This window comes from Giraffa tippelskirchi, chromosome 7 (genome assembly GCF_054371585.1).
Source record: "Giraffa tippelskirchi isolate mGirTip1 chromosome 7, T2T-mGirTip1v1.2.pri, whole genome shotgun sequence".
NCBI classification, from domain to species: domain Eukaryota; kingdom Metazoa; phylum Chordata; class Mammalia; order Artiodactyla; family Giraffidae; genus Giraffa; species Giraffa tippelskirchi.
Window position 1 is genome coordinate 157,235,053 of NC_137281.1, and position 72,089 is coordinate 157,307,141.

Genomic DNA, 72,089 nt, shown 5'->3' on the forward strand with positions numbered 1-72,089 from the left:
TGTAACATGCAATACATTGATATGATGCATCTGAATTGCAATATGATTGCTACTGTAATGCTAACTAACACTTCTATTGTGTCACCTAATTCTCATTTCTTTTTGTTTTTGCAATGATTAAAATATAGTCTCTTAGGAATTTTAAGGAGAAGGCAATGGCACCCCACTCCAGTACTCTTGCCTGGAAAATCCCATGGACAGGGGAGCCTGGTAGGCTGCAGTCCATGGGGTCGCTAAGAGTCAGACACAACTGAGCGACTTCACTTTCACTTTTCACTTTCATGCATTGGAGAAGAAAATGGCAACCCACTCCAATGTTCTTGCCTGGAGAATCCCAGGGACAGGGGAGCCTGGTGGGCTGCCGTCTATGGGGTCGCACAGAGTCAGACACGACTGAAGTGACTTAGCAGCAGCAGTAGCAGCAGCAGGAAGTTTAATGTTCATAATACACTTTTGTTATCTGTAATCACTGTGCTGAGACCTCCAGAACTTATTTATTGCAATAGTTACTATATACTCTTAAATGATATCTCCCCCATTCACCCACCTCTCTCTATATATATTTGTGCATATGTGTATAAGTTTATATCTATATTTATAGATAATAATATGGTCATTAACACTGTCATATATTAAACTTTTTGACTTTGTCATAACTCTCTTAACACAAGAAACGAATGCTAACTTTGGAGAAAGCACCAAGCACGGTAAGGAAGGGACAGATTGAAAAATTATAGCCATGAGGTATTTTTCCAGGAACCCACTTATTACACTTTTTTTGTAACTTTCCAATTCTGTCTTTGCAGACAAAGTCCATCCAATTAAAGCTATGATTTTACCAGTAAGCATGTATGTATGTGAGAGTTGGACCATAAAGCTGAGCGCCAAAGAATTGATGCATTTGAACTACGGTTTTGGAGAAGACTCTTGAGAGTCCCTCAGACTACAAGGAGATCCATCCAGTCCATCCTAAAGGAGATCAGTCCTGGGTGTTCATTGGAAGGACTGATGCTGAAGCTGTAACTCCAATACTTTGGCCACCTGATGCGAAGAATTGACTCATTTGAAAAGACTCTGATGCTGGGAAAGATTGAAGGCAGGAGGAGAAGGGGATGACAGAGGATGAAACGGTTGGATGACATCACCGACTCAATGGACATGAGTTTGAACAAACTCCAGGAGTTGGTTATGGACAGGGAGGCCTGGGGTGCTGCAGCCCATGGAGTCACAGAGAGTCAGATGTGACTAAGCGACTGAACTGAACTGAACTGAATTCTATTTTATCTCATGGTAGATTTGCATATAATACTGAGTGAAGCATGATAAACAGTAAACCATCTGTTTATTGATGAAAAGAGTATTTTGCCCAATTCTTCAGCCTATAAGAAGAAGGAAATCAGTCCTGAATGTTCATTGGAAGGACTGATGCTGAAGCTGAAACTCAAATACTTTGGCCACCTGATACGAAGAACTGACTCATTTGAAAAGACCCTGATGCTGGGAAAGATTGAGGGCGGGAGGAGAGGGGGACAACAGAGGATGCGATGGTTGGATGACATCACCAACTCAATGGACATGAGTTTTAACAAACTCCAGGAGTTGGTGATGGACAGGGAAGCCTGGGGTGCTGCAGTCCATGGAGTCGCAAAGAGTTGGACACGACTGAGAGACTGAAATGAACTGAACTGAACTCTAAAACCTAAATGGATAAACAAAAAAGGAACAAGTAAGCAGGTAAATAAATTAACAAAACTCCAGGAAGTTTCCATATTGTTGAAGCCTGACTCTAGATTCTTTTCGCTAATATTGCTCTCACCTCAACACCTTGCCCAAGGGGTTTCAATCTTCCACTGTCACCAATCAGATTGATTTGGGCTTGGATGCTAGGGAGCATCACTCAGTTTTTGTTCTTCAGTAGGGAGTGGACAGAGTGGGAACATGGGCACAATTAGTCGTATCCATCAAAAGAAGTATATTATGGGGAAGGATTTTAGCAAGAGATGATATAATGCTCAGTACCAAATCAACCAAATCAAAGCAAGCCCATCTTGCTTACAGAGACTCAATTAAGCCAGCCAGACCATGGGGGCAAAGTGCAACTTGACATAGTAAATACTGTAATTAGTTAGTTCATTGACATTAAATTATATTTGATTTTGTGTTGCAAATTACAGTCATTCTTTTGTTTCTCAAATGAATAGAGAAGTATAGTTTATAGTTAGGAACAGCCAAGAAAGAAATGTGGTTAATTATTCTCTATGAGAATCTGTAAGATGCCTCTCTGGTCTTTGATACTGAAAAATTCTACATTTAGCCTTTTCTTCCCCCCCCAGCAGTTGAACTCTCTAATGGGAACATGCTTTTGCCATCCCTTGTCAGCATTCAACCTAAACTAGAGAACAATTTTCTTTCAGGTGTTTAAAATTGGACACAGTAGAGGTCTTTAATTGCCAGGTCCATCATTCACATTTGATTATTACACGTTTCCCTGAATGAGGCTGGATTTAACTAAGTCTTAGTCATTTAACAGGAATGCTAGCATTTTACACGTTGTGGCTTAGAGTTCCAATAATTTTACAATATTATGAGTGTGAAAACCTCCAGTGATGCCTAGTTAGTTTTCAGAAGAATCTTCAGGGCTTGAGGAGTAATATGAAAATCATAAAAAAAAGATGAGGGGTGAAATGATTTTTTCTGTTTGATTTCAACATCTTTAATCTGAATCCTGTTGTATTTGAATGTTCTGGGAATTATTTCAATAAAAGAAGAAAGAAAAAGAAAGGAAGAATTTAGCCCAAAAGGTTAACTCTAAGCATATCAAAATTATTTAAGTAAAAAGGAGGAATATAAATATGCTAATATTTGAAGCAATTGTAATGAAGTAGTTTAAAAAAAAAATCTGTCTGCCCAGGTTCAAATCCTTGTTTTTTCACTTAATAGGTCTACAACCTGAGCCAAGGTACTAAAAACCGTACAGATGAATGTATATGAGACCAGGTTTGCCGGTTAATTTGGGGAGAGAATGTGTACTTCAGTAAGTGCCCATATGATTTCGAGTACTTAGTGCTAACTCGCTTCAGTCGTGTACGACTCTTGTGACCCTATGGACTGTAGTCTGACAGGCCCCTGTGTCCATCAGATTCTCCAGGCAGGAATGCTGGAGTGGGTTGCCATTTCCTCTTCCAAGGGATGTTCCTGACCCAGGGATGGAACCCATCTCTCTTGCATCTCCTGCATTGGCAGAAGGATTCTTTACCACTGAGCCACCTGGGAAGCCAGGTGATTGCTAAATATTTACTATTAATAAGATCCATATTTTGGATTGTTAGAAATGACTTCGGATTTTGGTTCCCTCTTACTACTTGTTCAGTCACTAAGTACTGTCTGACTATTAGTAACCCCATGAATTGCAGCATACCAGTCTTCCCTGCCCTTCACTATCACCCAGAGTGTGCTCAAACCCATGTCCATCAAGTCGGTGATGCCATCCAACCATCTCATCCTCTGTTGTCCCCTTCTCCTACCGCCCTCAATCTTTCCCAGCATCAGGGTCTTTTTCAATGAGTCAGCTCCTTGCATCAGGTGGCCAAGGTATTGGAACTTCAGCTTCAGCGTTAGTCCTTCCAATGAATATTCAGGACTGATTTCCTTTTGGATGGACTGGTTGGATCTCCTTGCTGTCCAAGAGACTCTCAAGAGCCTTTTCCAGCACCACAGTTCAAAAGCATCAATTCTTCAGGGCTCAGCCTTCTTTATGGTCCAGCTCTCACATCCATACATGACTACTGGAAAAACCACAGCTTTGACTAGATGGACCTTTGTCGGCAAAGTGATGTCTCTACTTGAGTGATTGTCCTAGTCATCCTGGGTGGCCATAGCAAAGCACCATATTTTGAGGTGGCTCAAAATATATGAATGTATTTTCTCCCAGTTCTGGAGGCTGGAAGTCCAAAGTGCAGTGTCAATAGGGTTGATTTCTCCGAAAGCCTCTCATTGGCTTGTAGATAGGTGCCTTCTTGACTGTGTCTTCAGATGGCCTTTTCTCTGAGCATATCTGTCCCTGGTTTCTCTATCTTTCTTTCTCCCTTTTTTTGAAATGACACCAGTCATATAGGGTTAGGCCCCACCCTTATAATCAATCTTAGCCTTAATTATCAACTTAAAGGCCCTAGCTCTAAATACAGCCATAGGAGGAATTATAAATCTGACGTATAGATTGTGTGTGTGTCAGGGCGGGTGGAGTAGGGGTGGAAGGGAGGTCACAGTCAGTCCATCATAGTGACCTGGGCCAAGTTTCTTTAAACCACAGATGCTTCATCTTGATGAGGGAAGTAAAGCCATTGTGAGGATAAACTCAAATAACCGGCCAGTTCCCAGAAAAGTGGCACAGGTGCAGGAAGAGGACCAATTCACAAACAGCCCTTCAGTCTGGTCAAACTTTTAGTTCAGAAGCCATCACTAGGCAAATCTGACTAGGAGAAAGTTAAACTGACCTTGAGAACTACCATTTTCCTGTGGACCTACCTCATCAAACAACATAATGAAGATCTCTCAGAGTGTAAGAGAAAAAATGGAGTAGAACAAACTTCTAAAATACTAACACAGTGACTACAAGAATTCCTCTGTGTTCACCAATCTTTAGAGTTGTAAATGTGAGAGAAAACATTATATGGGAATATATATCAAGTAGCATTGTGTGTTTTATCATTCAATAAAAAAGAAAACATACTCCCATAAAATTCTTCAAATATAGCATACTATGAGCACTTGCAAAAAAAAAAATGTCACTTTTAAGATACATTAGAACTATTTCAATACAGAAAGTACATTGGGTTAAATGTGCATGTTGAAAACGTTCATTGTTACTGTGACTTAGTCTCTAAGTAGTGTCCTACTGTTTGCAATACAATGGATGATAGCCTTTCAGCCTCCTCTGTCCACAGGATTTCCGAGGCAAGACATACTCGAGTGGGTTGCCATTTCCTTCTCCATGGGATCTTCCTGACCCAGGAACTGAACCTATGTCTGTTGCATTGAACTCAGATTCTTTACCACTAGTTGAAAAGAACTCACCAATTCTTTACTGCTGAGCCTCCAGGGAAGCCTGAAAATGTTAACAGACACACAGAACGTTCTGTGTAAAGAAACAAAACAGTAAGATTTCCAACAGAGAGACTGTGACTATGAAGGATCTCTTTTATGCTATCCACTAACTACTACCATTATTATTCTTTGTTCATGCTAGTATATAGCCAGATGGAGGAAAACAATATCTATCATATTTTTCTATTGAAGTAAAATTGCTGAAGCTGAATGTCCAATAATTTGGCTACCTGATGCGAAGAGATGATTCACTGGAAGAGACCCTGATGCTGGGAAAGATTGAGGTCAAGAGGAGAAGGGGACGACAGAGGATGAGATGGTTGGATGGCATCACCAACTCAATGGACATGAGTTTAAGCAAACTCCAGGATCAAGTGAAGGACAGGGAAGCCTGGTGTGCTGCAGTTCATGGGGCTGCAAAGAGTAGGAGACGACTTAGAGACTGAACAGCAATGAAATTGCTTTACAATGTTGTGTTAGTTTCTGCTGTACAGTGAAGTGAATCAGCTGTGTACATACATACATCCCCTCCCACTTGGACCTCTCTCCCACCCCCTCTGTCCCACCCATCTAGGTCATCACCAAGCTGAGCTCCCTGTCTATACAGCAGGTTCCCACTAGGCATCTGTCTTACACAGTGCAGTGTATATGTCAATCCTAACCTTCCTCTTTCCCGTAATTCAATATGTTTGTTCTCTATGTCTGTGTCTCTCTTCCTGCCCTGTGAATAGTTTCATCTATACCATTTTTCTAGATTTCACATATATGCATTAATATATAATATTTAGTTTTCTCTTTCTTACTTTATTCTGTATGACATACTCTAGGTCCATCTACATCTCTATAAATGACCCAAAAGAAATCGGGTCATTTTTATGACTGAGTAATATTCCATGGTATATTGGTATCACATCTTCTTGATCCATTCATCTGTTGATGAACTTTTAGGTTGCTTACATGCCCTGGCTATTGTAAATAGTGCTGCAGTGAACATTGGTGTATATGTGTCTTATTGAATTATGGTTTTGTCAGGGTGTATTCATAGTAGTGGGATTGCTGGGTCATGTGGTAGTTCTATTTTTATTTTTTTAAGTAACTTCCACACTGTTCTTCATGCTGACTGTACCAGTTTACGTTCCCACCAATGGTGCAAAATGATTCCCTTTTCACCACACCCTCTCCAGCATTTATTGTTTATACCTTTTTTTTGATAATGGCAATTCTGACCAGTGTGAGGTGATACATCAAATGAAATCAAAACTATATCTTTACTCTTAACCAAATAGCTAGTCTGATTTCAATACGCCTTTGAACTCCAATTTTATTCAAAACATAAGAACAATGTTTTAAAATGTAACAGTTTCATGATTTGAGTACCAATAATATTTTCTGGACTTCTTTTTGTTTTCCAGTATCTGAGGAGTAAACAGCAGCCCCAGTTGATTCAAATTATTTGGCTCATGCAAATTCCAAGCCCCTTAACCACATTGTTGTTGTGCCTATTAACAGTAGAATTCAGGCTTTTTGTGTTTTTCAAGTGCCCCCTACATATTATTAAAAGTTGTATATATTCTAAAACATTTTAATCATCTTAAAATTTGCATTCTCAGTTTAAAAAGTTGAAAAGAAGATAATTTTTACTGTATTGTGAATATTGATATTTTAAACTCAGATTGCTGTGTTAATCTTTTAAATGTACTAAATGACTGTAAATATCATTTTAGTTGAATATCTGCCATTAAAATATATATATAGATACAGGTTCTTCAAGTATTGCAAAATTAAATCTCTTTTTTCTATCTTTGGAGAAGGAAATGGCAACAAGGTCCAGTATTCTTGCCTGGAGAACCCCAAGTACTGAGCAGCCTGGTGGGTACAATCCATGGGGTCACAAAGAGTTGGACACAACTGAGTGACTGTCACTTTACTCCCTTCGAATTAAGTTTTCTATTCTACAACCCACTCATAATTTTTTCTAACCTAATTTTATGTCTGAAAGTCTTCTATGGATCACAATATTATATTCTTCTTCCCATACTTACATATATAGCATTTATATGTATCAGTCAATCATTTCAGTTGCTCAGTCCTGTCCGACTCTTTGTGACCCCATGAACCACAGCACTCCAGGCCTCCCTGTCCATCATCAACTCCTGGTGTTTACCCAAATCCATGTCCATCGAGTCGGTGATGCCATCCAACCATCTCATCCTCTGCCGTCCCCTTCTCCTCCTGCCTTCAATCGTTTTCAACATCAGGGTCTTTTCAAATGGGTCAGCTCTACGCATCAGGTGGCCAAAATATTGGAGTTTCAGCTTCAACATCAGTCCTTCCAATGAACATCCAGGACTGATCTCCGTTAGGATGGACTGGTTGGATCTCCTTGCAGTCCAAGGGACTCTCAAGAGTCTTCTCCAACACCACAGGTCAAAAGCATCATTCTTCGGCACTCAGCTTTCTTTATAGTCCAGCTCTCACATCCATACATGACCACTGGAAAAACCATAGACTTGACTAGACAGACCTTTTTTTGGCAAAGTAATGTCTCTGCTTTTTAATATGCTGTCTAGGTTGGTCATAACTTTTCTTCCAAAGAGTAAGTGTCTTTTACTTTCATGGCTGCAATCACCGTCTGCAGCGATTTGGAGCCCAAAAATTAAAGTCAGCCACTGTTTCCACTGTTTCCCCATCTATTTACCAGGAAGTGATGGGACTGGATTCCATGATCTTAGTTTTCTGAATGTTGAGTCTTAAGCCAACTTATTTACTTTCCTCTTCCACTTTCATCAAGAGGCTCTTTAGTTCTTCTTCACTTTCTACCATAAGGGTGGTGTCATCTGCATATCTGAGGTTATTGATATTTCTCCCGGCAATCTTGATTCCAGCTTGTGTTTCGTCCAGCCCAGCCTTTCTCATGATGTACTCTGCATATAAGTTAAATAAGCAGGGTGACAATATACAGCCTTGACATCCTCCTTTTCCTATTTGGAACCAATCTGTTGTTCCATGTCCAGTTCTAACTGTTGCTTCCTGACCTGCATAAGGTTTCTCAAGAGACAGGTCAGATGGCCTGGTATTCCCATCTCTTTCAGAATTTTCCACAGTTTATTGTGATCCACACAGTCAAAGGCTTTGGCGTAGTCAATAAAGGAGAAATATATGTTTTTCTGGAACTCTCTTGCTTTTTCGATGATCCAGCAAATGTTGGCAATTTGATCTCTGGTTCCACTGCCTTTTCTAAAACTTGCTTGAACATCTGGAAGTTCACGGTTCACGTATTGTTGAAGCCTGTCTTGGAGAATTTTGAGCATTACTTTACTAGCGTGTGAGATGAGTGCAATTGTGCAGTAGTTTGAACATTCTTTGGCATTGCCTTTCTTTGGGATTGGAATGTTCCACAGCCTTTTCCAGTCCTGTGGCCAGTGCTGAGTTTTCCAAATTTGCTGACATATTGAGTACAGCACTTTCACAGCATCGTCTTTTAGGATTAGAAATATCTCAACTGGAATTCCACCACCTCCACGAGCTTTGTTCGTAGTGATGCTTCCTTAGGGCCACTTGACTTCACATTCCAGGATATCTGGCTCTAGAGGAGTGATCACACCATAGTGATTATCTGGGTCGTGAAGATCTGTTTTATACAGTTCTTCTCTGTGTTCTTGCCACCACTTCTTAATATCTTCTGCTTCTGTTAGGTCCATACAATTTCTGTCCTTTATCGAGCCCATCTTTGCATGAAACGTTCCCTTGGTATCTCTGATTTTCTTGAAGGGATCTCTAGTCTTTCCTATTCTATTGATTTCCTCTATTTCTTTGCATTGATCACTGAGGAAGGCTTTCTTATCTCTCCTTGCTATTCTCTGGAACTCTGAATTCAAATGTGTATATCTTTCCTTTTCTCCTTTGCTTTTCACTTCTCTTCTTTTCACAGCTATTTGCAAGGCCTCCTCAGACAGCCATTTTGCTTTTGTGCATTTCTTTTTCTTTTCTCGATCCCTGTCTCCTGCAGAATATCACAAACCTCCATTCATAGTTCATCAGGCACTCTGTCTATCTGATTTAGTCCCTTAAATATATTTCTCACTTCCACTGTATAATCATAGGAGATTTGATTTAGGTCATACCTGAATGATCTACTGGTTTTCCCCACTTTCTCCAATTTAAGTCTGAATTCAGCAATAAGGAGTTCATGATCTGAGCCACAGTCAGCTCCTGGTCTTGTTTTTGCTGACTGGCTTCTCCATCTTTGGCTGCAAAGAATAGAATCAATCTGATTTCGGTGTTGACCATCTGGTGATGTCCATGTGTAGAGTCTTCTCTTGTGTTGTTGGAAGAAGGTGTTTGCTATGACCAGTGCATTCCCTTGGCAAAACCACCATGCAGCCTCATTTATGTGTGTATGTAATAGCTATATACAGATCACCTTTGAGCAACACAAGAATTCCAGGTGCTGACACTCTTCTCTCAAAAATATAATTTATGTTTAGCTTTTCATATCCAAAGCCTTTCATATCAACCTAAATGTCCATCACAGCTCCTCCATATGCATTGTTCTGTAGCACCGATTCAGCCAGCCTCAGATAGTGTAGTACTGTCATGTTTATCATGGAAAAAAGTTCCCCTCTAAATGAACCCACATTGTTCTAGTCACCTGTATATGTTATATATCTGTTTCATGTGTGTTACATGTGTTACATGTGTGTCTGTTACATCTGTACAAATGTAGGCCTGCAAAGTGGCCCTACTGGTAAAGAATCCACCTGTCGATGCAGCAGACGTAAGAGACACTGGTTTGATCCATAGCTCGGGAACATCCCCTGGAGGAGGGCATAGCAACCCACACCAGTGTTCTTGCCTAGAGAATCCCATGAAGAGAGGAACCTGGTGGGCTACAGTCCATAGGGTCGCAAAGAGTTGGACATGACTAAAGCAACTTAGCAACACACTCACGCATCTGTATATAAGATACACACACACACACACATACATATGTATAGAGTGAGAGACATAATCTTTAAAATTTCTTGTCACTCTAAGTTGTAAAGCTTTTTAAAAGTCTCAATTCCTTCTGCTTCAATTATTTTATCTTTAGGTAAATATCATTTGCGCCTTATGTTGGAAAATACAGATTATAATTTATATTTTTATTTCATCTTTTATAAATGAAAGGAATAAAAGCTGGTTAACCTAAATAGTATGTAACTGATTTCATTAAAATTCATATGCAAACTATCACTTTTAGCTATCAAATGTACTTTTAATAATCAATCAGCAGGACATTCTTATTTTACTCTCTCTATTTTTGTTGAGAACACCAATTCACAAAAAAATGGTTGTCTAGAAAGTTATTTACTTTCTCAATTTCCTTAAAGTGTACAAAAAAAAACGCCACACTTTTATTGAGGTTAAACTAATGATTGTTAATCCTACTCATTCTCTTTCTCTTAGAGGAATCTTATTTAATTGGGCACACTCAAAAATATGTGGGGATATCAATTAATATTTAATTCAATCTCATTTGTCAACACAGTATTCTTGATAATAGGCTTAATCTTATTATATGATTTAAGCATATTTTCCATGTAGATGCGAAATAAAATGAGTGAATCGGAGGAGTCTCTTCATTCTCAGTAAGAAAGACCACAGTGCAGAAAGCAGACTAGACAGGCATTTCTACAATGACTTTCAAAACCTTTTGGATATTAGGAATACCCATATTGTGATATGCTCCATGAATGGAATATATTAATACTATCACTGTATTTAATATATTTGACAAGTGCTCTGTTTAGTTGGTTTTCACAAGCTTTCTCTATGGAAACAAACCACTTACTTTTCGAATACCTAGGAAACTTCTCACTTTGTCATCCAACATATGATATATGCAAATTATTGGCATTATAATTTGTGAAAAATATTCCATTTTTAATGACATTCTTCACCAATAACAGAAATATTTAAAAGACAAGAAAGACACAAAGAGTATTGTGGATTCATGGTGACTTGATTACTGGGAGAATTGCTCAACACCTATATTTGAACTTGGAGAGCAGAGACTTGCATACGGTAAAGTCAATGTACATGAATAAGATTTGTGGTCAGTAAGAATTATACTTTTACAAGATGCAACAAGAGCTATTGTGACATGGGAATCAGAATAAAGGAACCAGCAAGACAACAAGAGAACACAGGTGCAATGTCAAATTTAGGGAAAATAAAAGTGGGAGCCCACCAAAATTAAAGGATCTAAAAGGAACAGTCTCAAAATTTTCTGTACACCCACATGATCTTTGGAAAATTCGACATGTCCTTTAGCATAAGCATACTGTGTTTTACAGATCACAGTTCTAATACAACCAGAAAGTGAGACATGGCAGAAAGAACACGGGCTTTGCAGTTGGTCTAACTTCTCTTTGAACGCTACATCTGTGATTTACTACCCTTGTGGATTCCTTATGTTCCCAGTTAGTTTCAGTTAGTTTATGTTTAATATGTAAAAAAGAGATATTGATTATTTGGTTGAGATAAGATTTATATGTAATAACCTGTGCAAAATACCTAGCATAGTGGTCTAGTAGATAATTGGTACTCAGAAATGTTACTTCCATCTTATTTTCCCTATACAAAGAATACTTAATTTTCCCAGAACTCACTTTTGCAGTTGATGCAACAAGGAAGGTTAGAAAGACTTCAAATTGTCAGTAATTTCTTTTTATATATAAAAAATGTTTATCGAATTCCTAATATTTTCAAAACTTTACAACCTTCGTGTGCTTTATGGTCTAGATTATCAAAATCATTTTATGTTGTGATTTTTGTACAGACATCAAGACTGTCAATTTCATGTTTATAAGTATTTGTAAACATTTCTATGGGGAAAAAAGAATTGTTCCTGTGCCTAGAATACTTTTGTCAGCCTGCTCATCATGGTTTGCCTTCCGAAGTCAAGCTTCATAAGAGAGGCAAACTGGAATGTTTCTGGCCAACAGTGGAGTTAGAATGTGGGGAATTATGAATTTGTTGCTTAACGGCATCAAATAAAGGCATCATGATGCATCTTTCTTACCACAGTGATAGCCTCCATTGTTAGACCACAGGCACTCAAGAACTTTTGGCTAAAACATTATCTCCTCTCTCCATATTAGCAGTTAAATTGTAGGGGGGCTTCATCTCCTTTGAGCAATGTTTGAAAAAAAAAATATCATAGTTTGCCTTTGTGATCTTTATTCTTTTCCTGTGGGTTCCCTTTGTCAGTAAAAGCATTTGTAATAAAAACTGGCATTGATTCATGTATATATTTCTATTTGTGAGCTCCACTGTAAGAAAATAATTTATTTGAATCTACACAGGAGTATTATTTCATTTTTTTGTTGGCTATGGTCAGTTTAATTAACTACTAAGTTCTCACTATATATTTTATAAAGGCTAAATCAAGTGAGGACTGATGATCTAAACTGATGGAAAAGTGTATAAAAGAAGAAAGAAAACAGAAAGAAAAGAAAAAAAGGTTATTAAATAAAACAAATGGATAAAAAAGGAAAACAAAAATCAAAGTGTTAAAAAAAAAAAAAACACCTTGCATCCCCGCAAAAGAAAGTTTAATGCTGAAATTTGAGTATGTCATTCAGCTGTGAAAAGTATCTACTTATTTTATGGAATTTTTCTGAATATATTTGAAGAGCAAAGCAAAATGACTTGGATGTTTTGAAAATTTAAAAATGGCTGTGTGACCCCCAACTTTCTGTAAAGTCTAAACATGTTTAATGCATTGGTTAATTTTGTAACTCTACTTTATTCCACAGACTATTTCAAGCAGCTCAGAGTTTCGACTTACAACATGTAGCATATCAGTAGAATTAGAATACTCACTCTGGCTTCATCTGTGAGGATTCCTCTCGAGGGCTCTATTTATTCTGGACACCAGAATTGTGACTACACTTGGTATGGTCCAGCTGGCTCAGAAGAAGCACTGACAATTGAAAATACAGAGAAAACCACTAAAATTACAGAATCTTCATGATGGAGCAAACCAGATGCAAGTTGTTAAACTGTTAACCTAACCACATATTTTAACTTCAACAAACCATAATTAATAGAGTAGCCTACCTACAGCACGGTTAAAAAAGCTCTCAGCCAGAAGTGGGTATAAGATTTACATACGTTTCTGAATCCGCTTAAACATTTAAAAAATATTTTACACAGTAATTCTTATTATCTCTTTGCTAATTTTTTTATTGAGACTGTTCAAAATTCAGAATTTCAAGTATAGAATATTCATCTATGTATCTTTTTCATTTTTTTTCTATACTATTTTTTTTTCTCAAATCCTTGCAATATACAATTTTAAATAAATTTGTAATTTTCAACCCATGCTCTTAGATAAACAGTCCTGGAGAGTCACTGAGCACTCATTGTCTAGAGTTGCTATAAAAAGTACCACAGCTAGACATGTTAAAACAACAAAAAATTATTCTCTCACAGCGCTGGATACTAGTAGTCCAAAATCAAGGTGTTGATAGAACCATGCTTCCTCCAAAGTCTTCAGGGAGGATTCCTTCCCTTTTTCAGTTGCTGGTGGCCAGAGGTGTTTCTTGGCTTGTAGCAGCATCACTCCAGTGACCAAAACCATCCCCAAGAACAGAAATGTAAGAAGGCAAAGTGGTTGACTGAGGAGGCTTTATGAATAGATGAGAAAAGATGAGAAGCAAAAGGCAAGAGAGAAAGGGAAAGATATACCCAACTGAATACAGAGTAAAAGAGAATAGCAAGGAGAGATAAAAAGGTCTTCTTTGAAGAAAAATGCAAAGGAACATAGGAAAACATTAGAATGGGAAAGACTAGAGATCTCTTCAAGAAAAATGGAGATATCAAGGGAACATTTCATACAAGGATGTACATGATAAAGGACAGAAAAAGTATGGACTTAACAGAAGCAGAAGAGATTAAGAAGTGGTAAGAATGCACAGAGAACTATACAAAAAAAAAGTCTTAAATGATCCAGATAACCAGTCTTAAATGATCCAGAATGGTGTGGTCACTTACCTAGAGCCAGACATCCTGGAGTGTGAAGTCAAGCAGGCCTTAGGAAGCATCACTAGGAACAAAGCTAGTGGAGGTGACAGAAACCCAGCTAAGCTATTTCAGATTCTAAAAGATGATGCTGTTAAAGTGCCGCACTCAGTATGTCAGTGAATTTGAAAAATTCAGCCACAGACTGGAAAAGGTCAGTTTTCGTTCCAGTCCCCAAAAAAGACAATGCCAAAGCATGTTCAAACGACCATAGAATTGTGTTCATTTCACATGCTAGTAAGATTATACTCAAAATCCCTCAAGCTAAGCTTCAGTAGTATGTGATCCAAGAAATTCTGGATGTACAAAGGCAGAAGAACCAGAGATCAAATTGCCAACATTCCTTGGACCATAAAAAACAAGATAATTTCAGAAAAAGAACTACTGCTGCTTCATGACTATGGTAAAGACTTTGACCCTGTGGGCCACAACAAATTGTGGAAAATTCTTAAAGGGATGGGAATAACAGACCACCTTACCTGCCTCCTGAGAAGCCTGTATGCAGGTCAAGAAACAACAGTTAGAAACGTACATGGAGCAATGGACTGGTTCAAAATTGGGAAAGGATTACAAGGCTGCATATTGTTACCCTGCTTATTTAACTAATATGCAGAGTATATCATGCGAAATACCAGACTCGATGAATCACAAGCTGGAATCAAGTTGTTGGGAGAAATACCAACAACCTCAGAAATGCAGATGATACCATTCTATTGGCAGGAAGTGAAGAGGAACTAAAGAGTCTCGATGATTATGAAAGAAGAGAGTGGAAAATACTGGCTTAAAACTCAACATTCAAGCAACTGAAATCATGGCATCTGGTCTCATCAGTTCATGGTAAATAGAAAGGGAAAAGTGGAAGCAGTGGTTGATTTATTTTCTTGTGTTCCTAAATTACTGTGGATGGTGACTGCAGCCGTGAAATTAAAAGGCAGTTGCTCTTTGGAAGGAAAGCTATGACAAACCTAGACAGCATATTAAAAAGCAAAGATACCACTTTGTTGACAAAGGCCTCTCTAGTCAAAGCTGTGCTTTTCCCAGCAGTCATTTATGGATGTAAGAGCTGGACCATAAAGAAGGCTGAGTGCTGAAGAACTGATGCTTCTGAATTACTATGCTGGAGAAGATCTTGAGAGTCAAGAACTCTTGAAGATTCTTGGAGATCAAACCAGTCAATCCTAAAGGAAATCAACCCTGACTATTCATTGGAAGGACTGATGCTGAAGCTGAAGTGCCAATATTTTTACCACCAGATGTGAGAGCCAATTCATTGGAAAAGACTCTGATGCTGGGAAAGATAGAGGGTAAAATGATAAAGGGGTGGCAGAGGATGAGATGGTTAGATAATATCATTGATCAAATGGGCGGGAATATGAACAAACTCAGGGAGATAATGTAGGACAGATGCGCCTGGCTTGCTGCAGGGGTCACAAAGAGTCAGACATGACTTAGTGACTTTAAAACAACAACAAAAGGTATAGTAGTGATTATGAGATGGTACAAAAGGGCCTTTTAAGGGTGTTGATCATTTCTAGTTTTGACTTGGCTATTGTTCAATGATGTATTGACTTTGTGATGACTTATTAGATTGTAACACCAATTTGTAAATATTTTTGTATATTAAAAAGAGAAACATCAGGGGTGGGGTAGTGGTTACATAAGGGAGGTTTGGATTTACACCATGTAAAATTATTGACTTGTTAGACTCTTTCAATCTCTTGTTCTAGATTTCTATATATCAGACTTTGATCTCCAGAATTTTTCTAATGGATGGCCACTAGTGATCCTAGAGACTTAGATGCTGTTGGCAGTTTAGGCCCAGGGAATCACTTGTTTTAAAGAAAGGCTATATTTCTCTAACATTCCATTTCCCTATCCATCTGTACTCTGGTAAAGGAGATTATTTCCTGATGTAACGCAATAAACATAACATATTAAAACCTTCCCCCACCAGAGTGAACTTAGTATTGCTAGCTCATGTGGTAAAATGAATGCACTTCCCTTGTCCCCAACCTGTGACAGAAACAATAAATAATTTTGCTTTCATTTCACAACAGGAAAGCTGGACGAAAGTAATTTCAGTGATTTGCTGAGGTTGCTTATGGGGTCAGTAGCAAAGTTGGGATGGAGACTCTCAATTGATATCTCCAAGTGCGTATTTCCCCTGCCAGCTATGGGGCTTCTAGTGAGAACTTTTCCCAGGGTAGCACAATAGAATTCACTTGGTGGTTAAGGTCCTTGTTAGGTTTCATACAGGAAGAATGAAAATTGAATACAAGCCTTCAGGATACACTGCGATTATTGTGCTACAGGCTACAGCGGATTTACCCAACAGCTGTAAGATCACAAGTTCAGAGGAAGTTAGATAAAATACCATTGCACTCAGGGGTTCAGACTTGAAGAGTCATATTTCATCGTGCCTTAGGAAATAAAAAAACCCAAATGATAACAATAGTTATCACCACGACCTAACAGCAATGACCTTCGTGTAGTAGATGGAATGGCCGTCTGAGGAAAATCAGAGCAGCAATTGTGTCTTGCTCCAGCTCAACACGTCATAAACATTCAGGGAGTCAGTTCTCTCATGCAAATAGGCTGCCGATGCGGCGTCAAACAAGGGAAATGATTTCTGGTGATGAAAGGTCAGGGAACCAGCCTGGATCTCTCATTGCACGCGATTGTTGCATCCACTATTGGTGGCATCACACGATTTTAACCCTGGCCCAGAGGATTGACCCATCAGTCGAGTCAGGAGACACTTAACTTCTGTGACACTCACAAAACTATACAGGAAACACAGTGGATTTCTTGTAGCCTTTAACAATATATTTTAAGTTGAGAAAAGCTTACAGTTGGGAGCCTTGTTCTCTCAGATTGATTTAAATCCTCGGTGTTGGTGTGTTTATGTGATTCCTGCGGGGCTACAGCCACAGAGTACTCAAGTCTAAGAGCTCTAGAGACAGAGAGAAAAAAATACAATCACCAAACAAGACAGCTCATTTCTCATACCCATGGTGGGTTAGGTAACACACAGGCTTGTGAAGAGTCTAGGCGAGGGCAGTTTACTGTGACCACGTGTGTGCTGAGTCGCTTCAGTCGTGTCAACTGTGACTAGAGAGCTTCCTAATTTGAATTCCAGAGAAGGAGCAACGTGAAGCAATATTAGCTGTGTTAGTGTGGATAACAGAGATTAAAATAGCGCGTACACAAAAAATTTCAGTTTGAGCGAGAAAGAGAAACAGAGACAGCAAGAAGAAAAAAAAAAGAAAAGTCTCTGCATTTTTCTATTTTTAGAGGGACACACATGAATGAGGAAAATATACTAAAAGAAGACATTTGTATAGCCCTAATCTTTGAAGTTTAGAATCAGCCATCTTACACAGTGTTTATCCGCAATTTTGGAGTATGAATCAGTTGGCCTTTTGAGGAGAAGATGACATTTTCTTCTGGACATTGAGACAGAATTTCATTTCAGGCCAGGAGAAAGAAGAATTTGGGGCTCTGATAAACGCAACTCTGCCTCCCCCACCCAGAGATGCTTGCAGCATAAACATATAAGCACTCAAAATAAAAATGAGTATATATTTGAAAATCTGGTTTCAAAGAAATCCAGAGACATTCTAAAGAGAAAATAAACTTACACAGACATTGGCTGATTTTCAAACATGAACAGGTGATTATATCACTCTAACTTTGGTCTTGAATTATCTTTTGAATGAAAGGACAAAGTATAAACATTTTGTTCAGAAAACTCTTGCTCCTAAATAATAGTCTTATGAAGTGGCTTGGAAATACTGGCTTATCAGGGGGAGTTAGTTTAGATTAGAACTTCAGAATCAGCTAAAACAGTACCTTGGTTTCCCTCTTGGATATTGCCTCTGAATTGCATTGTCTAGTTGATGTTATAGCTCTTGCATCAATCTTAAGACTGAGAAAACAAAATCATATCCTTGTAAACAGTACAATCCACCAAACATCCATCTATCCCAATATATCCTATATTTACTCAAGGTCTCAATCTCTCCACCCAAATCTCCTTATGAGTTCAGTTCAGTTGCTCAGTCGTGTCCGACTCTTTGCAACCCCATGAATCGCAGCACACCAGGCCTCCCTGTCCATCACCAACTCCCGGAGTCCACCCAAACGCATGTCCATTGAGTCGGTGGTGCCATCCAGCCATCTCATCCTCTGTCATCCCCTTCTCCTCCTGCCCTCAATCTTTCCCAGCATCAGGGTCTTTTCCAATGAGTCAGCTCTTTGCATGAGGTGGCCAAAGTATTGGAGTTTCAGCTTCACATCAGTCCTTCCAATGAACACCCAGCACTGATCTCCTTTAGGATGGACTGGTTGGATCTCCTTGCAGTCCAAGGGACTCTCAAGAGTCTTCTCCAACACCACAGTTCAAAAGCATCAGTTCTTCAGCACTCAGCTTTCTTCACCGTCCAACTCTCACATCCATTCATGACCACTGGAAAAACCATAGCCTTGACTAGACGGACCTTTGTTGGCAAAGTAATGTCTCTGCTTTTAAATATGCATTCTAGGTTGGCCATAACCTTCCTTCCAAGGAGTAAGCGTCTTTTAGTTTCATGGCTGCAATCACCATCAGCAGTGATTCTGGAGCCCCAAAAAATAAAGTCTGACACTGTTTCCACTGTTTCCCCATCTATTTCCCATGAAGTGATGGGACCTTTACTACACACTATGTTGAAGTTTTCATCCCATTGACATGCTTATTGCTTGTCCAATAGGAATCCCAATAAAAAAGGTATGAAAGATAAGCAGAAAACTCTCAAATTCTCCCTTTCTTTAAAAAAGGTACATGTTCAAATAACCCATGATTTTAAATTATCATAAGGATAAATAGAAAAACATTTCATCTAGAATAACAGTGAAAGTAAAACATGCCAAACATTTTGAGATTCCCAAAAGTGATGTTTCATGAGAAATGCTTAGCTTTAAATGATTATAGTGGTCAAAATTAAAGCTCTAAAATCAATGACCTAAGGTAGTATCACAAGCATCTAGATGAGGAAAAGCTTAGTAAACTTCAAAGAAGGGGAAAAAAATACTTGATAGAAGAGCATAAATCAATAAATAGACAAGAAATCGACATTATAATTAAATTAACATTTATGCTACCTGTCTACAAACTCAAGACACATCATGTTGACAAGGTGAGGTGTTAGTCGCTCAGTCGTGTCCCACTCTTTGTGACCGCATGGACTGTGGCCCACCAGGCTCCTCTGTCCATGGAATTCTCCAGGCAAGAATACTGGAGTGGTTGCCATTCCCTCCTCTAGGGGATCTTCCTGATCCAAGGATCCAACCCAGGTCTCCTGCATTGCAAGCGGATACTTTACCGCTGAGCCACCAGGGAAGTCCCTTCATGTTGATAAATTGTTACAGATATTCTCAAGCTTGCCACACCCATAGCGGAGCACTATACCTCTCCATACGTCAGATGAAGGCTACATACCTTTCCACTCACTTGCCACAATTACCGCTACTCTTTTCTCCTAATGGCCAATGGATTTATTCCAAAATGTTTTGAAACCACTCTCCTATTAATAATGCCATCTTACAATCTTTTAACATGAATATACTTTCAGATGACTTCAATCTGAGATACCTTCATTTACGTATTCCGTCTGCTTTGCTTATGCATCACTCTCTGGTCCATACATCCAGACAAGGCTAATCCATCACAAGTATGTCTCAATAACCAAATTCAGTTCTAGGTATCTTCTCACTGCCTGCAACTTTTCCACCTGTGGTCATTCACATTAATTTATATGTACAAATAGATCCTGTTCAAACTTTGATGAGGCCAATGGCCGCTTCCCATTCTGGCTTTCTCCTGTCTTTAAGTCACTGCTGCAAAGCAGCCCTATTGTGCCTGGCTGTTTCATCCACATCAACCCTCCATGTTCTTCCCTGTTGTTTGTACCTGGTCTGATAAATACCGTTGGAGTAATGCACAGTAATGCTCCGACCTTCTTCACTATGAATTAAACCTTACGTAAGTCTTTGGTTTGCCTTGATTAAAGCTCAACAATACTTTTCATTGTGCAACATACACATGTTAAAACACCTAAAACGCATCCTGGGATTTAAGTGCCAATTGCTATATCTCCTCTCTAACCACTTTCCCTAATTCCTCTGCCTCTTTCCACTTTATGATACATGTTTTATTCAGCTCATGCTATGCTTACCACAGCAGTACTTTCAAGCATTTTCTTTGCATGAACCTGTTTCCTGTTTAATAGTCCATCATCTGGTCAACAATCATTCAATCCTAGAAATAATTCTTCAGAACCTCTATGTGCACAACACGCTGAAAGTCAATGTATTTCATTCTCTTAGAATGAAAAAAAAATAGATATTTGTGATTTTCACATCACATTTTACTAGATAGAGTATAGGAATAAGATTAACAAGAATTAGATCTTAGATTAACTTATTTATTTTTTTTAAAAATAAATACATGTTCATCTAAAATTCCATTATGTATATTAAAGTGTATAAAATAAAGGATTAAAAGTGTGCATACTCCAATCATAAATTTATTCTCTAAAGACAAATACTGTAGATTGACAATTTGCAGCATTGTTGCAGCTCTTTCCGATACTTATAATACATGCATGGGTCACAAGACAATAGTTTTGCTACTTGCTTTATTATTCTTAACCATCTAGTTTCATTTCTCTATGCAACCACATACAGATAAAAGTATTTTATTTTGGTAACTGGATAAAGTATTTGGGTGATTTTGTAAATTGAGATTCAGAAATAAGACAAATCCTTAAAATATACACTATTATTGACCTTTCCATTATGTCTTCCTAGAAAGTAATGTAATAGAAAAATAGTTTCTTCTCTATGATGATCCACTTTGTTAATAATCTGCCTCTCCAGAATTGTTAGCAATAGTAGCTTTGAAAACAGAAAGATATTCTCTCAGAGAAAGATCACATCATCTTCAATATAGAGTTTTGATTATCAAAATCCCTTTTACAAAGATAAGTTGTGAGTTAGATGACACAATTTAGCCTTAATTATGCAAATCTATGGCTAATAATAAGCTAGAATGGGTCTCAATTGTACTTCAAGAACCACTCAGATTTACGAAAATTTCTCGGTTCTTCCAATTGTGAATCTCCTGCACATCCAAGGTTGATAAAGCCTCATATGATTAATAGTCATTCTTAATTAACATAAAAGAGCACAGTATATCAGAATGCCTCTGATCTTGTAAATTTTATTACTGGTTGTTACAGAATTCTGAAAGCTCACAAAGCATATAATATGGAAGGCATGAAAAGGAAATGTTCTACTTGGGAAATAAATTTTGAAAAAGTGAAACCTCCAGTTCTCCATGAAAAAGAACACATTGCATCCTTGTAGAAGCTTGCATTTCTGATCATACATCATTTTCATCTTTTTTATAATGATAAATTAGGGCATGTAATGTGAACTGCATTTTTATTATTATTGTATGACCTTTTGATATCTTCTAAGAATGCCTGGATTCCCTTAATCAAAGGGCAAAGGATTTGAAAGGGAGGGATTTTATTTTCTGAATGATAGACTAAGTTATACTCGTACTATGTTTACTGCAATAAATAAATTACATTTTAATAGGTTAACCTTAACTGAGAAAATATGACCTACTTTTTCACAGTGACCATTGTTATGAGAGAGTCTTCATCTGTCATGGTTATGTCTTTGTTATAATTGAGATCATGCTCTTATTAATGACTAGAAGAGAAAAATCCAAGAGAGATGAGCTATTCCCAGCTAGCATTTTAGAAATTGTTATAAAGAGCTAAATGATATTCTCTGCTTGATCTTTCCAGCGTAGTCAATTTGCTATCACTGACACAAATTTAAATCCCAACATTGAAAGGTCCTGGAAAGTGCTTGCTACAGGATTGCAATAGAAGCAGCAAGGAGGATAGAGAAAATTAGACTGTCAGGATTACAATGCTACCAACACACTTGGCTTTCTAAGAATTGACACATCCAGAACTTTGCAGATAATATTACCATTGTTGCTGTTATTTACATTTTACAGAGTTGCTGTCATACATACGTATTTATTATTAATAAAACACATTAAGGTTTATTAACAGTAAGAAAAAAATGAGTGCTTTTGACTAAAATAATGGACACTTTTGGGATCATTTCTGTGGTTCACATTTAATGGATAATTCTTTTCTCTATACTTTTTTATCATCTTATCCAACATCACCAACATTACTATAATTACCACTGCAAAAGGCATTGTGTTAAATGCTTTTTATACACTATGTTATTTAAAGCATTATTTTAGTGCAGTGAAGTAGATTGTATGTGTTTAAAGCTTAAAAATGAAGACAATCATATGTCATTAGGGAAATGCAAATTAACACAGTAATGAGATACCACTGCACACCTATTAGAATGTGAGTTCCTAGACTGTAACAAGGATGCCGCTCTGGTGGGAATGTTGACGGAGAGTGAGGGTATATGGGAACGCTCTGTACTTGCTGATCAATTTGATGTGAACTTAAAACTGCTCCAAAAATAAAATCGATTAAAAATGAATGATCAAAATTTGAAACACTGAAATCACCGTTTACAGGGATGTAGAGCAACAGGGACACTCATTCATGGCTGGGAGCAATGAAAATCGGTACACCAGGTTGGAAGGCAGTTTGCAGGTTTCTTACTGAGTTAAACATACCAATATCACATGATCCAGCAATCATGTTCTTTAGAATTTACCCAAAGAAGTGGAAAACTGATGTCTATGCAAAATCCTACACACAAATGTTTATATCAACTTTATTCATAATTGTCAAAACTTGGAAGCCAAAACCAAGATGCCCTTCAGTAGGTGAATGAACAAATAAACTGCGGTGCATCCAGACAACGGAGTATTATTCAGCGCTAAAAAAGCTGTGCTAGTAAGTCCTGAAAAGATGTGGAGGAAGCTTAAATGCATATCACTAAGTTAAAGTAGCCAATCTGAAAAGACAACATACTGCACGATTCTAATTATACATCACTCTGGAAAAGGCAAAACCATGGAGAGAGTAAAAAGATCAGTGATGCTAGGGATGAGGGCTGGCGGGATGAACAGGTAGAGTATAGAGGAGTTTTAGAGCACTGGAAATAAGCAGTATTATAAGGATACACACTTGGCATTATATCTTTGTTCAAACCCAAAATATGTACAATAAGAAGAATGAAACCTAAGTAAACTGTAGACTTTGGGTGATTATGATGTGTCAGTGTATGTTCATACTTTGGAACAGATACGTCATTCTTGTGACTGATGTTGATAATAGAGGATGTCATGCATGGTGGGTGGTGGGGGTTATATAAGAAATATTTTTTATTTTGTTGTAATCCTAAGTCTCCTCTAAAAAAAGCAAACTCATAATGAAAAAAATAAATATGAAAAACTTGCTGTTGTTCAGTCTCAAATTTGTGTCCTAAGACAAGGCAAATGAATTTGTGTAATCTGCTTAAGTGGACAGACTTTATTTTGAGGGGCTCCAAAATCACTGCAGATGGTGACTGCAACCATGAAATTAAAAGACTCTTACTCCTTGCAAAAAAGTTATGACCAACCACCCTGCATATTAAAAAGCAGAGACATTACTTTGCCAACAAAGGTCCATCTAGTCAAGGCTATGGTTTTTCCAGTAGTCATGTATGGATGTGAGAGCTGGACTATAAAGAAACCTGAGCACTGAAGAATTGATTCTTTTGAACTGTGGTGTTGGAGAAGACTCTTGAGAGTCCCTTGGACTGCAAGGAGATCCAACCAGTCTATCCTAAAGGAGATCAGTCCTGGGTGTTCATTGGAAGGACTGATGTTGAAGCTGAAACTCCAATACTTTGGCCACCTGATGTGAAGAACTGACTCATTGGAAAAGACCCTGATGCTGAGAAAGATTGAAGGCAAGAGGAGAAGGGGATGAGAGAGGATGAGATGGTTGGATGGCATCACCAACTCAATGGGCCTGAGTTTGAGTAAGCTCTGGGAGTTGGTGATGGACAGGGAGGCCATGGCGTGCTGCAGTCCATGGGGTCGCAAAGAGTCGGACACGACTGAGAGACTGAACTGAACTGAATCTGCTTAAAGTAGCAGAGATACTAAATGAAAGGCAAATTAATAACTGACTTCAACGATGACACTCATGCACAAAACTACACTGACTGGCTCTCTTGTAACTTTTAACGTGGAAGCCAAGAACAGGAAATATAGGAAGCTTTCTGTGAGAAACAAAAAGTTCTCAATAAACTCATGCATCTCTCTTTTTAATATCTCCTACTTATGGCATCTGCAAAACTCTACTACTTCTTTATATTCTTCCCGCTTTGAAAGTTTCTCCAGTGCTCTCCTCACCTGTGTGACTCCTTCACTTTACAGATCTTAATAATAACTAATATAGACATTTTAGGGTCAAACATATAACGTCTCTCATGAAAAAGAATAGCATGCCCAACAAAAAACATAATGCAGACATTTGTCTTTAAAATAGTAATATTAATAATTTCTCAAAATGATGTCTATATTATTTTAGACTAATTTAAAGCACACACTTCCTCTGTGCTCTCCTGATTTAAATATAATAGATAATAATTTTAATTTCTTGTGATTATACTTTCTCTTAAAGAGAATATCTTTAAAAGTTTTCAAGGACTATTCACTGTTCCCAATAATCCTAATTTCAATAACTTCTGAGAATTACTTTCATCTAAGGACTTCTTTCCTAAATAAATCTAGAGTTATGCATGTCTATGTATAAGTGTGTGTCTGTGTGTGAGCACGTACCCACATTATGCCAATGTGGGATGCTATTTCAAAAATATTTTTATTTTCATTTACAACTTTTTTGAGCTCATATTTGAAAGTCTAAAAAAGCAGAGAGTAAAAAGCATAAGATAAAACTTGTCTATCTCACTAGTAGGAAAAATTATCTTTGATAATTTATTGAATAACTTCTTACCTTGTTATGCATATTTGAAGTATATAGAGATATTAAACAACCACAAAAAAGGGGGGCAGAATCACAGAATAGAGAAAAAACTTAAAACAATTTTATTGATGTATAGCTGTTTTACTGTTGTGTTATTTTCTTCTATACAAGTGAGTCACTTTGCTGTACAACAGAAAATAGCACAACACTGTAAGGCAACCAAACCATGGTTTTCAGAGGAGGTGGGGGCGGGGGAGAGCAGTAATCCAGGAGTTGGGGAGTGGAAGCCGCAAACTATTAGATGTATGATAGGCTCAAGGATGTGTTGTACAACATGGGTAATAGAGCCAACAATCTGTAATATCCACAAATGGAAAGCAACTTTTAAAAAGTGTATAAAAATTAAAGAAAATTAAAAATAAAATATATAGTGGTTGTGATGTACATGTAGTAATTTGGCCACTGTATATACCTTAATAGTGTATTATTTAAAGATAATTTTCAGTGCTATAACTTTTCCTATTATGTCTTAAGACTTTTAACTAAATCCTTATTCTGAGTTCTTGTTATAAATCATTATTATATATTCTGTAAAGAATATTTCTTTTCAGAAAATAAAATATAAATAATCCTGCAATTTCAGCAGTGAAATCCATCTTTTATCACCTAGCTGCTTATGTTTTAAGAAGCTAATAATGATAGCAATGGTAACAGCAGCAATAATATTAGTGATTAGATGCCATTTATCAAGTGCTCATTATGTCACTTGGTAAGTATATTGTGTCTATAACAGGATTTGATCCCCACAAAAGCCATCATAAGAATGAAAAATAGGTTTCTCCATTTTACTGTTAAGAGTGTTTATTTTCTTGTCTTCCACGTTAAAAGATACAGCAGAACCTGCGTGTGCATGCGCAGTTGCTTCAGTCCTGTCCAACTCTGCAAACCCATGGACCTTACCCTGCCAGGCTCCTCTGTCTGAGGGATTTTCCAGGCAAGAATACTGGACTGGGTTGCCATTTCCTCCTCCAGGGCATCTTCCAGACCCAGGGATCAAACCCGTATCTCCTGTGCCTCCTGCATTGCAGGTAGATTCTTTACCACTGAGGCGCCAGGGAAGCCCCAAGGATGTTGAGGTACAAATAGATTAAATCACTATGTGGACAAGCACCTTCATTCCAGTTGCCACACAGGGGAGAGCATCAGAGGTTTTCAGATCCCCACCGTCAGGCTGGGGGCTACTCAATTTGTGGGTTCAAGGCAAATGGAAAACAAAGAGCCTTTTGTTCAAACTGTATCAAGGATTTCAAGATGGTGACAGCAGAACATCAAAATGAGCACAGGTCCTTCTAAGCCGGGGGCTGTATGGCCCAGGTCACACATCCACGGAGATGGATCTGCTCCGGCCACGTAGGAAGACTTCTCTCTCAGTGGATTTAAAGCCACTGTGTTGCCTGTTTTTGTGTGTGATATCCAGAAAAACAACATTCCAGCGCCATTACCAACCCCTGTACTGATTTCTTTTACCTTCTAGTCTATTAAACATTTTATTTATTTATTTATTTTTTAACTGCTGCTGTTATTCAGTAGAATTGTCTGAAGTATTTTACCACTAATGCTGATATTGGATTCTAATTGAGGAGTTTTCTCATTTTCAGTTCAAAGTCGTTTTTTCAGACTTCCACAAATGGGTGTGGGTTATTAGGTACTTTTTTGTTATTCAAGACATTAAAATAATCATATAGTTATTGTATGTTTGACACATGGATACGATATAATGTATTAATGGCTTTAATAACATTAAGCTACCTCTGTATCTCTGGTGTTTTAGAAAATGCTATTAACTTTTGATGTGTTTTGCTGTTGTAGGGAGAAAGGCTACCAAAGTATGTTTTCCCTTTCTTTTCTCTCCTTTCAGGAAAATGAAACAAGCCTGGAAAATAAAGCAGTCATTTCTGCCTCCTCATCCCCTCTTCCACTCAACTCAACAGTTCTTCCTATTTCACAGTTTTGGTTAAAGAAAATACCTTTCCAGGTATTTGATTAAAAAAAAAAAATCAAGGAATCAGGGCAGAGTGAATCCATGGATGATGCAGGAGAAGGGTATTGAACAGGAATAAGGGACTGGATAGACCATGGACGGGGGCAAAGGGAAGAGAAGGTGGATGTTTTCTTTCAGGGGTTGCAAACCTGCTTCCACACAAGGGTCATGGAAGAAATAGAAATACGGACAGGGGTGGTTGCTCAGTAAGTACTGGGATTCTGAGGACTACCGTGGGGTGTTCTGATCTCAAGCTATGTGTGGCTGGGGGTATGTCTTAGTGCATGAAGCATCAACATTTAGAAGATGCTCAGGGCTACTGTGCTATAAAACAGAAAGTGTAAGAGAGAAGAATGAAGATCACTGAACTGGAAGGATGGTGACCATTCCTTCCTTCTCTCAGAAGTTGTCACTGCTAGGCTATATATGTGACACCTGGAGATAGTTTTGTGTGTGTGTGGCAAGGGTCAGGGGTATGGAATGACTCAGTGGAACATGAAGCTGGCCTTCATTTCACTTAGAAAAATAAAGAAATGAGATAATTCTCACTCCTGGATATTGAATGGCAAATTCACATCTGTTTTGCCAGCATATAATCTTCCTGTATTATTAATTTAACTTCTTTTGAATGTTGCTTGTTAGTCTTTTATTTAGGATTTCGACATCATATCCCACAGAGAATGGAGCCTTACAAATCTGTGTTTGAAAGATAGTATATGCAAGTATATGTGTTTCTATGTTTCTGCTATCTGTCCATGTTTCTATAAGGATGATACTAACTTCATTTAAGAACCTGGCTTATTTACAAAAACTTTCTAAGTTTTTACAAATATTTAAATTATATGAAAGTTATTTATTCTATGAACATTTCAAAGAATCAAGCTGCAAATTCATCTAAGCCTACATCATTTCTTTTTCTTGTTTTGTTTTTTTCTTTTCATTTTACTTTGATAAGCTGTCTCTTTCTCATATATGTTATCATAGTTATTGTTCTAAAGAAATTTAGTATTCATTTATTTATTTACTTACTAATTGCATTTCTAGAACAATGCCTAGTTTGGTGAAAATGTCAGTTTGCTAACTTGTAAGACTAACATATAGAAGCAGTTTGTTCTCTGAATACAGAGAGTCTCTGTATTCAAATTTCAGCTCTGTCATTTTCCAGCTGTGTAACTTCAGGCAAGTTTGCCTCAGTTTCATAATTTATGCAAATATTGTAATAGGAAAAAATATGACACCTATTGCACGGGGGTTTTATTAGGACTAAATGACTTTAAATACACGAAGCCTTTAGCATCAGTGCCAGTCACAGGTCATGAGGACCAAAAAGTAGATAACCATGTTTTTATCTTCTATTTCAGTTTTTGCCCTATACTAAGAGTCGTGTTCAAAATGAAATCCATTTCCTAATCTTTTCCTGTTTTCAACTGAGTGAGTTCACCCAAGCCCTAGACAAACAAAGTAGAGAGTTATGCTTTGAGTGTGGTATTTTTTTAAGTAAATTAGAAAAAAAAAAAAAAGATACAGTGAGGTATTTTCGTAATTATGCAAAATTAACTCAGTAATTGTCTCACTAAATCACACTAATGATAAAAAGAATTGGGACAGATTTTTCAAGGTTATTTGTTAATAAATGCCTTTAACAGAAAACTAAAATAACAAAAGCCACAGTTTAATTCACAGATATATTCAAACACGTTTGTGTGTTTCTTTTGAGCTGCAAAATATTACATGAAACCTATAGAAATGTTTTCAGAAATATTTTCTATGTATCGAACTTTAGTGTGTAGAAGGCACCATTCAGGACTGAGGATAACCTTACTAAGCTCAGTTGAGTTCAGTTCAGTTCAGTCGCTCAGTCATGTTCGACTCTTTGCGACCCCATGAATTGCAGCACACCAGGCCTCCCTGTTCATCACCAACTCCTGGAGTTCACCCAAACCCATGTCAAGTGAGTCAGTGATGCCATCCAGCCATCTCATCCTCTGTCATCCCCTTCTCCTCCTGCCCCCAATCCTTCCCAGCATTAGGGTCTTTTCCAATGAGTCAACTCTTCGCATGAGGTGGCCAAAGTATTGGAATTACAGCTTCAACATCTGTCCTTCCAATGAACACCCAGCACTGATCTCCTTTAGGATAGACTGGTTGGATCTCCTTGCAGTCCAAGGGACTCTCAAGAGTCTTCTCCAGCACCACAGTTCAAAAGCATCAATTCTGCGGCGGTCAGCTTTCTTCACCGTCCAACTCTCATATCCATACATGACCACTGGAAAAACCATAGCCTTGACTAGACGGATCTTTGTTGGCAAAGTAACGTCTCTGCTTTTAAATATGCTATCTAGGATGGCCATAACCTTCCTTCCAAGGAGTAAGCATCTTTTAATTTCATGGCTGCAGTCACCATCTGCAGTGATTTTGGAGCCCAGAAAAATAAAGTCTGACACTGTTTCCACTGTTTCCCCATCTATTTCACATGAAGTGATGGAACCAGATGGCATGATCTTAGTTTTCTGAATGTTGAGCTTTAAGTCAACTTTTTCACTCTCCTCTTTTACTTTCATCAAGAGGCTCTTTGTTCTTCCTTGCTTTTTTCCATAAATAAGGGTGGTGTCATCTGCATATCTGAGGTTATTGATATTTCTCCGGGCAATCTTGATTCCATCTTGTGTTTCTTCCAGCCCAGTGTTTCTCATGATGTACTCTGCATATAAGTTAAATAAGCAGGGTGACAATATACAGCCTTGACGTACTCCTTTTCCTATTTGGAACCAGTCTGTTGTTCCATGTCCAGTTCTAACTGTTGCTTCCTGACCCGCATACAGGTTCCTCAAGAGACAGGTCAGATGATCTGATATTCCCATCTCTTTCAGAATTTTCCACAGTTTATTGTGATCCACACAGTCAAAGGCTTAGGCATAGTCAATAAAGCAGAAGTAGATGTTTTTTTGGAACTCTCTTGCTTTTTCGATGATCCAATGGAAGTTGGCAATTTGATCTCTGGTTCCTCTGCCTTTTCTAAAACCAGCTTGAACATCTGGAAGTTCACGGTTCACGTATTGTTGAAGCCTGTCTTGGAGAATTTTGAGCATTACTTTACTAGCGTGTGAGATAACTCTCCCGAAAAATCCTTCAAAATAAATATTCTGTCATCATTTAAAATATCAGGTTCTACATTTAAATGTTGGAACTAGGAAACGCAGCCTGGCACGCGTGCTCAGTCAGTTAGTCGTGTCTCTTTGTGACCCCGTGGACCACAGCCCGCCAGGTTCCTCTGTCCATGGAATTCTCCTGGCAAGAATGCTGGAGTGCATTGCCAGTTCTTTCTCCAGGGCATCTTCCTGACCCAGGGATCAAACCCTTGTCTTTTGTATCTCCTTCATTGGCAGGAGGCTTCTTTATCACTGTACCACCTGGGAAGCTCCAGGACATTTATTCAGGTACACCTAAATTTGAACCTAACTATTTTTGTATCGTTTTTCACTTAGTAACTTTGTTAGTTATTGAAGACAGACACACCCAGATAAATAAAACGTCCTTTTTGCCGATAGAGGAAAATATTTAAAAGAATGTGACCATGAAGTTCATTTTTTTTTTTTTTTTTTAGGATGTGTGTATACACAAATATTTATTTTCCATGGAGAAATCAGGAAAGGCTTTGCAGTGAAATACAATTAGGTCCAGTGATGGAAAAGGTGAAGAGGTGAGCAAAAGCATCTGGGAGTGGAGCGTGGGATGGAAAAGAATGAAGTTATAGGTGAGAGCAATCGGAGCAGTGCAGACATGGAAATGCAGAGTCCATGCAGCTTCCTGAGTGTATTTCTACTAGAATAGGACTGATTCTCCTGTAACTCTTTTCTGAAGAATAGCTTTGCAGACAGAACAGGACAGCTTCAATTTTATTACATAGCTAATCTCTTTGGTGGCGGTAGTTTGTTTGCTAAGTCATGTCCATCCGTTTGTGATCCCGTTGACTGTGGCCCACAAGGCTCTTCTGTCCATGGGATTTTCCAGGCAAGAATACTGGAGTGGGTGGCCATTTCCATCTCCAGAGGATCTTCCCAACCCAGGGATCAAACCCTCGTCTCCTGCAACGCCTGCATTGCAGGTGGATTCTTTACCAACTGAGCCACCAGCGAAGCCCTGGCTATTCCCTTTGTGTTTTCTTAAAAGAAGAAATTTAGATACTGCAATAGCCCTGCTCTTCAGCTGCTTCTCGTATTACTCACCCTACCTTCACTTGGGAAAACATTCCCACAAAGCTATTGTTTTCTCGCAATGATGGAAATAGCAGTGCTCATTTAGACATGAATTGCAACATTACCAGCAATTAGAATCAGCAGATGCTCCTAGCAAACCAACCTCAAATTAATTTACATGCCCTGTGCTCTACACATTATAGAGATAGTGCCCGTCAAATGATGATAATAGAAGCAACATGCATTTACATGGACCTTTCCAATTTGTAAAGCTCTGTGTGTGTGCATGTGTGCGTGTGTGCGCGCGCGCGCGTGTGTGTGTGTGCTTTAATATTATTCTACTCAGGTCAAACAGGAGAAACCAGAAGATGAAGCTGGGAATTGGATATTTGCTCTCAGGTGATCCTATTATCTCCACATAGAAATGAATTCCCTGAACTTTCCAAGGGTTCAGAATCAGAGATCATCAGGATACATTTTGATTGTATTTAAGGAACAATATAAGCGAGTTCAGAAAGACAGCATCTGACGACTGTCTCCACTGTGGCCACATGCTCCCCTGTGTCTTTATCCTTGTTAGCATCATAACTTGGATCGTCTAAAAGATAAACTTTAGCCATCTCCTGAATATGTGCAAGAATTTCTGAGTGCCTCATATTCTTCAGCCCTCCACACTGTAACTGGTTTTGGTATTAATGAAACCATGGTCTCGTCTTCTACTTTCCTCTGTTAGTGGCTTTGCACAAGCACCTCGATCAAACGTATGTCACTGACTTTACTTGTGAACACACCCTCTGCGCTATTGCCAGGTGCTGGCACCACAAAAAAGGGAAGTAATGGAGCTTGTCCCCCAGGAACTCACTCCAGCAGAAAAGCCATGCGTTTATCTAGTCAGCAACTATTTCTTAATCTTCTCTGTGAGATTAACTGCATACCAGAGATGCAAGAGAAGTATTTACAACAGTCTCATGGCTTGAAATTACCCCAACTTCCATTTGATCCCTGTCTCTTTAAATATTTTAATCTTAATGATTGCTTTGCAATTGTCCCCCTCTCTCAGAACCTTTCTAATCAAATAATGTTTATAAAATATTTGTCATTTCTGTTAGAGTTTAGAAGCATTCATCTTTCTCCCCTTGAGAATTATTAGGTAAAGCTGTTCTTTATCTTTCTGGATTTATTGGCCTTAAAGTCCAGTTAGACAATATTAACTTCGTAATTTTTTTTTTTTAACCTTTGTAATTTTTATGATCCTTATTTTGAAACTTTGTTGACACTATATTTGATGGTCTACTTACTCAAAGGAGGATTTGTGGTTGGTATAGTTCAGTATTTCAAGCTGACATAATTGAGAAACTGATTAAGACATTTTAAACAAGTATTTGAAAGGTAGTCATCATATCCTATGAGGTTGAACTTGGGAAATTTCATTATCTAAAAGTTTCACTGAACTGCTTTCAGAAAGCTATTAAGGATAACATTGCTTTTCTGAACCATGCAGGTCAGCCACAATGCCATAAATTGGGAAAAAAAAGAATACAAGTTTTTCTTCTGTATACACAACTATGCATCTCAGTCAATCCATATTGAACAGAAAGATCTAAAGAGTATTATATTAAAGGGAATGCGGAATTCTCTAGTCCACTTTAAAATGTAGACCTTTGAGCCTGTTGCTGCTTATCTATTGCACTGAAAATCCCTAGTATTTCTCCTAATGGCCTCTGGAAATGTTTTATAATGAGAAGCAGATTTTGGTAATCCACATTATGATCAAATTACTTTTGTCAGTGTCTTTCATTTAGTAATTATTAAATATACAAAGCCTAATTTGATAGGTGAAAAATATTCTTTTCTAAGCCACCCTGATTGTCAACTGTCAGCCACTGATATAAAATGACTCATTGTGGGAACACAATTAGAGTCTTACAATACTAATGGAGGCATGCATAAATGGAATTCAAGGGGTTTTCAGATCCATTAAATACACCAAAGCTTGCTTATAATGTGCCTACACTCAATGCTTTTCTATACAATAACTGAAATAACTGAAAATTGGAAAATCCCGACCAATGGCGCAGAAAGTATTATTTCCTGCGTTTCGAATGTTTCTCTCTTCTTCATTCATTGCCTTTCAAAAGGCTGATATAAATTAATGTATTTCCAACCATTTCATGGCTTTCTGTACAGGGAAAAAAATATGTTAACAGAATGAAGCTGGCAATACAATTTAGTCTGCTAGAAATGGAGAACAATAGGACAAAAGCCACAATATATGGACCTTTTCATCTCTTTATCAACCTTAAGGCTAATGGTCTCTGTCTCAAATTGCTTCTGAAACCACAAAGGTGGAAAGTATTAGTGATCACTACGCCTCACATTCTGAAGAGAGGTGATGGATTTTTTTCATGATTGACTAAAGAAAAAAAAGGCAGAGCCCACCCTGTGACTCTCAATTTTCATTAATGAACTCTAGCTGCAAAAAAGAGAAAGTGATCCAGTCAAGTGACCGTGTTAGTCACTCAGTCGTGTCAGACTCTTTGTGACCCTCTGTGATTCTGTGACTTTTTGGACTGTAGCCTGCCAGGATCCTCTGTCTACGCAATTCTCCAGGCAAGAATATGGGAGTGAGTGGGTAGCCAATCCCTGCTCTAGGAGACCTTCTCAACCCAGGGATGGAACCTGGGTCTCCAGCACTGCAGGCAGATTCTTGACTTTCTGAGCCTCCAGAAGAGTCAACAATGTCATGAACTATCAGCCTAAAGGTACACCTTCTTTCTCCCTTTTCTTTGAGGAGAGAGAGAATGAAGTGTCTTTAATTATTTAGGTTATCTATTTAAAGATGTTTCTGTTACAGGTGTTTTGGAGAGAATGCTTGCAATAGGAGGGTACTAGATTAGAAAACAAAACTACGAGTTCTTTCCACGTAAAGACTTTTGTAGTGTTAGACAAGGACAGGATGGGCTAGCCAATCAATGAACCTTCAACACTACTTCTTTCCAATCACATGTCTACAAAGTCGATCCATGGGATGAAATACAATATTGTCATCAATGCTTCAACCTTAATGTTTTTGAAAACATTAAGCATACTGAGTGACTGCATCCTTACCAAAGAGAAATAAAGACATAGTTCTTAAGGTTTAATTTAAGAGATTAAGCTGCTTATAGTAACTTGTTAGCGATTGCCACCAAATGCTTTAGTCTGAGTTTTTCTACTAGCAAAATGCTTAATCTTTTTTTTTTCATAACTGAATAAGTGATGAAGTAAACATGGATAGTAACACAGAATCATTTTCTCCATTGAGGAACTTGAGACAGTTACTTTAAATTGCTTTTTTCTCCTCACCCCCTGTCTTCTTTCTGTCCCCCTTCCTTTCTTTCTTTCCCTCTCTTTGTCCCTCTCTCTCTCTCTCTTTCCCTTCACATTACTGATATCTCTGTAATCGTTAGAAAATATTTTATCAAAAGGTAGCACTTGTGACTATTTTTCCCTCCTTAAACTTCCCTTTCCCCTGAGTCTTTTCGAACTTGACTATGTGATTTTTGGTTGGATTCGTAGGGTTTGGGTGGATCAAAGTTGACAACCATTCTTTGAATTCTTTCTTGCATGAGTAAATAGGAAATTTTAAAACTCTCTCCTCCTTCTGCTCATGAAGAAGCTGAAAAGCTTCATTAGACCCTTCAGTTAGTGTCCAAAAATGCAATAAAAACTTTTTTTGCCCTGAGGCATCAGAGGTATAGAGTTAGTGCCTTATCAAAGAAAAACATGAGCATTGATAATGTGGAAAAGCTACAGATTTACTTGGAAATTATTTCCTGGAAATGTGATGCTAAATTGTCTGTTTTGGAACATTGATCTTTTATTCATCACAGAAGATTCAAAATCAGCAAGCAAAGCAGTGCAGTATCTGGCTGGCCTTCCTTAGGAATGTAAGCATATAAAGCAGGAGAATCCCAGTCTTTGGACATGAGCTCACTGGATTTGAATCCTGGGTCTACATCTATGCTTCATTGGCTGTGTAAGTGACCTTCCATTTCCTTATCCATCAACTGTGCATAATATCTAACAATATCTTGATTGTTTTCAAGAGAAATGAACATGCTCTGAATGCATGTAAATCTCCTGGAACAGTATTTGGCTCAATGTGGATGCTCAAGATTGTGGTGATGATATTAATATCAATAGCAGTGATAATGATAGTGGCAAAAATAAAGTAGAAAGAGTAGGATAAAATAAATGGCATATCTTGAGACTTGCTGACAGTGAAAAATAACACCTCTTATGAGACATGACAGGCTCCCTTTCCCATTAGCCATACATAACAACCTATGATCCTCTGTATTCACTACTGTACCAGGAACTGCACCTTCAAGATTACATAGTTCACAGTCAAAGTTCACAGTTAGAATTCACAGTCATAGTTCATAGCATGGCTGCTGCTGCTAAGTCGCTTCAGTTGTGTCCGACTCTGGGCGACCCCATAGATGGCAGCCCACCAGGCTCCGCCGTCCCTGGGATTCTCCAGGCAAGAATACTGGAGTGGGTTGCCATTTCCTTCTCCAGTGCATGAAAGGGAAAATCATAGCATGGAGATGGCGTCAATGGCCGGTGACTCAGCAACTTTCCAAAATCTGTTGTTGTTTAGTCATGTCCAACTCTTTGCAACCTTGTGGACTGCAACACGCCAGGCTTCCCTGCCCTTCACTATCTCCCGGAGTTTGCTCAAACTCATATTCAGTGAGTTGTGATGCCATCAAAGAGTCTAATCCACTGTTGCCACCTTCTCCTCCTACCCTCAGTCTTTCCCAGCATCAGAGTCTTTCCCAAAGGGTCTGTTCTTCGCATCAGGTGGCCAAAGTATTGGAGCTTCAGCATCAGTCTTTCCAATGAATATTCAGGATTGATCTCCTTTAGGATGTACTGGCTGGATCTCCTTGCAGTCCAAGGGACTCTCAAGAGTTTTCTCAACACCACAGTTGAAAAGCATCAGTTCTTCGGTGCTCAGCTTTTTTTTTATGGTCCAACTCTCACATCCATACATGACTAATGGAAAAACCATAGCTTTGACTATTCATATCTTTGTCGGCAAAGTGATGTCTTTGCTTTTTAATATGCTGTCTATGTTGGTCATAGCTTTCCTTCCAAGGAAAAAGTGTTTTTTAATTTTACGATTGCAGTCACCATTCACAGTGATTTTAGAGATTTCCACAATCTACTGTGGGACAAAAAGAGAAATGTGGTGTGTGCATTCCTTGGTAATGAATGTGTCCTGCTCAGCTCTCTGAGAGCATCCTTAACCCAAGGAGAAACAAACCAAGACTCATACTAATCAAACCAACAAAAATTAAATATAAATAGAAATATTAACAGCAACAAGAGAAAAATAACAAATAGTGTATAAGGGAAACCCCATAAGTTTATCAGCTGATTTTTTCACCAGAAACTCTGCTGGCCAGAAGGGACTGGGATGATATATTCAAAGTGATAAAAGGGGAAAATCCATAATCAGGAATACTCTACCCAGCAAGGCTCTCATTCAGATTCAAGGGAGAAATTAAAAGCTTTACAATCAAATGCTAAGAATTCAGCACTATCAAACCAGCTTTACAACAAACGCTAAAGGAACTTCTCTAGGCAGGGGAAGGAAAAAAAACTGACACTGGTCACCAGGAAGTACTAAGGCATTCACTATCATTCTGAAAGTGTTGTGTTGTTGTTGTTGTTGTTGTTTGTTTGTTTGTTTTGTGAAAAGGAATTTAGGTTTAAGAGGTAGCAATGTACAAACCCCATTGTTTGTACAAATCCCATTGTTAAGAGAAGAACCATCTTGGAATCCTATTTACATGACTATCAATGGGTTTTTAATGGTGGTAAGAGAAACAATCTATCTTGTCTCAAATTTTTTTCCTGATAGTCATTCTTCCATTTAATTTTCTACTCATTCATTGTTTTTAAATGCTTTGAGTACACATATTTTAGACATCTGTATGTGCTAGGCACTCTTCAAGTGGATGATATTTCAGAAATGAATGAAAAAGACATGCAGATGACTTCCTAGCTTTTGTATTCTTGTAAAAATAACCAAATGCTAATAAAAGAAACAGATAATATCAGGGAGTGACAGATGGTGTGAAGAAATATGAAGAGGGTGAGCAAGTAGATCTCAGCAATAAGGGGAGATCTATGCTGAGCAATTTGATTAAGAGTGGTCTCTCTGAGAAGATATCATTTCATGATAATCCCCAAAGAGGTGTTGTTGCAACTGTTTGAAACAGTTTTACTCATGGTAACAATGCATATCTCATTTGATTCTTGTTGCAATCCAGCAATGTTAAAGGGTCAAACCCATTATTGTAATTTTAATGTTAAGGAAACCAAGACTCTGAAGACTCATAAAGATAAATCACTTCCACTCAACGACTGTTCACACTTTGGTTACTGTGTGCCTAGAACTATTGTAAATGATGAGGATACGACAAATAAATAGCTAAGCTTTCTCTCTTTTGTGATGTTCATTGTCCAACAAAAAAGAAAGAGAAAGAATGAGAGAGACAAACATACAGATGACGCTGAGGGTATGGTGTCCTTATGGAGTCAGGTACACAGCGCTAGGCGGACACGGATGAGGGGAGATGCACATTCTCTGAGGGTCAAAGAAGGACAAGTGCATGCAGGCAGCGCTGATACAGACGCACACCAGTGGAGACCCAAATGAAGCGGAGGGAAGGGCGGAGAAGACAGCAAAGTGTTAACTGAGCGCTCTCCCATATGCCAGATACCGCTCACCAGCTCTTCTCACCAACCCTGTAGGTAGGAATTAACATCCCCATTTTATAGATAAGGAAACGGCACCTGAGAAAAGCTAATGAGCTCGCTGAAGGCAACAGACTTGGTAAGAAGCAGATTTTGGATTTTCTTTAGGATCCATCTGGCTTCCTTGGCTTCTTACACTGCTCTGCATGTCTCACTGGGCTGGGACTCTTGCGAGAGTGTTAAGAGGGCAGGAAGTGGGAAGAGGTGGGCTTGGACTAGGTCAGCTCTAAGGACACTGGCTGCTCTGAACTTTTGAGCCTTTGACTGATCAAAGCCTCAGTTCCTCAAGAGCACAGCTGTTTTCTCCAAATAAAAAGAGAGATAAAAATCATGAATTGAGGGCATAAAGTAATAATCTCTGTAAGACCTTAATTTTTCATGTAATTGTTGTGAAATCATATACATTTTATGAAAAATATGTCAGTTACTATGCTTTAGTCTCTTAATTCCCCCTCCTCCCAATATTGGGTAAAATAGGGAAGTTATTTAATTCAAAGAATACTTTTACATAAAAGTAGATGTGAAGCTTGGTTACATAATGCAAAATGAAGCTTGGTCACAAAACGAATGGGCCTTTGGTATCTATACTGAAAAATGTTGTGTAATAACAAAAGAGAAAATTTAGCCATCAGATATAGCTTCAAGTAAATCCTGCTTGTAATAATGTATATTAGCAAACACTATTTCTTGAAGCAAGGTATTAACAGGTCTCAAAACACAAGTTCTACAATCTGAATATTTGTATTTAAATAGGGGTTTAATCATTCATAGTCTTCTTGAACTTGCAAAGTGCAAATTTTTGGAAACTCACGGTTTAGTAGTTAAAAAAAAAATAACTTCAAATTCATATAGATCTATTATCCCAGTTCTGTCTGCTACTTGATAACTGTGTATATCTGGGCAAGTTATATTCCTTTTCTGTACCCTAATTTTTTCAAGGATACTTGGAGTACCTATTACATAGTTTGTTGAATGAAACACATGTTAAATAATATGAATATTTTGAGGCACATAATCACCATTAAATAAATCTCTACTAGGAGAATATATAGAGCTTCCCCACTGGCTCAATGGTAAAGAATATGCCTGCAATCCAGAAGAATTACAGGAGATGGAGGTTCAATCCCTGGGTCGGGAAGATCTCCTGGAGGAGGAAATGGCAACCCACTCCAGTATTCTTGTTGGGAAATTCTATGGACAGAGGAGTCTGGCAGGCTACAGGCCATGGGGTCGCACAAGAGTTAGACACAGCTGAGCAGCTAAACAACAACAAAAGGACAATATATAGACACACCTCTCTCTCTCTCTCTTTTCTTGTTTTTTAATAAGAGAGCTAAAAAAAACACTTCTGTGTCAATGAGGAAGAAAAGTAACTTGGGGAAATACAAATCCAAATCTTATCTTTTAAAGAGAAAACACAACCTGTTATTAGAATTATACCTAAATTCATATTAAATTAATATTTCAAATGTTTTCAAAAGGAGAAGGAAAAGAAGCAAAAAAAGAATAGAGGTAAGCAGGCAGATGAGAAGGGAAGAGCGAGGGGGAGGGAGGAAGGGAAGAGGGAAGGAAGGAAGAAAACTGAAGAACGGGGTCTGGGCAGAAACTTTCTCCACTGTAGTAGGTCTGAGTATATCATTCCACATGATTGATTATAAAAAAAATCTACTTTAAAAATATTAACTCATAGCTTCCCCATATGCATTCAGTATGTGCACTTAAGACATAAACACGTTCAAGACCAGGGATGATGGAAGAATACTGAGAAAAACAATAGCTTTCTCATAAAATTTCACTCCCTTAAAATTTCATGATTCTTCCCATTTGTGGATGTTGTTGTTTCCAACAAAATATTTCTGATAGTTCTATTGCTCAAATGGTTGATCACTGATATGTAACCTAACTCAAGCACTACAGTACTGGACAAGCCAAAGTCAAATCAATTTTCTTTCCTACTGTTAATTCCCACTTATTTAAGTGAGCTAAGTCTTGGCTAATGCAGGAAAGTATATGTCTAATGATGTCACTTATATTGATTGAACATATTTAATTTTAATAAACATATTTAGCTAATCATAAGGGTTGGAAGACAATAAGTGTGAAATTGGTAAGTGGTTACGAAATCTGACTGAAGAGAGCAGTCTAAGGTTGACCGCTATGTAATGCAGAAACGCCAGACAATTTTACCAAAACAAAGCTCTTCTTAGAAAAACACCAACTAGATGCAGAGGATCCACCTTGGATCTTATTAGAAATTTGTCTCCATTCTCAGGAATGAAATGAGCAAACATATTGAGTAAATGTTATATGCTGAGCTTGTAAATATGTTGTGAAGACAGAGAAGTAACCATTCCCTTGAGGTTAAGAAACCAATGTCACTTGATGTCAGAGGCAAGAGAAGTCAACATTGTCTTAGAAAAATTTCTTTTTTCTTATGAGCTACTAGCTTCATGGTTCTCTTCATCACACTCATTTGAAAACAAGCTGCCCATATATACAAAAAATAAATACGAGACTGAAAGTATTTAGCAAATTAGATACAGATATTCAGGATCAGGGGCTGTATGATGCTGATATCTGTATCAGCTTTTCAGCACTTGCTTTCTGCCCAAGACAGGAGTCAGCATATAACACTGTGATAAGATATAAGTGTGTGTGTGTGAAGTTGCTTCATTTTTGTCCAAATCTTTGTGACCCCATGGACTGTAGCCCCCTAGGGTTCTCTGTCCATGGGATTCTCCAGGCAAGAACACTGCTGTGGGTTGCCATGCCCTCCTCCAGGGGATCTTCCCAACCCAGAGATAAAACCCAGGTCTCTTATGTCTCCTTCATTGACAGGCAGGTTCTTTACCCTAATGCCATTAGGGAAACCCAAGATATTGGTGCACAAATATATAAACGTGATTTCTACATAGTTAGTAGTGGAAGAATTTGTAGGAGAAGTTATGACTAGGGCAACCATTAAAATAAGGAAGGACAGGATTCCGGTGGTGTTAGTGGTAAAGAACCTGTCTGTCAGTACAGAAGACTTATGAGACCTGGGTTGGATCCCTGGATGGGAAGGATCCCCTGGAGAAGGAGATGACAACCCACTCCAGCATTCTTGCCTGGAGAATCCCACGGAGAGAGAACCTTCACAGACTACAGTCCAGGGGATCGCAAAGAACCAGCCACAAATGAAGCAGCTTAGCACAAACGCATGGATCAGGATAGGTTGAGGTGTATTTTTGGAATGCAAAACCAAACACCTGAGTGAACATTTGACATAGAGAGAATGAGAAGGCTGAAATGTTGGCTTATGAAATGGGGCCATGGCCTGTGAGGCAAGGTAGAGAGAAACAGCATGTGGAACAACTTGCCTCCTAGTGTTCAGAGTAGAATTCCTGTTGGTCAGTTGATTATATGGCTATTTAATTCTGAGCAATGTAGACAAGTGACTTGATATTCATGTCAGCATATTCCTCTGTACAAAAGCTGCTAACCTTCCTCGGCTATATTGAAGGTCTAATTAATTAAAATTCCCACCAAAATCTGAACATATGCTCAGCCTGTAGACTCAGGTGCATGTTTTCCCTCTCAATCCCTCCCCCACTTTTCTCCTTTAAAAAAAGGAAATTAGAGCACTCAGATGATTATTTTTAATCTTAAACACTGCTGCTGCTGCTGCTAAGTCGCTTCAGTCATGTCTGACTCTGTGCGACCCCACAGACGGCAGTCCACCAGGCTCCCTTGTCCCTGGGATTCTCCAGGCAAGAATACTGGAGTGGGTTGCCATTTCCTTCTCCAAATCTTAAACACTAGCAATACAAAATCTTTTCTCAAGTGGAGGAAGTCTAGTTTTTCTCCCTCGTCTTATAGTGTGTTCCCAACTATTTGGAAGAGTTATCACGGCAAAGGGACTCCTATCAATCACTAAGGTGTAGGAAAGTAGAGGGGGTAGAAGTTGGGAAACCAATAGACATAGGGTAGAAGTGAATAGTAAATCTTTCCTATTCTAAATGTAAATGTGGCAGCAAGGTTGGGCTGAAGAACTCAACAGGAACCTGTGTTTTCTTACAGAGGATGGAATTTTCATGATGCACATATGATTCTACTAAAGCCCTGCACTGATACCGTTTTATATTTTATTTTTCTCAGCTTCAGCCCTAGACAAAGAGAAGATTCTTCCCAGAAAACAAGAGAATTATTTAAGCGATGATGAACCAGTTTCTGTGATAAATTCCCTCATTCTTACTCTCTCACTTTTTCTCACTTTTAATAAAGAAATGTTTTTTTCCCTAAGTTTGGATTAAGAAGTGAGATACAGCTAACTTGTAAAGACTTTCTAAATTGTGCGTATGCTCTTTTTTCTTTTCTCTTAATGCTTCTTAGCCTGGGATGCCTTCAGTCTCCAGGAGATACTTGGCAGCGTGTGCAGACACTTTGATCATTGTAACGGGGGAATTGATACTGGGGTCTAGTGGGCAGAGGACTGGGATGCTTCTAGACCCCCTACCGTGCACAGAGCAACCCAGAGAAGGAGAACTTATCTAACACTAACTGTCAGTGGCATTGAGGTTGAAAAAACTGAGTTAGAGTGAACAAACTCTCTAACAATCAAGACATTCAGAAGCAATAGAAGCACGAAAAAGCACCCTGTCTGTCTCACATTCCTGGCTGGATGGCCCGGTTTCCTCATTTTAAAGGCTTTGCAAAAAAACTATGTTGCAAGTGCTCACTGAGCAAATTGAGGCGTAAGGCAGTTCCCCGAGGTAGCGACTGGCTTCAGCATACTTCACAGGGCTGTGACTGATTTTGTTTTCACATTATCATTAGATTTGAAAGTCTAATGCGGCATTTGCATTCGGATGATGTGTCACCTGCAGAAATGGTGTCTGCATTTCTGTAACTCACAGTCCAAAGGTCATCAGGATGTCCCTCCTAGACACGGCAGTTCATTCATAATAGACTGTGGGATTGAAGAGGCCCAACAGAAACTAAAGATATTACTTTGGCAGAATCGCTTTATGTGACAATCGTGCACTGCTGTTCAAACTGAAAATTGCCTGAACAGTTTCTTCCTTTCTTTAAAAAGTGTGACAGGCTTCCTCCCCACTCCGTGCCATATTTTCATTTTTTGGTCTGATGTGGTTCACCATTATTCCACCGCATGCGTTTGCTTCATACTGAGACTCTCTGCCACATCATAATATAAAACCCGTGTAAACGACTCACAGTAAATAAAACACTTTACATAATAACAACAGAAAAGTGCCTTCCCCCGTGGAGTGAGGAGAGGTTGGCTGATTGAGATGCTCCAGGATAAATTGCTACAAAGACATACAGGCACATTGGCATAGGGGTTAGTGGAAGAAAATGATCCATTACCACTGCATGCGCTTTGCTGAAAGCAGATCACCTAAAACAATGAGGAAGTGATGAGAAGTGGGGAAACTAAGTACTTGATTTATTAGAAAACATCTGCCTCCCAAAGACACAAGTAGGGACATTTCAGTTCATTATGACCATATAAAAGTGGTTTTAGGTAGGCTGGTTATGAATTTGATATGTTAAAAAGTAGAATTTTATATACTTGCATGCATGGGAAATTGCTTCAGATATGTCTGACTGTTTGACATCCAATGAACTGTAACCCACCGGGCTCCTCTGTCCATGGGATTCTCCGGGCAGGAATCCTGGAGTCGGTTGCCATGCCCTCCTCCAGGGGATCTTCCTGACCCAGGGCTCGAACCCACGTCTCTTATGTCTCCTGCATTGGCAGGTGGGTTCTTTACCACTAGTGCCACCTGGGAAGTCCATAGGTATATCAGCCTTGCTTCTGTCTGATGTATCTCATGCAGTTTCATAGCAGAGGTATGACAGTGACAATCTCTCTAGATTCTTTCCTGCTTCCTTGCTCTTTGTAAGAAAATGCGCTCTTCTTAAAGTTAAGATCTGAAAATATCTCAAAATAGAAACAAGTATGGGAGAAGGAAATGGCAACCTACTCCAGTATTCTTGCCTAGAGAATCCCGTGGACAGAGGAGCCTGCTGGGCTGCGGTCCATGGGGTTGCACAGAGTCAGACACGACTGAAGCAACTTAGCAGCAGCAGCAGCAGCAGCAGAATCAAGTATCCTTTTTGGCCATGGTGAATTGAAAAGCCTGCTGAAAGACCCAGGTTTTCCTGTGGGGGTGCAGGTGGCAGGAAGCATGTAAATAACCGGCCTGAGGCAACGTTCTTTTCATTAACTGGGAGGCAAATAGACATTGTTGTCCTTGACAACTATGACATCCCATTGAAACAGTATTTTCATGTTTTACCCCCTCACTGTAACTGGAGGAGGGCCAAGTGTGCTGGTGAATGAGCCTTCCTGCTTTGTGGGGTCCCATCCTGCCTTTGGGAAATATTTAGCCATGGGCGTGAAAAGCTGGTGATATAGAGCATCAACCTCTCATCCATATTGTATATTTTTGTTAATTTTGTTAATTTTAACAGATCCAGTGTTTACCAAAAAAAAAAAAAAAAAAAACCTTACAGGGTGAATTCTGGACCCTTTTATAACAAGAACTTTTAAATTTAAAAATAGTATGTTTAGCAACAGATACATGTCCAGTTCTGTACTAAGTGGTACAGACTATACCAGGATTTCTCAGTCACAGTAGCTGACTACTTCTTTGTTGAGGAGACGGGGTGTTCTGCTATAGGGTGTCTTGTTGTAGGCCTTCAGAATCATCACTGGTTTCCACCCACCAGATGCCCGTGGCTCCTCTTCCCATAATCACAATCAAAAAGTCCCAGTTACCCAGGCGAAACTGGAGATGCTCATCTAGGACATATTTTGAAAATGTGCTGTATTAAAGGTTAGGGGTGTGTGTGTGTGTGTGTGTGTGTGTGTGTGTGTGTGTGTGTGTGTGTGTTAGTCACTCAGTTGTGTCCAACTCTTTGCAACCCTGTGAACTGTAGCTGGCCAGGCTCCTCTGTCCATGGAATTCTCCAGGCAAGAATATTGGAATGGGTTGCTATTTCTCCTTCTCCAGGGGATTTTCCCAACCCAGGGATTGAACTCGGGTTTCCACCATTGTAGGCAGATTCTTTACCATCTGAGCCACCAGGGAAGCCCATATTAAATGCTATTAAGATTAAAAGAATCAGTTGCATAGAAAAAAAAAATGCTTCAATACCTGTGTAGTGTCAGATCTGAGATTAAACAGATGAGGGGGATATGCATTATATTTAATAAAAATATGTTGATGTTTACATGGAATGCTCCTGGTATATAACACAGGAGCTCATTGCTGAAAAAAGTTCTAAGCATGAATATTGTGGACAGATCACATTCAATTTAGGTTCTAGGAAAACTAGCAAGAACTCAGAACTTTATTAGAATCCAATAAAGGTTGACTTATAAAGTTAATTCTCTAAAATTTTAAAGGCATGTTCTTTCCACTGTGATTTTAATTGTAGTTTACTCTCTACATTGCTTCTGTCAGAGAATTTTCATTAACTACACTCTGAGATTATTTGCATTTATTTAATAGGGTAGGAAGGCATATACCTAGGTGTCTTGAACTATGTGTAACTCTTCAAACAGGAAAGAGTCTGTGTCAAACAGGAAAGAACCCACATCCAAAATTTTGTGCAGGACTGGCTATTGCTGGGAAATGATCAAATCGTACTTCAAGATTTGCTCATCTCTTCATTAAGTGGCCTTTTGACTTGAAATTCTCCTTTCCTTCATAGTTATACTTTCATGTACTCTGAATATTTGTCTTGTTGCCCTAAATCCACTAGAAATTAGTTTGCCCTATGTTGGTCAATGCTGAAGAATTGAATAAATGACCAGATTTCCTTGATATGAAATATTGAAAAAAGATCTCTCCCTTTCAGAGGATTCTATTGTTGTTTGGTCTTTAAGCCATGTCTGACTCTTTTGAAACCCCATGAACTATAGCTTGCCAGGCTCCTCTGTCCATGGGATTTCACAGCCAAAAATACTGGAGTGCATTGCCCTCTGCTTCCCCAGGGGATCTTTCTAACCCGAGGATCGAACCTGCATCTCTTGCATTGACAAGCAGATTCTTGACCCCTGAGCCACATTGAAGCCTTTTTAGAGAAAATGTCCAACTTAAGACTGCTGGCAGTGACCTGAACAACTCTCTTCTCTCTGCACTTCCTTTCATGCTATTAATACATCTCTCCACCCAGTCATCAAACGACCCCACCCCCAATTTATGGGATTACAGTCCTATTTCTTTGTTATTTGTTTACTTATTTGGTTGTGCCGATGCTTAGTTGCCTCATGTGAGATATAGTTACCTGACTAGGGATTGAACCTGGGCACCCTGCGTTGGCAGCTCAGAGTCTTAGCAACTGGACCACCAGGGAAGTCTTAGCCTTAGTATTTCTTAAAGCTTTTGTCCCAACCGTCTCCTGTGAAATTACTCATGGATCTTCTCACTGACAGCAAACCCCAAATGCAACTGTAATAAAGCTAAACAAGTCTAACCTCTTATCATTGCCGAATTTAACCATTTCTAAGGCATTTCCCTGGGATTTTCCTTTGTACAAATATAGTGATTGTGGATTTTTCTGGTCTCTTTTGGTTTTCTCAGTTCTTTTGTCCTCATGGATATCTTTAAACCAGCCATATTCTGTTTATTAACCTTTCTTTCCTGGAAAGAGTTCTATAAGATTTATTATTTTTTTTTTTTTTTGAAGAATAACTCATCACAATAGCAATGTCCTGTTCATTTATACAGAATTCAGTTTAACCCTTGATCATACTCTGTTTTATCATGACATTTACTGTTTTGGGTGTGAGTCTTTTCTTTTCAGAAAGACTGACCTGGTCTTGATCAAGGGCGGTATCTTGCACATACCCTTCATGGCACCCTGCAATCTGCACAGTTGTGTTTAGTAAATATCTAGCAAATTCAGTAAACACAATGCCCAACTATCTTGCATAAAACCTGTTCTTTAAGTGGGTCAGGTGCCAATAATCACCAAATAAAGGAAGATTTTTTTGATCAGAAATTACTCCTCAATAACATGAAATCACAACATTGAATCTATTTGTATAAGAATAATGTGAAATCACAGAATTGAGTCTATTTGTATAAAACCCTGGGCTTCCCTAGTGGCTCGGTCAGTAAGGAGTCTGCCTGCAATGTAGAAGACCTGGGTTTGATCCCTAGGTTGGGAATATCCCCTGGAGAAGGAAATGGCAGCCCACTCTAGTATTCTTGCCTGGAGAATCCCATGGATGGAGGAGCCTGGCAGGCTACAAGCTATGGGGTCACAAAGAGTCAGATATAACTGAGTGGTTAACACTGTATAAGACTCTGGTTGCTTATAAATTATTTTGTTTTTTTTTTATGGCATTAATGCTTTGCATTTCATATAGGATAGAGCTTCCTATCATCTTTAATTTCTTAGCAATTAACTTTGTGGCCCAGCTTGAGTCTCTCCTTACATTTTAATTCAGTTATTTGTGTGCATTCATATGTGTTTGTGCAGATCATGAAAGATGAGAAACAGGTGAAAGTGGAGGACAATTCAACATCCAGGGAATCCAGAAATATGTGGATTATAAAGAAGAGCCTGCAAGAATTTGTCTCATGCAGATCAGGTTCAAAATTAATGAAAAGATTTTCTATCTAGGATTTACTGGCTTTCAGAATCATGGGGGACTTTATTTTTCAGGCAATGAGTTATCAGACCAAGGATGATTATCAGATATATTACAAACACTATTCTACACAAATGTTAGAAATTGGAGTGGAATGTCATCCAGGGCTGGCTTTCTGCCGACTGAAATGAGAGTAATAATGAAGAGTGTGTTTAGTATTTATTGCAGTATGCTTATCGTCAATGCTTACTGAGCAGAGAGTAATAGGAGATTCTATGCCAGAGTTTCTCCTGTGAATGACTGCTCTGGAGTATTACTTTGGATCCTCAACATCTATTGGTGGCAACTTTCTAAAAAAGGAATATCAATTTAAGAAGCAGTGTGGTGTAGTTTAAAGACCCCAGGAGTAAGAGTATTTCTTTGGCTCAGTGGTGAGTTGCCTTATTGCTCTGAATTCGTCTCCTTTACCTGCATCCTGGGACAGTCTTAATATAGGACCTGTCAATATCACTCTCTTTCTAGAATAATCAAGGATAAGGTCTCTGGCTGTGCAAGGAAAATATGTATTTACTGTTAGCATTCATTCATTGACTTTTCCGATGGCTCAGCAGTAAAAGAATCTGCCTGAAATACAGGTGACCTGGGTTGGATCCCTGGGTTGGGAGGATCCCTTGGAGAAGGTAATGGCAACCCACTCCAGTATTCATGCCTGGAGAATCCCATGGACAGAGGAGCTTGGTGGGCTACTGTCTATGGGGTTGCAAAGAGTCAGACAGGCCTGAGCAACTAACACTTTGACTTTGCATTCATTGATGACCTTTTTAAAATTAGGAAATAATCTCAGCATACAAAAACATTTGTCAATTTCTAGAGATCCTCACCTGCAGATGTCATCTTGGTGAAATAAGAAGTGATTAAGCAAGGAAAGCTAAGGATCCATGAGCTGGGTACTACATGCAATTCAGCCTCTGGGTCTTCATGAATAGAATCCTCTCCTAAGCACAGACTGCCAGTCAGAAGCTCTTTTGACACAATTCTGTTTGGATTTGACAGCCAATTTGGAAGTGACTATCTGAGAGTCCCCACCCCAAATGTAATTACCACCGCATCTGCTGTGAGGCAGTTTGTGATGAACAAGCTGCCACTCCTGTGCTGGTATCGAGGTTGTTGCCTCCCCTCTTTTTCCTCAGTCAGTGGCTTTTCATGCAGTCTGGCTGGTCATCACACTCAAGCTCTTAGTTCCCCGCCATGCCTCAAGTTGCAGCAAATGCTGATCTCTGGCTGAAGCAGAAACTGACGGACCAGTTGCTGCCTCCCGACTACCATTCTCCCTGCAGGAGCAGAAAAAGAACGGGAGCAAGGCAATTTGTGACTGTGTCTGTCCTAGGAACTCACAGAAAATGTTCAGTTATCAATACAACCACAAACTCATCCTGAACATTTTGCCAACTGCAAATTTAGCACCCTGACCTGTGGAAGAATTTGGCTATATCTCTTTCTTTCTTTTTTTTTCTCAAAGGCAGTTCATTATTTTCTTAATAAATAAATAAATAAATATATATATATATATATATATATATATATATATTGAGCAGATATTTAGGGATTCTATTAACCTTGGTTTCACATTTGCTGGTACTATTTTATATTTTCCATTAAGGAACACTTGATCCTTCAGACTGTTTAGTGCATAATTTAGCTACAGATGCTATATATTTAGCAAGACTTTCTTAGTCATTTGAAATTAGTACTCAATATTAGGGCAAAGTTCATTACAGCTGGAGTCCTCTTAAGATTATCCAGAAGTTATCATAAGGATCCTTATTTTTAGCCTTCCTTTAAAAAGAATTTGAAACAATGACTCTCAGCATAACACTGCATCAAAAGACATGTCACAAGAAAATAAAAAGAAATAAGAATGGAAGGAAGGAAGGAGAGGAGGGAGGGAGAAAGGGAGAAAAAGAAAGAAAGAAAGAGAAAGAAAAAGAAGGAATAAAGAAAGAAGGAAGGACGGGATGAAGGATAAACCTTCAGGGCCTGAAGTGGAAGTCATTTTCAAGGTGAGAATTATATCAGGGAAATAATAATTCAGGTGTGTGTCTGTTGTCCTACTGTCTAAAAGAAGATAAACCATGTGCCAGAGTCGTGGTCCTTCTCTGTGCATAGTTTACATGATCTCCACAATAAAACTCCAACATAATATTGATTATCAGTTGAGAGAATTGGAAAGTGAAGCTGGTAAAGAAATTCACTTGCCCAAGTTGGCACACATTCACAGATTGCAAATTCATAGCAAGTATGAAGTACAGGTCATCTTTTCTCTCTCTCTCTCTCTCACTGTGTTTCGAGTATACTACATGTACATTGAAGAGCATATCTGTTCCTGTAAACTAAATTTTCTTTATTCTTTGAGCCAAAAATAATTTTAATTCAATTTTTGATATATGAAAAATTGAAAATGCTTAGGCGTTCCTTCATCACTAGCAGTATTACAAAGCCGACAAGAAAGGCCTGGTGTTCAAGGCATGGTGGTCTTTGTTCCTGTGAAGCCACAAACTGCACCTCAAACCTTGGACATCAGTTTTCAAGGGAAGTTAGGAATGGCAGCAAGACCAACCCTAAGTCAACTTTGGTTATTTTCAAAAACAGGTTGGAAATATGCTTAGTTTTATCAAGGGCCTAGAGGAACAAAAAAATTTATAATTTAGAGAACTTCTTATCACTAACAAGAGTTTACATGCTCTATTTTTCTTTAGATATTGATAGACTCACAATATTTTTATACATTTCCCGTGTTACCAAATTCTTTTCACCAATATATGTAGATTATAAGAATTCGCTCATTGCATATGGTACTCTGTTTGCCTATTTAACTTATACGCAGAGTGCATCATGAGAAACGCTGGCTGGAGGATGCACAAGCTGGAATCAAGATTGCTGGGAGAAATATCAAGAACCTCAGATATGCGGATGACACCACCCTTATGGCAGAAAGCGAAGAAGAACTAAAGAGCCTCTTGATGAAAGTGAAAGAGGAGAGTGAAAAAGTTGGCTTAAAGCTCAACATTCAGAAAACTAAGATCATGGCATCTGGTCCCATCACTTCATGGGAAATAGATGGGGAAACAGTGGAAACAGTGACAGACTTTATTTTTCTGGGCTCCAGAATCACTGCAGATGGTGATTGCAGCCATGAAATTAAAAGACGTTTACTCCTTGGAAGGAAAGTTATGACCAACCTAGATAGCATATTAAAAAGCAGAGACATTACTCTGTCAACCAAGATCCATCTAGTCCAGGCTATGGTTTTTCCAGTGGTCATGTATGGATGTGAGAGTTGGACTATAAAGAAAGCTGAGTGCAGAAAAATTGATGCTTTTGAACTGTGGTTTTGGAGAAGACTCTTGAGAGTCCCTTGGACTGCAAGGAGATCCAACCAGTCCATCCTAAAGGAGATCAGTCCTGGGTGTTCACTGGTAAGACTGATGTTGAAGCTGAAACTCTAATACTTTGGCCACCTCATGCAAAGAGCTGACTCATTGGAAAAGACCCTGATGCTGGGTAGCATTGGGGGCAGGAGGGGGATGACAGAGGATGAGATGGCTGGATGGCATCACCAACTCAATGGACATGGGTTTGGGTGGACTCTGGCAGTTGGTGATTAACAGGGAGGCCTGGTGTGCTGTGGTTCATGGGTTCGCAAAGAGTCGGACAAGACTGAGCGACTGAACTGAATTGAACTGAACTCTGTTCGCATACCAGGAAGTGAAGGACAGTCACATTGGTGCTGGTTTAAATAAAACATCTTGAAATAAAATTAGATCCTATAAGTTTATTTTCATTCTCTTATGTTTGTTAAATAAAGTGGTAATGCTCTATATTTTATCTGCAGCACAGTCTAAATATCCCTTTTATTTATCTGCTTGTTCTTATAGTCATTTGACCCTCAAAATATTTTGTAAGTAAAAAAAAAAATCATTACATTTTCAAAATTTCTATCACCAATATCTCCAGTGATATACTGGAAAACTGCAGTAAAGAAAAAAGTCTAAGTAAGCTAGACTTTTTGTTTGTTTTTTTAATTTTAGTCATTCAGTTCAGCTCAGTCATTCAGTCGTATATGACTCTTTGCGATCCCATGTACTGCAGCATGCCAGGCCTCCCTGTCCATCCCCAACTCCCGCAGCTTGCTCAGACTCATATCCATCAAGTTGGTGATGCCATCCAACCATCTTATCCTCTGTCATCCCCTTCTCCTGTTACCTTCAGTCTTTCCCAGCGTCAGAGTCTTTTACTATGAGTCAGTTCTTCGGATCAGGTAACCAAAGTATTGGAGCTTCAGCTTTGGCATCAGTCCTTCCAATGAATATTCAGGGCTGATTTCCTTTCGGATTGACTAGTTTGATCTTGCAGTCCAAGGGACTCTCAAGAGTCTTCTCCAACAGCACAGTTCAATTTTTAGTCATAAGGACCCTTAAAACTATTGGAAAAGTATACCACTTAATAGCTATGGTCAATAAATTTGAAGTCAGGTAGAACTGGGTTTTATTTTTTTCTCCTCCACTTACCAAGTCTCAGGCAAGTTACTTTACCTCCCTAGACATATATTTTACCTCCCCAAATACATGAGTTTGAGCAAACGCCAGGAGATAGTGAAGGAGGCTATGGAAGCCTGACATGCTGCAGTCCATGGTATTACAAAGAGTTGGACACCACTTGGTGACTGAACAACCAAACACTCTTTGGCGCTTGTTGAAGAGAAATGCTGCTTTTTTTTTTTTTCCCAATATGGTGCTTATAAGAATTACATGAGATAATATAGAGAAGGTGCAAAGAAAAGTAAATTAAGCAATCCATAAATGTTCTTATGATAATGGTAAAATTTTCTCTAATTAGATGACTTTGGGGACTGGGGTAAGAGATTTTTTGTTTGTTGCAGTGTTGTACAATTACTAACTAAAAATAAATTTTTTTGTAAAGCAATTTTTTTTAAATGACTCAGTAATCTTGATGGTGATTATACTGGTTAGCAAAATCCTTCTGTCACATGATTATGCTTTTTGAATTTTTGTTTCATATATCTTAACAGTTATTATCTACTTCCATGTGTTATTAATTTCATTGTGATATTTATATATTGTATTATAATATTTCTGCTTATGAGACACATGAGAATTTCAGAATACAAAGCTAACAACAACAGGAAATATAGAACTAAATTGAGGCTATAAGTCACAACATTGTAACGCAACTAGACTCTGATGAAAATTAATTTAAAATATTTAAAAATAGAACCTATAAGAGATTGGAGGTTAGAATCTCTGACATCTGCTTCTTGATTTGTCTTTGAGCTGCTATTTGAATGTGGATAAAGTCTTTCATTGGACTAGATAAGAACCTGTCTTCCAGAAAAGTTGCCTTCATTTTCAGATCCATTTCTAAGCTTGCGACTTCATTAGTTTATATTTTTTCAAGAGAATTGCATTGATTGGGTTTTCAGTTGTATTCTACTATAATCTCCTTTCCCAACCATAATATGGAAACTATTCAATTATAAAGTAGAAATTTAAGTGTAGAGTGAAACTTTACTATTCAGAGGACCAGCGAAGAGGTATCCCAACCTAAAAGAACTCATTTTGCTTTTCCTAAGGGATTTATGAGAAATTTACAGCACATCTCTAAGACTAACAATCATATGATATTGAAAATAAATCATTTTTTCAACATTGGGGCACTTTAAAGATAATAATATCATACTAGTTACTACTTTATATTAGACTTCTTTTTTATAAAAATCAGTCCACATTTATGATTATTCAAAATAGTTGCTAATGGTTAGAGAAGTGTCCTTGCAAATAATAATGGTACAGATATGAGTTATATTGTTAAAACGTTGAGAAGACCCAAATAGTTTGTAAGACAGTTATACCCAAAGGACATTGAATAAATTATAACCTCCTTTTCTAACTCTAAAATGGGTAACCAAAAATGTCTCCGCAAACTGAAAGTGCATTGTCTCATTTTTAAACTGATGGGCCATTTAAAAAATATATTTTGACTACTGGCTGCCAACTCAATTTGATCTCTTTCTCCTATCTCTATTTAAGTAACCTCTTAACCAACAATATGTCTTTTAGGATTTAGCTGAAACAAGACAGGCATGGAGTAATCACAAGGTATGATCATATGGAAGTCATAACAGTTAATATTGTATAATGATATAATAATATAAAATATATATAATAAAATATACTGTAATAGTAAATAATTTACTGTGGAGCAATGGTACTCAAACATTGCCATACACCAGAATTCACTATAGGGCTTGTTTAAACACACATTTCAGGGTCCTTCCCCAGAGTGCCAACTGAGTGGTCTTAGGAGAGCTTAAGAAAGTGTATGCATTTCTAACTATTTCCTAGCTTATAATGATGATTACTGCTCAGGGGACCACATTTTGAGAGCGACTGTTGAGATCAGGAATTGACCGTTTGTTTCTATAGAGGGCCGGTAGTAAATAATTCTGGCTTTCTGGGTCATGAAGTGTTTGTCACAGCTTCTCAACTCAAAGATAGTACGCGAACTCATTAATATGTAAGACATAGGCAATTCATAAATGAATGAGCATGGCTGAGTTCCAGTAATATGTACCTATATAGCAGAGGCCATGCTGATTCCTGCTCTTGACAATTTAGTCCTAGTTATGGCCATCTCCCTGGGGCTTCCCTGATGACTCAGTGGGTAAAGAATCCGCCTGCAATGCAGGAGACAGGGGAGTTCAATCCCTGGGTAAAGAAGATCCCCTGGAGCAGAGATATTACTTTGCTAACAAAGCTAGTCAAAGCTATGGTTTTTCTAGTAGTCATGTATGGATGTGAGAGTTGGACGGTGAAGAAAGCTGAGCGCCGAAGAATTGATGCTTTTGAACTGTGGTGTTGGAGAAGACTCTTGAGAGTCCCTTGGACAGCAAGGAGATCCAACCAGTCCATCCTAAAGGAAATTCGTCCTGAATATCCATTGGAAGGACTGATGTTGAAGCTGAAACTCCAATACTCTGGCCAGGTGATGCAAAGAACCGATTCATTTGAAAAGACCCTGATGCTGCGAAAGATTGAGGGCGGGAGGAGAAGGGGATGACAGAGGATGAGATGATTGCATGGCAGCACTGACTCAACAGACATAAGTGTGAGTAAACTCTGCTAGTTGGTGATGGACAGGGAGGCCTGGCGTGCTGCAGTCCATGGGGTCCCAAAGAGTTGGACACAACTGAGAGACTGAACCAAGCTGAACTGAAAAATCTTATGGACAAAAGAACCTGCAGGCATTTGATCATGACTGAGTGACTACACACATACAAATATCTGCCTAATATTTTAACACCTGTGCTGTGTGCTAAGTCACTTCAATGCTGTCCGACTCTTTGTGATGTTATGGACTGTAGTCCACCAGGCTCCTGTGTCTGTGGGATTCCCTAAGCAAGATACTGGGAGGGGTTTCCATCTCTTCCTCCAAGGGATTTTCCCAATGCAGGGATCAAACCAGGGTCTCTTATATCTTTTGAATTGGCAGCCAGTTTCTTTACCACTAGCACCACGTGGGAAGCGCATTCTAATACATATCTATTAGAAAATATACATCTTTTTTCATGTTCATTGGCCACCTGTATGTCTTCTTTGGAGAAAAGTTTAGATCTTCTGCCCATTGTTTTCATTTGCCTTTTTTTTTTCTTGATATTGAGATGTATAAGCTGCTTATATCTTTTGGAGATTAATCCTTTGTAAATAGTTTAATTTAAAACTATTTTCTCCCATTCTAAGTGATGTATTTTAATCTTGTTTATTATTTCCTTCACTGTGCAAAATCTTTTAAGTTTCATTAGGTCCCATTTGTTTATTTTTATTTCCATTACTCTAGGAGGTAGGTCAAAGAGGTTTTTACTGTGATTTCTGTCAAATAAACACATGAAAATATGCTGAACATCACTAATTATTAGAGAAATTCAAATCAAAAGTACAATGAGGTATCATCTCACACAAGTCAGAATGGCCATTATCAAAACTTTACAAACAATAAATTCTAGAGAGAATGTAGAGAAAAAGGAACCCTCTTGCACTGTGGGTGGGAATGTAAATTGATACAGCCACCATGGAGAACAGTATAGAGATTCTTTTAAAACACATGAATAAATCTACCATATGACCTAGCAATACCTCTATAGGACATAGACCCAGTGAAAATCATAATGGAAAATGACATGTGTACCCCAAATTTCATAGCAGCACTATTTACAATAATTAGGAAATGGAAGCAACCTAGATGTCCAAAGACAGATGAATGGATAAAGAAGATGTGGTACATGCATACAATGGAATATTATTCAGCCATAAAAAGGAATGGATTTGAGTCGGTTAAAGTGAGGTGGATGAACCTAGAGCCTGTCATACAGAGTGAACAAGTCAGAAAGAGAAAAACAAATATTATATGTAAGTCGCTTCAGTTGTGTCCCGCTCTGTGTAACTCTGTGAACAGTAGCTGGCCAGATTCCTTTGTCCATGGGATTCTCCAGGCAAGAATACTGGAATGGGTTGTCATTTCCTTCTCCAGGAGATCTTACCGACCCAGGGGTCTAACCCACTTCTCTTAGGTCTCCTGTGTTGGCAGGAGGGTTCTTTACCACTAGCGCCAACTGGGAAGCCCTGTGATATCATATATTAACACACACACACACTCACACACACATATACATATGGAATCTAGAAAAATGGGATTGATGGACTTATTTGCAGGGAAAGAAGGGAGATGCAAATATGGAGAGCAGACTTATGGACACAATGGAGGAAGGAGAGTGTGGGACGAATAGAGAAAGTACATATACGTATTCACATTACCATGTGTAAATTAGATAGCTGGTGAGAAGTTGCCATATACCACAGGGAATCCAGCCATACACTCTGTATTGATCTAGAGGGGTGGACTGGGGGAAGGAGAGGGAGGTGATATATGTATAATTATGGCTGATTTGCATTATTATATGGAAGAAACCAATACAACCTTGTAAAGCAATTTTCCTCCAATTAAAAAATTTTAAAAGTTCTAAAAATATATTCTAAAAAAAGAATATATACATATATGCTAACATATATCCACATGAATAACCACATGTTCCTTACTACCTAATTTTGCTCTAGTTTGTTTTTAATATGCTGCAGATAATATAATACATTAATATCTCTGATAATGTATTATGTAAGTTTGATTATTTTATGTCTTCGATATTTCACTTGAAAAGTAGGAATATTAAATGGAAATCATTTTACAAACTATCTGTCAATTTTGAAGAGCCAAAATGCATTACCAAGGTTATCTGTTTTGTAATCACAATTTTTCATTTTAATTAGTTCTCTTTATTAAGAATTAGTCCATTACAATGTGCCAAAAAATTAAATAGTCCAGGGATGAGAGAACAATATTAAGAAAACTAGTATACTATCATTTTGGCAGATGTATAAATGTAGATATAATGAGATAACTAATAGGAAATATTTGTGGGAGTTTGCTGAAATTAGTGTGACCTTGGTTTTTCAGATTTTTTTTTTAGAATGCCAAAAAAAGAAAAAAATCAACACCCACCATTTTCAAAAAGACTGATGAAAATTTTGCAGTTTGCTACTTATTTACAAATCTACAAAATGAATGTCTCCTAGCTACCCTGTATCAAAGTACTACATGGAAATAAAATTAATAAGGTGGGCTAGAACACAGGAACACTAATTAAACAAACACTACAATGTTGCACATAATTTGTATTTGCTCAGCATTTTGTCCTATTTTGTAGAATAAAAACATTATCATTCTTTTTTTAATATATTTTAAAGTGAATACTGAGGGTTTCTCATTTATGTTGCAGATGTTTCTTCTGTACTTATAGGTTCAAATCAAAGAAAACTAAATTACTAGGCAAGATGACATTGTACGTATGAGTCAGCTCACAAATTCAAGTCCATGGACTCTCAATTTATCCTTTAACTGTGTGTTGCTGGCTTCTTGGGTATTAAAGAATGGAGTGATGAAAAGAACATGGAAGGACTTCCCTGATGTACAGTAGTGTCCTATAGGTCATATAAACCTGATTATGGGGTATGGGCCATGATTTCAGAATATGGTTTTCAGGAGAAAAAAAATATGTTTGAAACATTTCTATTTAAGTACAGTATGTATACATGAATGTGAAGTAATATAATGCACATCTCCATGGATTTTCACAGTGATTGCACCATTACAACCATCACTCCGCTTGGTAAATGTCTTTCTAAAGTTATGCCCAAGTTTCTAGCTTGAGCAAGGAGATTGATAGTGCTGGTTACTTTTTCCAAGATGGGAGACTTTCAGGAGGGGGCAGTTCATTTGAGAAAGGGAACACTTATTTCTATGAATTTTTGTAACTTAAAAAGTATTATTTTACTGAGCTAAAAAATCATCTTTTCCTCTATCAATAATGGGGTCACTATTTAAAGCATGTCAGTCAATGAACAGGAACTTAGGGAACACACTGCCTCTTAGTGCAAAGTAATGATGGGACAGTAAAAATAACAATGCATGTTCCTGCCTTGATGAGACTGCAATCTAGTGGACAAAGCAAGGCCAACTAAACATGGGAAAATGACAACATTCTCAGGCCTCAGCCTTGCTACAGAGAATCAGAATATCTTGGGAGTTCTCACTCAGAGTCTCTGAGTTCCTAAGATTCCTATTCTTTTTCTCAACCATACCTCACATTACCTCAAGCTGAAAATCCCGTCAATCCAGAGTTCTATCTGTATCAGCAGAAAACTGCGCTTGCTAACTGAGGAGTACAGGACTCCTGTACTCCTATATATTCCAGGAAGGAGTTGTAAGTAGGGGATCGTCTGAGATTCGAGTAGTTCATTGATTCTTTCATTCACTCAATGCATATTTATGGAGCAGCTACTGTGTTAAGATCTTTTTGCATCTAACTGGGAAATCTTAACATGTGAGTTAATATTTGAAACCTGAGGAACTGCACGGAGTTGAAGAACTTTAGGGCTTTCTGTATGGCTCAGCTGGTAAAGAATCCACCTGCAATGTGGGAGACCTGGGTTCGATCCCTAGGATGGGAAGATTCCCTGGAGAAGGGAAAGGCTACCCACTCCAGTCTTCTGACCTGGAGAATTCCATGGACTGTAACAGTCCATGGGGTGGCAAAGAGTCCCAGATGACTGAGGGACTTTCCCTTTCCCTTTCAGTGGTAAAAGAATCTGCCTGCATGCGGGAGCTGCAGGGCTCCATCCCTGGGTGGGGGAGGACCCCTGGAGGAGGGCATGGCAACCCACTAGTGTTCTTGCTAGAGAATCCCAGGGAGCGGGGAGCCTAGTGGGCTACAGTCCATGGGGTCAGAAAGAGCTGGACAAGACCGAAGTGACTTAGTAACAACAGCAGAAGCACTTTAGTGGCAAAGTCATTGGTTTGAAAGTCTTAAGTAAAATGATTAACAGATTTTTGACATTATTCAAAAGCTTATGAAAATTGAGAATATTTTGGCATCATGCTATGTATGTATATATAAACAGATAATTAAAGTGAAATATTTTCATCTTATGAAAATGGAAGAGTAAAATATCCTTTTATATTGATTGGCTCTAATAGAACACAACTTAAGCTTCTTCGACTTCCCTGGTGGCTCAGAGGTTAAAGCGTCTGCCTCCAATGCGGGAGACCTGGGTTCGATCCCTGGGTCGGGAAGATCCCCTGGAGAAGGAAATGGCAACCCACTCCAGTATTCTTGCCTGGAGAATCCCATGGACGGAGGAGCCTGGTAGGCTACAGTCCACGGGGTCACAAAGAGTCGGACACGACTGAGCGACTTCCCTTCCTTCCTTCCTTAAGCTTCTTCAGCATTACTGGTTGGGGCATAGACTTGGATTACTGTGATATTGAATGCCTTGGAAGTGAACAGAGATCATTCTGTCGTTTTTGAGATTGCATCCAAGTACTGCATTTTGGACTCATTTGTTAACTATGATGGCTATTCCATTTCTTCTAAGGGATTCTTGCCCACAGTAGTTGGATCATAGAAAAAGAAAGAGACTTCCAGAAAAAAATCTGCTTCTGCTTTACTGACTATGCCAAAGCCTTTGACTGTGTGGATTACAACAAACTGTGGCCAATTCTTCAAGAGATGGGACTACAAGACCACCTGACCTGCCTCCTGAGAAATCTGTATGCAGGTCAAGAAGTAACAGTTAGAATTGGACATGGAACAATGGACTGGTTCCAAATTGGGAAAGGAGTACGTCAAGGCTGTATATTGTCACCCTGCTTATTTAACTTATATGCAGAGTACATCATGAGAAATGCTGGACTGGATGAAGCACAAGCTGGAATCAAGACTGTCAGGAGAAATATCAGTAACCTCAGATATGCAGATGACACCACCCTTATGGCAGAAAGTGAAGAGGAACTAAAGAGCCTCTTAATGAAAGTGAAAGAGGAGAGTGAAAAAGTTGCCTTAAAGCTGAACATTCAGAAAACTAAGATCATGGCATCCAGTCCCATCACTTCATGGCAAATAGATGGGGAAACAGTGAAAACAGTGACAAACTTTATTTTGGGGGCTCTAAAATCACTGTAGATGGTGACTGCAGACATGAAATTAAAAGAAGCTTGCTTCTTGGAAGAAAAGTTATTACCGAACTAGACAGTGTATTAAAAAAGCAGAGACATTACTTTGCCAACAAAGGTCTGTCTAGTCAAGGCTATGGTTTTTCCAGTAGTCATGTATGGATGTGACAGTTGGACTATAAAGAAAGCTGAGCACCTAAGAATTGATACTTTTGAACTGTGGTGCTGGAGAAGACTCTTGAGAGTCCCTTGGATTGCAAGGAGATCCAACCAGTTCATCCTAAAGGAGACCAGTCCTAGGTGCTCATTGGAACGACTGATGTTGAAACTGAAACTCCAATACTTTGGCCACCTGATGTGAAGAGCTGACTCACTTGAAAAGATTCTGATGCTGGGAAAGTTTGAGGGTGGGAGGAGAAGGGGACGGCAGAGGATGAGATGTTTGGATTGCGTCACCAACTTGATGGACATGAGTTTGAGTAAGCTCTGGAATTTGGTGATGGACAGGGAAGCCTGGCATGCTGCAGTCCATGAGGTTGCAAAGAGTTAGACACGACTAAACAACTGAACTGACTAAATGGAGCACAACATTTTCTGAGATGTGAAATAGGTCTTCAAATTATTATTATGAGTAGAAAATAAAGACACATTGCTAATTACTTTAATTGCTATATAAATTCTATGTCACGTCTAATACAATTGCATGGATAGTTTTATATTATAACATATACATATAAATATACTCTTTATAGATTATCAAATATAAGCTATATTATATATAGCATTTTCTTTGACCTTTTAAACAAACTGCTTTAAGGTACAGACTCATTATTAAATTTTAAGTCATTTTAACTACTACTCTATGTAACTAAGTTTAAAGAAAAAAAAACTTTTAAAAAGTGAGACAAGAGACTCTTTAAAATAGAGATTATTTACATAAATAACAGAAGTTAGGAAGAGGTGTGTGTGTATGTGTGTGTTTGTGTATATATATATATATATATATATATATGTACACACACACATATATATAATGTTGACTTCAATCCTGCTAAGGGAAAAACAATTTTCCACAATGTTCCTGTTTTGCTTTAATCAGTCTTGTTTAATTGTCTTAAAGAATTGAGTCTAAGTGCCTCTCACTTCGCTAACTAATTTTCCTACTTTACCAGTTTGAATTAAATAGTGTACTAACCTCACTGGTGAATAACAGAGGCTAATGAGTTTATCCACCATGAACAAAGATAAATTAAGTAGCTTTCCCTAGTTCAGCTGACATTGGTAAGAAAGAAAGGACAAACAAGGACATAGTGTTCCAAGTACCCATATAGATTAATTTTAGAATCTTTTTCAAAAGAAGGAAATGTACCTTAGTAGAAACTGAACAAAACACGGATTCTTTAATGTGTGCTGTGCAAGGGGCTTGAAACCTACATCATCTGCTCCTTCCGGGTCAAAAAGTCAAGGAAACAAACACTCATATGACGATAAGGGTCTGAAAACAGTAACAGGTAACACTGCTGTATATATATATACGCACATATATATATTTATACATGGTGTTTATATTTATATGGTTGATTCTCTTCCTGTGCTGAACAACCTTCAAAAGGTATACAAGATGAATATTATGAATATTATTAAATCAAGTGGAAAAGGTACATGATTTTGTGTTAAGTAGAAAAATAATTTCAAAACATTATGTAGAATGTGAAATGAATTTTGTAAAGGAATATACATATACACATTTTTAGACTCAAAGAGAAGGGTTACATTAAAAGAGAAAGTCATGAAAAAGATATATCCCAGTGAAAATACTAGTCATCACCCTTAGGCAATAACATTATGAGTGATTTTAAAAGTAGTAAATTCAATTAATGGAAGTTAATTTTTTTCTACAATGAACGTATTTCACCCTCATAATTAAAAAAAAATTAATTGAATTCCTTCCCAGGAATATCAACTTGTGATATATTCAGAATGGGTAAGTTAACAGAACTTAGACAGTGAGGTGGAATTTTGAAATCAAATCATCGATACAGTTCTTGAATTGGACATTAAAGGTAAATTTAAAAAAATAAATTCCTTAATCATTAATCAACTTTCCTCTGAAAGAATAGGCATTGTCCATAAGATAGTGCTCAAAAGGCCTTAATAGACATCACGGTACCACTCGTTAATTTTAACATCTAGTAATACCTACAGAATAAATAGATTCTACAGCATACATTCACTCGGTTATGGTGATAAATAGAGAAAAATGCCCCAAATATAGCATTTTGTCAATTACCAGTGAATTAGAAATATATACTCTTCATCTTCTCCTTTGATATTTCAAAGGACAGGCCCAATATGACTTCTTCATGAATATGTTTGTTATATTCAAACCAAACTTACTTTCTCTAATTTCTGTTACTAAAAAATTTCCTAAAGTATTTTTAGACTGTTATTAATAGTTGCTATTCCATACTTATGTCTCATTTCTTCCTGCGGACTACGTGCTCACTGAGAATAGAGACTACTTTTAACAACTTTTATATCAAAAAGCAGTATTTTTCATATAAATGTTTTCATGTCTATCCATATCCAAGACAGTAGCAGTTAGAAGATGGCAGCAATTAAGATTTGGTCCCAAACTGTTTAGGTTCAAGGATTGATAGTAGCCTGATACTGATCAGCAGAGTGACCTTGGACGATTTCCTGAGACTTGCTGTGCATCAGTGTCCTCATTTGTGAATGGACCTGGCAGGCTTGGTTATGTTTATTTTTGTTATTGCTCTTGTTCTTTTGCTTTTGTTTTGATGAGGGAAGGGGTTTCATAGATGAGACAGTATTTTAAATATTTTCCAGGTATTCACCCTTGGAATCCTCACAATAATTCAGTAGGTAGCTATTATTATTATGCCCATCTTCCAGATGAGAAAGCTGAGGCTCAGAGAGTTTCCATGAAGTGACCAAAATCTCATAGCTGGGGCTCAGACCTGGCAACCTGCTTCCAGAAGCTAGAAATTCTATACCATAAAGTATACCATATACTTAACGCAGAGTAACTTCACAATAAATATTAGCTGTGGTCATTATGTTCTAATCAGTGGTTTAATTTTACCCACCAATTTTTTTTTTAATTTTGTTGCATTCCTTTAGTTAAATCATCCACTGTGCAGTTCTCCACAGTGTCTCCTACTCTCTATTGTCTTGTGCTATTAATAATGCACTGCTTTGCTTGGACCCTGAAGATTTGAGGTCAGTTATTTTGCAAAATATGGACTTCCCTGGAAGCTCAGTGGTAAAGAATCTGCCTGCAATGCAGGAGACTTGGGTTCAATTGCTGGGTTGAGAAAAGCCCCTGAAGAAGGAAATGGCAACCCACTCTAGTATTCTTGTTGGGGAAATCCCATAGACAGAGGAATCTGGAGGGCTAAAGTCCATGGGGTGGCAAGAGTCAGACACAGCTTGGTGACTAAACACCATCACTACATGTTGTAAAATATCCCTCCATTTGGGTTTTTAAAATTTTTTCAAATTAAATTTGTATGATGCATATTTGATAAGAGTATCACAGAAGTAGTACTGCATTTTCATTGCATCTTATCACATGGCAGATAATTTTGATATGCTCCATTTATGATGGTGTTAACTTTAATCTCTTGATTAGAAAAGTGTCCCCTAGGCTCTCCAGTATCAAATTAATATTTTACATTTTGTAATTAATAAGTATGTGGAGGGATTTGAGAATAAACAAACATTTATCTTCTCATTAAATTGTCTATTTCTTTCAGCATGAATTAAAAAAATTGTGTGTAACACTTATAATGCATGTCTATTAATACCTTATGACTATTAGACTTTTAATTTTAGAATAGATTTAGATATACAAAAAGCTTTCAGAAATCATAGCAAAGTTCCTACATATCCAGTCACTCAGCTTCCCCTTATATAAATATCTTACATTACCAAAATATACTTGTCAAAACTAAGAAATTAATGTTCATACAATCCCATTAACCAAACAATGGGCTGTATTTTGATTTCATCAGTTGTCTTTATTAATACCACACTTCTGTTCCAGAATCTAATCCGGAATAGCAGTTTTAGGTTAGCCTATTTAGTCCTGATGGCTTTTTTGTCTCCTCTGATCTGTGACAGTTTTTTAGTCTTTCTTTTTTTTATATGACCTTCACACTTTTTGAGTCCTGGTAAGGTATGTTATAAAAAGTGCCTCACTTTTAGATTGCCTAATGTTTTCTCATGATTAGACTGGGATTCTGGGTTTTGATGAAAAGTATCAGAAGAGAAATGTCCTTCTCATAGCCTTATCTAAGCAGATATATGTGAAATCAACATGACTTAGAGGGAGTTTTAACCTTGATCACTTGGATTAGTTGGTTTCTACAAATTTCTTACCATTAAGTGACTGGTTTCATTTTCCACACTCTATTCATTCAAAGTGAGTAGTTTATTCTATATTGAAGGGGAAGAGAATTAGGAGGACACAACATCAAGTATATATGAAAAAAATCATAATTTTAAACAGAAATTGATCTTTCTCCAACTGAATGCTTTTTCTTTTCTTTTTTTTTCTGAGACACATTATTTGATTAATGGAAATATTTGCTTTATCATTTTATGTATTACAAATTCATCATATAATTTCACTCTCATTTTCATCCCTTACATTTACTTAGTCAACCAGTCATGTAATTTTTACTTCTAAGATAGTTCTTTTCTCCATCATCTTGCATTAACTGCCACTCTCAAAAAAATCCATGTACTCCAATGAACATTGTTTAGAGCAGAAATTAAATAGGTGCATTAAGTATACAAATACACATGCGAAATGTTCATGGTTCTGTGGTAAAAAAAAATACACTGAGAAATACAGATTAAAATTTTCTTACTACTGAAAGACCTCAGAGCCTTTTAAAAACAAATATGCATTGAAATGCTTCGAAGATGGACATGTGAGTGATTCACACTTAACTGCCAATCCTTCCTCTGTTTTTGTTGTTGTCGCTGTTGCTGTTTGTTTCTTTTTTTTTTTTTCATGGATTAACCTTTAGAAAAGTGTCCCAGGGAAATACTTTTGAAAGTTCGTGATTAGCTGTAATGAGCCCTCTCTGCCTTTCTCACGGCCTTCCATCTGTGAAATCCCACTCTGCTTGCAGAAAGGGAAGATTGCCTCTCTGGGTAAGATGCTGTCTCTACTCTCTGCTTTGGCTTGTGCCAAACTAATTAATACTCTACTCTACTCCATGTCACTTATTTGGTATCACTTTTGAATATCGATGCTCGTCATTATTTAGAATATGTATTATTTGTTCTGTAGTTATATAATGTCTTTTCAACTAGATTATCAATGTCTTTAGAACAGAATTTATTTTATGAGCCTTTGTGTCCCCTGGCTGAGTGTTTTGCACTGGATAAGATACCTCCCTCATTTTCATCACGGCCTAGCCTGACATTCAGATTCTCTGAGCCCCAGACTGGTGCTTACTCAGATAAATAAAAGGTATTCCAATTACAAATAGCATGCAGGAATGAAATTTCTTTAGGACAATTTTGATCATGGTGATACATTTTTCAGGCTCCAAAGTCACTACAGCAGGTGACTGCAGCCATGAAATTAAATGATGTCTTCTCCTTGGAAGGAAAGCTCTGACTAACCTAGACAGCATATTAAAAAAGCAGAGATATCACTTTGCTGACAAAGGTGTGCATAGTCAAAGTTATGGCTTTGCCAGTAGTCATGTATGGGTATGGATTTGGACCATAAAGAAAGCTGAGAACCAAAGAATTGATGCTTTCAAATTGTGGTTCTGGAGAAGCCTCCTGTGAGTCCCTTGGACTGCAAGCACATCAACCAGTTAGTCCTAAAGGAAATCAACCCTGAATATTCATTGGAAGGACTGATGCTAAAGTTCCACTGTTTTGACCACCTGATAGGAAGAGTCAACTCATTGGAAAATACCCTGATGCTGGGAAAGATTGAAGGCAGGAGGAGAAGGGAGCAGCAGAGGGTGAAGTGGTTGGGTATCATCACCAACTCAGTGGACATAAATTGAGCAAACTCTGGGAGATAGTGGAGAACTGAGGAGACTGGTGTGCTACAGTTCATGTGGTCACATAGAGTTGGACAGGACTTTAGCAACTGAATAACAACGTATCTGATATCATCAATAATTCTAAGAATATGAACATAATATTTTCAAAATTCTACATGAAGCCAACAATGTATTTCATTCCAAAAGCAGTCTTCACCTGAAACTTATTTGAAACCCCCTAAGAAGGAAAATTATTTTTTTTTCTTTTTTATCCCAAACCCCTAAATTCTGTGATGATTTCATTTTCATTTGAATTTTCAAGTCATCTCCACATTGGTTTGATTCATTTCAAGTGTAGCCATTGTTTTCAGGCCGTCACTCAAAACCCCGCCATTCAGTAGCCTCTCGATAAATGTGTACGCGTGCTCAGTCATGCCTGATTTTTGAGACCCCGTGAGCCGTAGCCCACCAGGCTCCTCTGTCCAGGGATTTTCCAGGCAAGAATAATGGAATGGATTGTCGTTTCCTTCTTCAGGGAATATTCTGGACCCAGGGACGGAATTCATGTCTGTTTCATCTCCTGTATTGACAAGTGGATTCTTTACCACTGGAAAGTCCCATGTAGCCTTTCACTGCTGTGTAAAACATGCATTTTCAAATCGTACATGTGGCCTCACAGCTAAAGTACATCTCCAGGTGTTTCTTCTAGTTGTCCAGAATTTAGCACGTGTCCAGCATTTAGTGACTTTAGGCCAGAGATGCTAAGGTAATGCATCAGGCAGGGTGCTGTGATACAGCAAAGCTATTTTCAGTGTTCTGCAGGAAATGGAAACCCACTCCAGTGTTCTTGCCTGGAGAATCCCAGGGACGGGGGAGCCTAGTGGGCTGCCGTCTATGGGGTCGCACAGAGTTGGACATGACTGAAGCGACATAGCAGCAGCAGCAGCAGCAGCAGGACTTTCAAATGTCTGGCCAGATATAGTTTTAACAGAATGATTGTATATAATCGTATATGATAATGATTCTGATAATATTAATTACAACCAAGTATGTCGTGTTAGTTGCTCAGTCCTGTCTCACTCTCTGGAACCCCATGGACTGTAGCCCACCAGGCTCCTCTGTCCATGTGATTCTCCAGGAAAGAATACTGGAGTGGGTAGCCATACCCTTCTCCAGGGGATCTTCCCAACCCAGGGATTGAACCTGGGTATCCTGTCTGTAGGCAGATTCTTTACCATCTGAACCACCAGCAAAGCCCAAGAGAATATCATAATTCAGTTAAGCTGAGAGAAGGAGAGCTGAGTGGTCAGATATCAGAGCAGCCAATTAGAGACACAAACTCAAGATAAAATAGGCCTTTAATCCCTCACTGTGAAGGTATAAACAAGAGTATGATCTTCAGAACACGTCCAGTCTCTTGATTTCATACTGATGGACAGTTGGATGGATGAGCAAAGACTTGAAGTTCCTTTCACTGGCAAGAAGGGCCTCAACACAAGGCTTGGGCAGTGTTAGTGACCCTGAGGCTGTGGTGTCTGAGGAGAAAGAACCAGAAGTAAAAGAGGTCTGGTTACGGAGTCAAAGTGGGGTAAAGAACATTCAACACTCTCCTTTGCCTGAAAAGGATATTTGCTCCAGGCTTTGGATAAAGCAACCTAGGAATGAAGACACCGGGGCTAGGATGAGGCTTGTGTGATACTATGGCTGGCCAGTGGAGCCTGAGTCCTTGATTGCATCTCCTTTCAGGAAGTGGCGATGTTCTCGATGTGTACCAAGGCTGGTGTGAGAAAGGCAGCTTTCTCCTGCGAGGTCCACCTGGTCCAACCTCTGTAATCGCCTACAGTCAGGCTCTAAAAACACAAAAGTTTTGAATCAGGAGTCAAACTGCTAGAGAATGCATCTAGCACTTTATGTAAGCAAGGTACTTTCTGCTATTTGAAAGTGATGTGATTTAATCCTCATAAGTTCCAACTGGGCAGATAGCACCATTTCCATTTTACAGATGGGAAAACTGAGGCACATAGATATTTAAGTCATTTAACCCAAGTCTTAGAGCTGGAAAGTAGGAGAGCCAGTGTTTGAGGCCAAGAAGTCTGGCTTAGAGAGTTTCTACTTTAAATCACAACACGGTATTCATTTTGTTTATGAGCTAGAATTGAACTCTGTCTCCATATTAAATCTAAACATCATTATAGGCTTTATTATACAACAAGTTTTCTAGAAATGCAGCTACTACATAAAATAGGGAAATGTTATTTTTAATTTTAAGCTTACCAAGAATTGCTTGTCATTTCAGAAAATCAAACCTTTAATATTGCTTGTAGTATTTGAGTTGTCGGTACCTCCCAATAGTACTATGTTCATCTGTAGCAGACTACATAAATATAAGCATCTGACTGCTTCATTGTAGCCTGTAGTGTCTTTCTGAGTATTGGCATGCTGAAATGCATATTATTTTCTAGTTCAATCTGTTCAGGCTTTTGGCTTTTTTTTTTGTCTAGTAATGTTTATTGAAGGATAATTTAATACACTAAAATTCATCTTATTTAGTGTGCACAGTTCTATCAGTTTTGACAAATGCATAGTTCTGTAGCTACCAGTCAAGATATACAGCTATTCCGTCAACCTTCAAAATTACCCTTGTGCCCATTTGTAGATTGGAGCTCCACTCACAAAAGACACGTAGAACACACACCTACAGACAGTAATTGCACCATTTATAACACTGTGAATCAGTATGTGTCAGTAGTTTATCCATTTTATTGCTGAGGATATTCCATTAAATGGATATACCTCAGTCATTTGTCCATTCATCCACTGAAGCACACTTAGTTTAATTCTAATTGAGGTGCATGCTAAGTTGCTTCAGTCGTGTCGGACTCTTTGCAACCCTATGGACTGTAGCCTGCCAGGCTCCTCTGTCCATGGGATTCTCCAGGCAAGGTAATTGTTAATAAATCCTTTACAAATATTTACATGCAATTTGAGTGTGAATATCTATTTCATTTATGTTGGGTAATGACCTGAGAATGAAATGACTGGGTCGTATGATAACTGTGTATTACATTTTTAAGAAACTGTCAAACAATTCTGCAAAGTGGTTGAATCATTTTCCATTTCGACCAGCGTGTTCTGCATAGCAGACATCTTCACCAGAATTTAGACTAGTCATGGCTTCTGTTACTGCTCTTACTGAACACGTATGAAGCATACTGACTTTTCTTTTATTATTGAACCATAATTTCTTTATAACATTTTGTTAGTTTCTACTGTAAAAAGAAGTGGATCAGCTATATGTATATATATTTCCCCTATGTCTTGGACTTTCCACCAATCCATCCCACCCATCTAGGTCACCACAGAGCACTGAGTTGAGCTTCCTCTGCTTTAGATAGATAGGTTCCCACTAGCTATCTATTTATGTCAAACCTAATCCTCCAATTCATCCCACCTTCCCCTTCCTGCACAGTGCATATCACAACAAACTGGAAAATTCTCAGTGAGATGGGAATACTGGACCACCTCACCTGCCTCCTGCCTAACCTGTATACAAGTCAGGAAGCACCAGTTAGCACCAGTCATGGAACAACGGATTGGTTCCAGATTGGGAAAGGAGTATGTCAAGGCTGTATATTGTCAGTCTGCTTATTTAACTTCTATGTAGAGTGCATCATTGAAATGTTGGGCTGGATGAAGCACAAGCTGGATTCAAGACTGTAGGGAGAAATATCAATAACCTCAGATATGCAGACGACACCACCCTTATGGCAGAAAGAGAGAGAAAAAAAAAAAGAACTAAAGAGCCTATTGATAAAGGTGAAACAAGAGAGTGAAAAGCTGGCTTAGAACTCAACATTCAAAAATCTAAGATCATGCCATCTGGCCCCATCACTTCATGACAAATAGATGGGCAAGCAATGGAAATAGTAACAGACTTTATGTTTTTGGGCTCCAGAATCACTGGGGATGGTGACTGCAACCAAGAAATTAAAAGACGCTTACTCCTTGGAAGAAAAACTATGACAAACGTAGACAGCATATTAAAATGCAGTGACATTATCTAGGAGAAATAGAACACAGCCCCTTAACTCTCAAAATATAAAACAAAACAAAATAAATCAGAAATGTAAATGTAAAATCTAAGTTGGTTAAATGTCTAGAGAAAAATGTTACATAGACAAAAAATATTTCCCGAATGTGATATGAAAAGCATTAATTATAAAAAGTAATGACTGATGATACCAGATGATTGAGGAACTGACCAAGGAATGCTTTTTACAATGAATGGCGATAGCTCCTCCAGAAACAAAAACAGTCAAGTATGTGGCTCCTTGGAAATTAATGTTTCTCACTCTAGGCACATATATGGTCTGGGTCTCAACTGCCTGAAGCAAAATCAAGCTGTGTAAGAGCTTAATAGCTGTCCTACTATTTCCAGGTTGCATTACCTGCTGTCTACTAATATCTTTTTGACATTTTGATGGATATTGGTCAGAAAACTATTGTAAGCCCATAATTTCATTTCTTCATAGGTGGTTTGAGCTTTTTCTAATTCATTACAAGCACATCTTGATGAACACTTTCTTTTGGTGCTCAGTTCCTAACGTACTTGAGCAAAAGTATATATTTGTGATCCAGAGAAGATATAGTTATTCTCCTTATAAGACATAGCAAGTTAGGGTGTACTGTAGAAGGACCCTTAAAGTTCACGTTCTTTCATCAACTCATAGCTTTAGCTAGGCTAAGAAACACTTTTTTGAAGTCTCATGATTTCTTGTTCTATACAAATATCGAAGTAGCCCAGTTATTCACTGAGACTTTTCACCTCTAGTTGAGAAAATTTACCAAGCTCTTCTTGCATGAGGCAGCTGTACAATTTGAGGAAATCAACCTTTAGGCCCTTTCACGAGCCTCAGTTTCTCCTTCTCTGACATGGAGGGTTGAAGTAAGTCATGTGTCTGGTCATCTTCAACTCTAATGCCTTTTGATCTTATATTCACTATTTCAAGTAAAAAAACGATGATTTCAATCCTGTTTTGTCTTCTGTGAGGATATAATTGTGCTCTCATCAGATAGATAATTTACTTTTTATATGGTTTCAGTTCAGTTCAGTTTAGTCACTCAGTTGTGTCTGACTCTTTGCGACCCCATGAACTGCATCACACCAGGCCTCCCTGTCCATCACCAACTGCCAGAGTCCACCCAAACCCGTGTCCATTGAGTCGGTGATGCCATCCAGCCATCTCATCCTCTGTCATCCCCTTCTCCTCCTGCCCCCAATCCTTCCCAGCATCATAGTCTTTTCCAATGAGTCAACTCTTCGCATGAGGTGGCCAAAGTATTGGAGTTTCAGCTTCAACATCAGTCCTTCCAATGAACACCCAGGACTGATCTCCTTTAGGATGGACTGGTTGGATCTCCTTGCAGTCCAAGGGACTCTCAAGAGTTTTCTCCAACACCACAGGTCAAAAGCATCAATTCTGTGCTCAGCTTTCTTTATAGTCCAACTCTCACATCCACACATAACCACTGGAAAAACCATAGCCTTGACTAGACGGACCTCTGTTTTATGCTTTAATTCTCCACGAATCTGTGTCTTTA